This window comes from Hordeum vulgare, chromosome 7H (assembly GCF_904849725.1).
Source record: "Hordeum vulgare subsp. vulgare chromosome 7H, MorexV3_pseudomolecules_assembly, whole genome shotgun sequence".
In the NCBI taxonomy this organism is placed as follows: domain Eukaryota; kingdom Viridiplantae; phylum Streptophyta; class Magnoliopsida; order Poales; family Poaceae; genus Hordeum; species Hordeum vulgare.
This window is the reverse complement of record NC_058524.1, coordinates 514,502,442-514,574,530: the sequence shown is the minus strand read 5'-3', so window position 1 is coordinate 514,574,530 and position 72,089 is coordinate 514,502,442. Positions and strand designations below refer to the sequence as shown.

The 72,089-nt window shown below is 44.8% G+C and overlaps 1 protein-coding gene across 1 annotated transcript; it reads right to left on the bottom strand.

Moving 5' to 3' along the window:
- Positions 1 to 39,348: 39,348 nt before the first annotated feature.
- On the bottom strand, positions 39,349 to 46,564 carry LOC123412895 (NAC domain-containing protein 75-like). The gene is made up of 6 exons (XM_045105854.1): positions 46,262 to 46,564; positions 45,979 to 46,171; positions 44,695 to 45,296; positions 41,737 to 42,069; positions 41,516 to 41,617; positions 39,349 to 40,148 (listed from the first exon to the last, which is right to left on the bottom strand). The coding sequence occupies exons 1-6, from the start codon at positions 46,406 to 46,408 to the stop codon at positions 40,068 to 40,070; spliced, it is 1,458 nt and encodes a 485-aa protein (XP_044961789.1). The 5' UTR covers positions 46,409 to 46,564; the 3' UTR covers positions 39,349 to 40,067.
- Between the last annotated feature and the right edge of the window lie 25,525 nt (positions 46,565 to 72,089).

The window sequence follows — 72,089 nt, the reverse complement described above, 5'->3', positions numbered from 1 at the left end:
TTTTATCCATCCTCATCTACCTCCACTATGAGGTTGTTTATGAAGAAGGATTAGCGATGACGAAGGCAATGATTTGCCTTCTCTTAAACCCTGAACGGACTCCAAATCACTCCATCCCGACGAAGAACAGGAGGTGGCAACGTCTCCATATTGTAAAACGTGATGGAACTTTTTCTTTGATTTTTTTCTCTGAAAGAAGGTATGTGTAGAGGTAGAATTAGATCATATGGAGGTCAGAGAGTGCCACAAGGTAGCAGGGCACACCCTGGGGGCAGGTGGTGGCTGTTGGAAATATGCCCTAGAGGCAATAATAAATTAGTTATTATTATATTTCCTTATTCATGATAATCATTTATTATCCATGCTAGAATTGTCTTGATTGGAAACTCAAATACATGTGTGGATACATAGACCACACCCTATCCCTAATGAGCCTCTAGTTGATTGTCTCGTTGATGAAAGATGGTTAAGGTTTCCTAGCCATGGACAAGTGTTGTCACTTCATAACGGGATCACATCATTAGGAGAATGATGTGATGGACAAGACCCAAACAATAAACGTAGCATATGATCGTGTTGTTTTGTTGCTATTGTTTTCTGCATGTCAAGTATACATTTGTATGACCATGAGATCATGTAACTCACTGACACCGGAGGAATGCCTTGTGTGTATCAAACGTTGCAACATTACTGGGTGACTATAAAGGTGCTCTACAGGTATCTCCAAAGGTGTCTGTTGAGTTAGCATGGATCAAGACTAGGATTTGTCACTCTGTGTGACAGAGAGGTATCTCGGGGCCCACTCGGTAATACAACATCACAAACAAGCCTTGTAAGCAACGTGACTAAAGAGTTAGCCACGGGATCTAGTATTATGGAACGAGTAAAGAGATTTGCCGGTAACGAGATTGAACTAGGTATAGAGATACCGACTCTTGGAAATATGCCCTAGAGGCAATAAAAAATTGGTTGTTATTATATTTCCTTGTTCAAGATAATTGTCTATTGTTCATGCTATAATTGTATTAACCGGAAGCCGTAATACATGTTGAATACATAGACCACAACATGTCCCTAGTGAGCCTCTAGTTGTCTAGCTCGTTGATCAATAGATGGTCATGGTTTCCTGATCATGGACACTGGATGTCATTGATAACGGGATCACATCATTGGGGAATGATGTGATGGACAAGACCCAATCCTAAGCATAACACTAGATCGTATTGTTCGTCTGCTAAAGCTTTTCTAGTGTCAAGTATCATTTCCTTAGACCATGTGATTGTGCAACTCCCGGATACCTTAGGAGTGCTTTGAGTGTATCAAACGTCACAACGTAACTAGGTGATTATAAAGGTGCACTACAACTATCTCCAAAAGTGTGTGTTGGGTTGTACGAATCGAGACTTGGATTTGTCACTCCGAGTGACGGAGTGGTATCTCTGGGCCCACTCGGTAATCCATCATCATACTGAGCTCAATGTGACTAAGGAGTTAGCCAAGGGATGATGTGTTACGGAACGAGTAAAGAGACTTGCCGGTAACGAGATTGAACAAGGTAAATGGATACCGACGATTGAATCTCGCGCAAGTGTCATACTGGTAGACAAAGGGAATTGCATACGGGATTAAGTGAATCCTTGACATCGTGGTTCATCCGATGAGATCATCGAGGAACTTGTGGGAGCTAACATGGATATCCAGACCCCCACTGTTGGTTATTGGTCGGATAGATGTCTCGGTCATGTCTGCATGTTTCCCGAACCCGTAGGGTCTACACACTTAAGGTTCGGTGACGCTAGAGTTGTTATGGGAATCATATATGTGGTTACCAAAGGTTGTTTGGAGTCCCGGATGAGATCCCGGACGTCACGAGGAGTTCTGGAATGGTCCGTAGGTAAAGATTTATATATGTGAAGTCATATTTTGGGTACCGGAAAAGTTTCGGGTTTTTCCGATATTGTACCGGGAAGCTCCTAGAAGGTTCCGGAAACTTCCAGAGGAGTCTGAAAGTCCACCAAGGGTTCCACCACAAACAAGGGTGTGCATGGTGTGAGGGGAGACGTCGTGGCCTTATTGGGCCAAACACACAAGTCCCTCAAGGCCCATGCAGTTGGGAAAGGTGGAAAGTCCACCTTTGTATGGAAGGGAAGGAAGGGGACTAGGATTCCACCTCCTCTCCCCTTGGCTGTGCCCAAGGGCTTGGAGGGGCTGTTCCCCACGCCCCTCCACCTATATATAGAGAGGAGGGGGCGCCCCAGAGCACACACGAAGCCCTTGCCGCCTCTCTCTCTCCCTAGATCGTTTTTTCCTCCGTTTGCGGTTTCGGTAGCGCTAGGCGTAGCCCTTCCGGGATAGCTCCACCACAATCGTCACCACACCGTCGTGCTGCCGGAGTTCTCCCTCAACTTACCCTCCCTGCTTGCTGGATCAAGAAGGAGGAGACGTCCCCGGGCTGTAGGTGTATTGAACGCGGAGACCGTACGTTCGGTGTTCGGATCGGATCTTCCGCAATTTGAATCGACGCGAGTACGACTCCATCGACCGCAGTCATTGTAACGCTTCCGCTATGCGATCTTCATCGGTATGAAGATGCTCTACCTCACTCATTTCTAGTCTCTCCTAGATGATCTTGGTGTGACGTAGGATTTTTTTTTTGAATTATTACTACGTTCCCCAACACCGACGATCGAATCTTGGGCAAGTAACATACCGAAGGACAAAGGGAACAACATACGGGATTAAGTGAATCCTTAACATAGAGGTTCAACCGATAGAGATATTCGTAGAACATGTAGGAGCCAATATGGACATCCAGGTACCGCTATTGGTTATTGACCGGGGAGTGTCTTAGGTCATGTCTGCATAGTTCTCGAACCTGCAGGGTGTGCGCACTTAAGGTTCGGTGATGTTTCGGTATAGTTGAGTTATAGGTGTTGGTCATCTAAGGTTGTTCAGAGTCCCGTATGAGATCCTGGCTGTCCCGAAGAGCTCCAGAATGGTCCGGAGGTAAAGATTGATATATAGGAAGTCATGTTTTGGTCACCGGAAAAGTTTCGGGCTCATCGATAGTGTACCGGGAGTGTCGGGAGGGTACCGGGGGACCACCGGTAGGGGTGTGACGATCCGAAGGCTTCATGGGCTGTGAGAGGAGATAGATAAACTCCTAGTCGGCTGGCCAAACCCTCCCCGCTTTCTCCTCTAATCTAATTAGGCGGTGCTTAGGCGAAGCCCTCCTCGATTAAGTTCACTGATACGTCTCAAACGTATCTATAATTTTTCATGATTTCATGCTGTTATCTTGTCATCCTTGGATGTTTTATGTACCTTTTATATCTTTTTTGGGACTAACTTATTAATTCATTGTCAAGTGCCAGTTCCTGTTTTTCTGTGTTTTTGGGTCTTTTCAGATCTGATTTTGGAACGGAGTACAAACAGAATAAAATCCTTGAATTAAAATTTTCCCGAACGGAAGAAGATCACGGGGCTTGTGGGCCAAGCCAGGAGGGCTACAGGGAGCCCACAAGCCCCCCATCCGCCACCAAGGGTGGCGGATGGCAGGCTTGTGGCCTCCCTGGCGCCCCCTGACCTAGCTCCTTCGCCTATATATTTCCTAAAATACAGAGAAAAAAATCAAGGGATCCACGAAAATATTTTTCCGCCACCGCAAGCTTCCGTTTCCGCGAGATCTCATCTGGAGACCCTTCCCGGTGCCCTGCCAGAGGGGAATTTGGAGTTGGAGGGCTTCTACATCAACATCATCGCCCCTCCAATGACTCTGTCGTAGATATGAGATTGTCCATCTACACCATGTCATCTTTCTTAAGGCGTTACTCTGTTCTTTTGGACTTAATAAACTAGATGCATACTGGATAGCGGTCAACGTGTGGAGTAATAGTAGTAGATGCAGAAAGTATCGGTCTACTTGTTTTGGACGTGATGCCTATAGATATAATCTTTGCCATAGATGACGTCAGGACTTTGCGCGGTTCTATCAATTGCTCGACAGTAATTTGTTCACCCATCGTCTACTTGCTTTCATGAGAGAAGCCACTAGTAAACACTACGGCCCCCGGGTCTATTCACACCTATTGTTTCCACTTTCGCTTTTACTTTACTTTGTTACTTTGTTGCTTTCAGTTCTCACTTGGCGAACAATCTATAAGGGATTGACAACCCCTTCATAGCGTTGGGAGCAAGCTTTTTGTGTTTATGCAGGCACTTGAGATACTCCTTCACTGGATCGATACCTTGGTTCTCAAACTGAGGGAAATACTTACAACCGCTGCGCTACATCACCCTTTCCGCTTCGAGGGAACACCAACGCAAGGCTCCAAGGCCACAGGGGACATCCTTTGCATATTTGCGTAGGAAGTCCCTTAAGGCATAGCCGTAGCAGAAGGATTCCTGGTGCCGTTGCTGAGGAGAATCAAGACAAGAATAGCCTCCCGACAGCACGTGTTTCTGGCGCCATTGGAAGGTCTTTTGTTGCAGTAGCAGAAGAATTTCTCGCGTCGTTGCCGGGGAAGGAGAGATCTATCCAAGTAGGTCTCACAAACTCATCTCTTGCATTTAGTTTTTTGCCAGTTGCCTCTCGTTTTCCTCTCCCCCACTTCACATTTGCCGTTTTCATTTGCCTTTCTCATTTGCCGTTTTCATTTGCCTTTTTCGTTCGCCCTTTTCTCTCGCTTACTTTATGTTCGCTTGTGTGCCATGTGCCTTCAATATGCTTGCATCTTCGCTTGCTGAAAATCTAGTGATACGGATCCTCATCCACTAGCTAATCTCTTTAAGAGACCCACTTATGTGGAACCAATTGCTAGTGAGTTGAGTGCACTTGACTTTCTCTATGGAGTTTTGCTTGAGATGCGTGAATGTGAAAATCGTGATGAAGAAATTCATGAAGTGATTCATGAGGGCTCCTTGGATGAAAAGCATGATTGCAATGGTTTCACTATAAATTCTATTAGTGACAATCATGCTAAAATTATGCAAAACCCAAAGCTTGGGGATGCTAGTCTTACTATGACCACTACTTGTTTCAAAGATCATGATTGGGGTGATAATTTTTCTTTTGATCTTGAAAAAAATTTCAAGCCTCAAGATGAATATGATATTTGCAAAATTATTGAAAGTGGGTTTGGAGAATTCATGACTTTAGTTGATGATAATCCCACTATTTTTGAAGAGCGTCAACTTTGCATGCATGTGGATCATGAAAAGAATATCCTATGTGATAGTTATATTGTTGAATTCGAATATGATCCCACATGTAATTATTATGAGAGAGGAAAATATGGTGGTAGAAACTTTCATATCACTAAATCACCTCTCGTTATGTTGAGATTGCTATTGTCTCTTTCTTCTTCCTTGCATATGGCAACTATTGGTTGTCTTGACAATCTGTTTTCCTATAAAATGCCTATGCATAGGAAGTATGTTAGACTTAGATGTGATTTTCACATGCTTTATGATGCTCTCGTTGTGCTTCAAGTCTTCTCTTTTGTGTGAGCATCATTGATCTATCAATGCCTAGCTAAGGGCGTTAAACAATATTGCTTGTTGGGAGGCAACCCAATGAATCTATCCTTTTTCTTTCTGTTTTGTGTTTTCCACACTTTAATAATTCTGTTATGATTGTCTTTTTTGTGTTTCTTTTTGCGTTTGTGCCAAGCAAAACCGTTATGATTAGTCTTGGGGATGATCGGTTGGTCATGCTGGAAAAGACACAAACTTTCTGCTCACGAAAAGAATTTTCATTTTTTTTGTAAGATCTTTTGAGTTAATTCTTTTTGCTGCTGATTGCTACGCAAATTCTTCAGACTGTCTTAATTTTCAAAAAAAATTAAGTAACAGAAGTATACGAAATATACAGATTGCTACAGACTGGTCTGCTGTTAATAGATTCTGTTTTTTGTTGTTTTGGTTGCTTATTTTGATGAAACTATGGATAGTATCGGGGGGTATTAGCCATGGAAGATTGAAAGTACAGTAACCCAACATCAGCACAAGTAGAATTTAAGTTTGCTAGAGTACCTAAGGAAGTGGTGGTTTGCTTTCTTGTACTAATGTTATCACGAGTTTCTGTTTAAGTTTCGTGTTGTGAAGTTTTCAAGTTTTGGATGAAGTTCTTATGGACAAAGAGATAAAGAGTGGCAAAAGCTCAAGCTTGGGGATGCCCAAGGCACCCCAAGAGATTCAAGGATGCCGTAAAAGCCTAAGCTTGGGGATGCCCCGGGAAGGCATCCCCTCTCTCGTCTTCAATCCATCGGTAACATTACTTGGGGCTATATTTTTATTCACCACATGTTATGTGTTTTTGTTTGGAGCATCTTGTATTGTAGGATTCTTTTATTTTTGTTGTGTCACAATCATCCTTGCTGCACACCTAGAGAGAGAGACATGTACACGCCGTGGTTTTGTCGAGCTTCACTTATATCTTTTGGTAGACAATTCAGCTCACATGTGCTTCACTTATATCTTTTCAGCTACATACTTTTGATCTATGTGCTTCATTTATATCTTTTAGAGCACAATGGTGCGTGGCTTGGTAGTTGATCTATGCTTTGAAAGTAGTCTCAAAAGGGGTAGTTATCCAAAGGGATACGAAAACTTCCACCTTCATGTGCATTGAATAGTTAGAGAAGTTTGATTCATCTCAATTAGTTTTGAGTTGTGGTTATGGTAATATTGAAGTCATTCTAGTAAGGTGTTGCGGATCTAGAAATACTTGTGTTGAAGTTAGTGATTCCCGTAGCATGCACGTATGGTGAACCACTATGTGATGAAATCTCAGCATGATTAGTATATTGATTGTCATCCTTTGCGTGGCGGTCGGGATCGTGCGATGGTTTATACCTACCAACCCTTCCCCTAGGAGTATGCGTTGGATGCTTTGTTTCGATTACTAATAATTTTTTTGCAACAAGTATATGAGTTCTTCATGACTAATGTTGAGTCCATGGTTTAGATGCACTTTCACCTTCCACCATCACTATCTTCTTAGTGCCGTGCAACTTTTGCCGGTGCATAAAACCCACCATTAGCCTCCCTCAAAACAGCCACCATACCTACCTATTATGGCTTTTTCAAAGTCATTCCGAGATATATTGCCATGCAACTACCACCATGACATGTACCACCACATCTACTTTGCCCTTGCACGATCTAAGATAGCTAGCATGATGTTTCCATTGATGTCTATGCCATGCTAGATCATTGCCACGATACACTACCGAAGGCATTCCATATAGAGTCATCGTTACTCTAAGTTTTGAGTTGAAAGCGTGATGATCATCATTAATGGAGCATTGTCCCATGTGAGGAAATAAAGTAGGCCAAAGAAGCCCACAAAAAAAGAGGCCAAAGAGCCCACCAAATAATAAAAAAATGAGAGAAAAAGAGAGAAGGGACAATGCTACCACTTTTTCCACACTTGTGCATACTAAGCACCATGATCTTCATGATTGAGAGTCTCTCGTTTTGTCACCACCATATAGCTAGTGGGAAATTTTCATTATATAACTTGGGTTGTATATTCCAATGATAGGCTTCTTCAAAATTTCCTTAGGTCTTCATGAGCAAGCAAGTTGGATGCACACCCACTAGTTTTCTTTAAGAGCTTTCACATACTCTTAGCTCTAGTGCATCATTTGTATGGCAATCCATACTCATTCACATTGATATCTATTTATGAGCATCTCCACAGCTCATTGATATGCCTAGTTAATGTGATCATCTTCTCCTTATTTTGTCTTGCAACCTCCACCGCACACCACACCACTTATAGTGCTAAAACCATGGCTCACACTCATGTATTGCGTGAGAGTTGAAAAGGTTTGAGAAAGTAAAGGTGTGAAACAATTACTTGGCCAATACCGGGGTTGTGCATGATTTAAATTCATTGTGCAATGATGATAGAGCATAGCCAGACTATATGCTTTTGTAGGGATAACTTTCTTTTGGCCTTGTTATTTTGAAAGTTCATGATTACCTTGCTAGTTTGCCTGAATTATTATTGTTTCCACGTCAATAGCAAACTATTGTTTTGAATCTAATGGATCTGAACATTCACGTCACATAAGAGGAGTTACAAAGGACATATATGCTAGGTGGTATGAAAGCATCAAAATTCATTCTTTATCACTTCCCTACTCGAGGACGAGCGGGAGTTAGGCTTGGGGATGCTAGATACGTCTCAAACGTATCTATAAATTTTTATGGTTTCATGCTGTTATCTTGTCATCCTTGGATGTTCTATGTACCTTTTATATATTTTTGGGACTAACTTATTAATTCAGTGCCAAGTGCCAGTTCCTGTTTTTTCTGTGTTTTTGGCTCTTTTCAGATCTCATTTTGGAACGGAGTCCAAATGGAATAAAATCCCCGAATTAATTTTTTCCCCGAACGGAAGAAGATCAGGGGGCTTGTGGGCCAAGCCAGGAGGGCTACAGGGAGCCCACAAGCCCCCCATCCACCACCAGGGGGCGGCGGATGGCAGCCTCGTGGCCTCCCTGGCGCACCCCTGACCTAGCTCCTTCGCCTATATATTCCCTAAAATACAGAAAAAAAATCAAGGGATCCACGAAAATACTTTTCCGCCGCCGCAAGCTTCCGTTTCCGCGAGATCTCATCTGGAGACCCTTCCCGGTGCCCTGCCGGAGGGGACTTTGGAGTTGGAGGGCTTCTACATCAACATCATGGCCCCTCCGATGACTCGTGAGTAGTTCAGTTCAGACCTACGGGTCCGTAGTTAGTAGCTAGATAGCTTCTTCTCTCTCTTGGATCTTCAATGCAAAGTTCTCCATGATCTTCATGGAGATCTATCCGATGTAATCCACTTTGGCAGTGTGTTTGTCAAGATCCGATGAATTGTGGATTTGTGATCAGATTATCTATGATATATATATGAGTCTTTTCTGATTTCTTATATGCATGATTTGATATCCTTGTAAGTCTCTCTGAGTCTTGGGTTTTGTTTGGCCAACTAGATCTATGATTCTTGCAATGGGAGAAGTGCTTGGTTTTGGGTTCTTACCGTGTGGTGACCTTTCCCAATGACAGTAGGGGCAGCAAGGCACACATCGCGTAGTTGCCATCAAGGGTAACAAGGTAGGCTCTGTCGTAGATACGAGATTGTCAATCTACATCATGTCATCTTGCTTAAGGCGTTACTCTGTTCTTTTGGACTTAATACACTAGATGCATGCTGGATAGCGGTCGACGTGTGGAGTAATAGTAGTAGATGCAGAAAGTATCGGTCTACTTGTTTAGGAGGTGATTCCTATAGATATAATCATTGCCATAGATGACGTCATGACTTTGCGCGGTTCTATCAATTGCTCGACAGTAATTTGTTCACCCACCGTCTACTTTCTTTCATGAGAGAAGCCACTAGTAAACACTACGGCCCCTAGGTCAATTCACACCTATCGTTTCCACTTTTGCTTTTACTTTGCTTTATTACTTTGTTGCTTTCAGTTCTCACTTGGCGAACAATCTATAAGCGATTGACAACCCCTTCATAGCGTTGGGAGAAAGCTTTTTGTGTTTGTGCAGGCACTTGAGATACTCCTTCACTCGATCGATACCTTGGTTCTCAAACTGCGGGAAATACTTACCGCCGTTGCTCTACATCACCCTTTCCGTTTTGAGGGAACACCAACGCAAGGCTCCAAGGACACGCGGGAAATCCTTTGCATATTTGCGTAGGAAGTCCCTTAAGGCGTAGCCGTAGCAGAAGGATTCCTGGTGTCGTTGCTGAGGAGAATCAAGACAAGAATAGTCTCCCGTCAGCACGTGTTTCTAGCGCCATTGGAAGGTCTTTTGTTGCAGTAGCATTCACCACCACCACCACACGCCTCCGTTCTGGAGAACTCATCTACCTCTCTTCCCCTCTTGCTGGATCAAGAATGCGGGGATTGTCATCGAGTTGTATGTGTCATGAACGTGGAGGTGTCGTCCATACGGCACTAGATCGGGATGGATCATGATGGGATCGCGGGACGGATCATGATGAGATCACGGGACGGACTGCGATTTGGATCGCGAAGTTGTTCCACTACATCAACCGCGTTATATACGCTTCCGCTTAGCGATTTACAAGGATATGTAGATACACTCCCCCTCTCGTAGATGGTCATCACCATGGATAGATCTTATGTGTGCGTAGGAAAAAAATTGTTTCCCATGCGACGTTCTCCAACAGTGGCCCCCTCCGGTAGTTGTTGGCTCTAGTATTTTTTATGTATTCAATAAAAAATATCTGTCGAGTTTCTTCCAATTCCACGAACTTTTATTTTTGCACAAGAAACAACACCAAGGTAGTTCTGCTGAAAACAGCGTGAGTCTGGGTTAGTTTCACTCAAATCATGCAAATTAGAGTCCAAAACAAGAGCAAAAGTGTTTACAAAAGTACATACGATGTAGACATATCAACCACCTATTAGAACCACGAGAAAATCTTCATGTCTTCATTGTGTTTGATTATCTCCGAACTATTCATCTACTTACTTACATGTGCAAAGTCTTTACTTTTTGCTGCCACTCTGTCAGACTTGCATGTGTAGGATGTTGGTAGACTTCATAAAATAGCTAAAATATGCCAAGAACTAAAATTGGGAAAATGCTAGGTTTTTGTTGGTATATAGGTTACCTAGGTGCAGTGCGTAAGTTACCTTCCTACTATGCATAGCATAACTAAGTTAGCAAAGCGGTAGTATGTAAGTAACCTAGTTGCAGTACTTAAGTTATGAATGTGTCCAACAGAAGTTGTCAAGCATGAAAACATTTTTTGGCAACATTTCAATTGTTTTTTAAGTTTGAACGTTATCACCTAGTATGAAAAGAGTTGCATGTTATGTAGGTTATCGTATTACTCATGGATAATTATCAATTCTAAAACTTGATCCGACACAAAAACCATTGTAAGTCTGTAACTAGATGACTACTATTTCGGTGGATATGACCTAACACACTGGACAAACGAAACATAGGTAGTGGGAAACTAGATTTATCTAATGTCGGTAACTACAACCTGCACAACCTCATCACAACAAATTCACTATGTTGGTAAGTCTAGCATGGACATTCTCGTAACTTTAGCATGAGCAGCCTGATGACTATGACATGAGCAGCTTGGTAAATTCAGCAAAAGCAGTCTCGTAACTATAACATGAGAAACCTCATAACTTCAGCATGAATAACATGGTAACTTTACACCCTAGTATCTTTAGCATGGACAGCCTAGGAACTGTAGCATCAACAAGCTGATGACTTTAGCATGAATCCTAACAACTTTCAAAGTTATACAGCCAGTCTAGCAGAACAGTTATTCTGCTAACACTTTCAAACTGCACGCTCAATGGAACTGCACCTCATTCTTGAAGCGAACAACACTGCAGGACCGATACGAGTGCACTTCCCGTCGGAAAAAACTGCACGCCTTTTTTTGACACCGTTTTCGCTTCAGTTTTTAAACCATTTGTCGGAATAAGACGTATAATATACCATTGGATAGCTACGGAAAAGTCTCAAATTCATCATGTTAAACATATTTCACGATTCCTCACCGTTAGAGAGCAGTTTTGAAAATGGTGGGCGTGTGACGGGTGGCAGTGAGCGTATTTTCATGATTTTTCCTAAACTGCTCGTCGGAATGAAGCAAACAATACGGCATTGAAAAGATAACGTGGAGCCGCAACATTTTCATGTAGAATACCCTCTCTAATTCCTTATGGTTTAAGAGCAATTTTAAATTTATAAAAAACGAAATTCTGTTTTTTTATTTTTTATTTTACGGTACGTTTTTCGCTGCAGTTTTTTAACCTTTCTTCAGAAAAAGGTATATGATATGGCATTTAAACCTATGGAGTAGGCGCAACTTTCATATGTTGATCATTTCTTGAGATTCCTCGCGGTTTTAAATGAATTTTAAAAATGATGTAGCTGCCTACGAATGGCTCCGAGCGTATTTTAGTAAATTTTCCCAAACCGCTCGTCGGAACGATGCAAATGATACGGCGTTGTAAGGATATCAATGAGGGGCAACTTTTTCATGTAGAACACTCGCTCTAATTCCTTACGGTTTAAGAGTAATTTTGATTTTACCAAAACATGGACACTTTGTTTTCCGCGACATCAAAATCGACGAAAGAACCACAGAAGAACGCACTGCATCATACTGAATACTACACCGCATCAGACGGGCAAGCGAACTGCATGATTTTATTTTTGTCCTTTCCTCTAAAAAAATACGAACGATACTGGACAGTAAGGAACTGCATGAGACAGAAAATCACACTTCTTAACACGAAAAATATTACTACATCCGATGGGAAAACGAAATGCTTGATTTTTTTGTATTTTTCTCAAACTTTTTTATGGATGTAAAGGAACGGACCGCAAAGACGAGTGCAAGTGAACCACATGGACTGAGCCACTGGACAACATAATTTTTCATACATCATGTTTTCAACATTTCTTTTGTAAAACAATGCTAAAAAAATAAAATACAACAACGAACTCCATACGAACCCCACAAACCACAAAAAATGTGTGAATGTACTTCATCTTTTTTGAACTTTGCCAGCGTCCTATAGGTTGGGGAGGAGAGAGTTGCTGGTGTCGCCCCGGTGAATTGCTTTGGTTGAAGGGGAGCGGTGGTGGCCAGAGCAGGCGCACCGCGACAAATGGCTAGCATCGCTGAACTGTTGCTGCATCTTTTGCGCGAAAAGAGTTGCACGGGCGCCGTGAGAGAGCTGCACGAGGGGGGGTCGACAGAACTGCATGGTGGCCGCGACAGAGCTGCACGGGCATCACGACAGAGTTGCACCATGCACTGCGATGACTCCAACCTCATTCTTAGTGCATATTTCTCTATATGTGGTTTTGGTCATTGATGACAATCCCTATGGACTAATGGTTGCCATAAGTTATATTCGAAGGATTTGTCCATAGGCACTTCTTGAAGTCCATCTGTTGGTTTCAAGGAGTTTATATGATCACCAAGGTGGTATTCAAGGTATTATCCAAAGATTGGTCATAAAGACACAAGGTTGATCAAGACTAAGGAAAGAGTAAATCAAGATGATCAACACACAAAGTGTACAAGATATACCGAGAGGGATCAAGTGATCCCATGGTATGGTAAGCATTATCCATAACGCTTTTGTCTACTAACCCATTGTCTTCGTGAGAGTTCTATGTGGGGTTAGGTGTGTTTCCATGGGTTTGCGTCAAGAGGAATATACCATTCAACCTATGAAGGATGACATCAAGTGGTGATCGTCATCAAGATTGCGGTGTGCAAGTTCAAGTGGAGCATCACGAAGATATCATGCTTGAAACTTTCCATCCATTGTGTTGGCAATGGACTTGTGAAGATATCTTGAAGAGTGGCTCACCCATAGTGAGTATGGGGGAGCAATCAACTGGTCTTCATCAAACCAATGCAATCAATAAAGGTGGTCCATCTTGAGGAAGCCAAGATCATCATCATCTAGCTCAAGAGGACTAGGTGCAAGGTATAGTATTTCCCTTGATAGGTTTTCTATTTTAGGATAGATTGTCGTACTGTCAAGGATGGCTCTCAAGTGAGTAGCTTGACGGTATCGTTCGTTGAGATCTCAAACCATTTGCATCCTTGTTTGGTGTTTCTCTTTGTGAGTTTTAGATCTTATGGTCATATTCATGACAAGCTCGAGTTCATCGAAAACGGAGTCCATATGCATCTTCTATGATGTTTCCGATGTTGGAAGTTTCTGTCGGTTCTTTATTCATAGAGGTCTCACATCCCTACATCATTGGCATTTTCACAACTGTTGTTTGGATAACTCTTGTCGTCCTAAATCCAACAAGCTTGAGTTTGCTCGATTCGGAGCTCCTATGCGAAAGTTATGGCAGTTTGAGTGGCCAGCGGTAGTAGATTTTACTACCGCTCTCTCGGCGGTAGTACCGCTCTCTTGGCGGTAGTAGTTTTTTACTACCGCTCCGTCAAACATTTTGCGCATCCTTTTGCCTCAGCAATGGTAGGCACGGTAGTAACTTTTTACTACCGTGGTTGGTGAACCTACCGTGCAGTAGTACCACTCCTAGCAGTGGTAGTACCACTCCGCTCGGTATGTGAGTGGGGGTAACGGTCAGATTCTTTCCCCCACTATATAAAGGGGGTCTTCTTCCCCATTGGAGCTAATCCATATGTTAATCTCGTGTTTTTTCCCATTGTTGACCTTCTTAGAGCTTGTTAACTCTCAACCCTCCAATTATTCTTGCTAGTTCTTGAGGGAAAAGAGAGAGGATATCTAGATCCACATTTCCACCAATCACTTTCTTCTCTATGTGAGGGGAACCCCTTGGATCTTGATCTTGTAGTTCTTTGTGAGCTCCTTGTTCTTCCTATCATATTTCTCCATAGCTTTTCTTGTTGTGGGGGGATTTGAGTGTGAGGGAGTTGACCACTTCGTGTGTTCTTGCATTAATTGCATCGGTTTAAGTTCTCCACGGTGATACGTCGAAGTGAGAAGTTGAGAAGCTTATTACCCTTGGGTACTTGGTACCCCTAGAAGCTTGGAGGTTCCTCGGAGCTCAATCATTGTGGTGTAAAGCTCCGGGCAAGCGTCGGGGTCTCCAATTAAGTTGTGGAGATTACCTCGAGCATTTGTGGTCACCTCAAAGCCATATGCCATTGTGGTGAAGCTTCGTGTTGTTGTTGGGATCCTCCAATTAAGTTGTGGAGATTGCCCCAACCTTGTTTGTACGGGTTCGGTGACCGCCCTCAAGGGCTCCTTAGTGGAATCACAACATCTTGCATTGTGCGGGGGCATGAGGAGATTACGGTGGCCTTAGTGGCATCTTGGGGAGCATTGTGCATCCACACCGCTCCAGACGGAGATTAGCATCCGCAAGGGTGTGAACAACGGGATACATCGTTGTCTCCGCATGCCTCGGTTATCTCTTACTCGAACCCTTTACTTATGCACCTTACTTTGTGATAGCCATATTGTTTCTTGTCATATATCTTGCTATCACTTAGTTGTTTATCTTGCTTAGCATAAGTTGTTGGTGCACATAGGTGAGCCTAGTTCCTTTAGGTTTTGTGCTTGACAAATTAAATGTTAGTTTTATTCCGCATTTGTTCAAGCCTAAACCGTAATTATTTTAAAGCACCTATTCACCCCCCCCCCCTCTAGGCAATATCCACGTCCTTTCACTCATCCCCATTAAGAACGAGTCTGAGCCTCCACATCACGCACGCGGAGGACGGGAGCTTCAAAATGCACGAGGACGTGCCGATGAGCTGCACCTCGTGTTGTCATCGTCGTCATGGAGCTCGACTCCAAGTAAATGCATGAGACAAGCTATTGGACTGCCTGCCCGGGCAAATGGAACTGCATGCCTCAAGGAGCCAAAGAATAGCGCAACTCTGCAGATGTAGTTGGCGGCGAAGGGAACAACCATTGTCCGGGGGCGGAACAAGGAGGCCGGATCCATGCCCGTAGTGGTCTCCTTGGGATGGAATGGCGGGGACGAGAGGATGTCGAGTGAGGAGCAATAGTGGATCCATGGGAGAGTAGCCATGTGTCCCTCTGGCAAGGCATGGACTTTGCCTATGGGGGAAGGAGCACTAGGAAGGAGTGGCCACGTCAATCTATGCGTGGAGGCGCCGGTGAAAGGAGGTGGAACGGTGATGGAGCAGAGAGGTGTCGGTCTGCGCATGGCGACGCGAGGAAGCAAAATAAGGTGCATGGAGATCTACAACGGGATGACCAACGACGGATCCCCCACTGGTGGCCATTCGAGGAGCGCACGAGCGCAACAAAATGGGGGCGGTGCTCCGCTGGTGCAGGGGTGATACGTCCATTTTGCATCATGCTTTCATGATGATATTTATCGCTTTTTGGGATGTTATTACACTTCATGGTACAATACTTATGCATTTTCTCTCTTATTTTGCAAGGTTTACATGAAGAGGGAGAATGCCGGCAGCTGGAATTCTGGCCTGAAAAAGGAGCAAGTTTGAGATACCTATTCTACGCAACTCCAAAAGCCGTGAAAATCAACGAGGATTTATTTTGAAATTTCTAAAAAATACTGGGCCGAAGAAGTACGACAGGGGTGCCAGCAGGAGGCCACAAGCCTGCTAGGCGCGGCCTCCCCCTGGCCGCTCCTAGGGGGCTTGTGGGCTCCCACTTGGCCCTCTGGCCCCCCTCTTTTGCTACAAGAAGGGTTTCGTTCCAGAAAAATCAAGAGCAGGATTTTCGGAGGATCCGCCGCCGCCATGAGGCAGAACTTGAGCAAAACCAATCTAGAGCTCCGGCAGGACGATCCTGCCGGGGAAACTTCCCTCCTGGAGGGGGAAATCGTCGCCATCGTCATCACCAACACTCCTCTCGTCGTAGGGGACTCATCACCATCAACATCTTCATCAGCACCATCTCATCTCCAACCCCTAGTTCATCTCTTGCAACCAATCTCCGTCTCGCGACTCCGATTGGTACTTGTAAGGTTGCTAGTAGTGTTAATTACTCTTTGTAGTTGATGCTAGTTGGATTACTTGGTGGAAAATTATATGTTCAGATCCTTGATGCTATTCATTACATCTCTGGTCATGAATATGATTATGCTTTGTGAGTAGTTACTTTTGTTCCTCGGGACATGCTATAAGTAGTCATGTGAATTTGGTATTCGTTCAATATTTTGATGTGTTGTATGTTGTTTTTCCTCTAGTGGTGTTATGTGAACGTCGACTACATAACACTTCACCAATATTTGGGCCTAGAGGAAGGCATTGGGAAGTAGTAAGTAGATGATGGGTTGCTAGAGTGACAGAAGCTTAAACCCTAGTTTATGCGTTGCTTCGCAAGGGGCTGATTTGGATCCACTACCTTAATGCTATGGTCAGACTTTGTCTTAATTCTTCTTTCGTAGTTGCGGATGCTTGCGAGAGGGGTTAATCATAAGTGGGATGCTTGTCCAAGTAAGGGCAGTACCCAAGCGTCGGTCCACCCACATATCAAACTATCAAAGTAGCGAACGTGAATCATATGAACATGATGAAAACTAGCTTGACAGAAATTCCCATGTGTCCTCGGGAGCATTTTACCTCCAATAAGAGTTTGTCCAGGCTTGTCCCTTGCTACAAAATGGATTGGTCCACTTTGCTGCACCGTTGTTACTTTTGTTACTTGCTACTTGCTACGAATCATCTTGTCACACAACTACTTGTTACCGATAATTTCAGTGCTTGCAGATAATACCTTGCTGAAAACCACTTGTCAGATCCTTCTGCTCCTCGTTGGGTTCGACACTCTTACTTGTCGAAAGGACTACGATAGATCCCCTATACTTGTGGGTCATCAAGGGGCGGTGCGGCGTGTGGGGATGGGTGCGGCCTACGGCAGGCCCACTGATCGGCGGAGGAGAGAGGTGGAAGGGGGCGGAGGCCGGGAAGGAGTGGGGGATGGATCGGGCATGTGAGGGGTGGGAGTGGTGGGGCGCCTTGGGGGTGGAGGTGGTGCGGCGCCGGAGGTGGGTGATGGTGGGGAAGAAAGGTGGGTACCAGGGGTGGGTTCGTGCGGGGGAGAAAGGTGGGGTGGGAGGGGTGGGCTTAAGGAGTGTTAGCAGAATAAGGTCTTAAGGGTGTTATTAGAATATACCCATCCTATATATATAACCATGTTCGGAATTATACCAAGTGTATCCCAATAACCACATAATAACCATGTTGGTAATTTTGATATATGCAACCCGATAACTATTGCCCATCAAATTATACTTGTCAAGGTTGGTCATCTCAATCAATTCACATACACACAAACAAAATTTTGATTATGGAACATAAACAAAGAAGGGAAATTGTATTAGAAGCGCTACATGGTGGACATCTCGTGTGGCGGCTTGCAGGTTATCTCTTAAATTGTTAATTCGATCGATGATTCATTTTCACCGTTGACTTTGTTTTGATGAAATCTTCAAAACTAGATCCCATGTTGACATGTTTCGAGAACTTTTTTTTTGCTCGTACTTACCACATTTGTTGCACTTACTTGTCATATTAGTAAGTACTTACTTGTCTGACAAAAAATAACTTCATCGCCAAATTTTTGGAAATTGCATATAAATATGACATCTCGACATAATCAAAATGGCAACCACAAGCAACTTTTTTTAGGCGATTATGCGGAAAAATATGACAACTCAACATATTTAAAATGAGTGACCATAAAAAATCTTTTTTGGTCATCGTTTATAAATATGACAACTCGACATAGTTAAACTAACAAGCACACAAAATAGTTTTTTTCGCAAAGTTGTATGTAAATACGACAAGTTTGCATTTTTATATTGGCAAACACAACCTATGACATGCTTTTACATCATGTATAATGAAAACTGCTACAAGGTTTTGTATGAAACAACATTAAAAAGTGCTAATTAAGTTATTTTTCAGAAAAGTAAGTGGTTAATAATATGGGAAGTAGGGTCAAAAAAAGTGGCAAGTATGAATGAAAAAAACATAGTTGACGGAACATGTCGACATGGGATCTAGTTTCGAAGAACTCGTCGCGAGAGAGTCAATGGTGAAAGAGGATCATCGATTGAATTAACGGTTTTTTAGATAAAACTTTTTAAATTTCAAACATCAAAAGGAATCTTGATGACATCATTGCATGCATGTAGTAGTTTTCATTATACATGATGATATCATTGCATGCATGCATGCATGAGAGAGATACATAGTGGGTGATTAATAAGGTGTTAATTTTTGCATTGGAAGGTGATTAATTGAGCCGCCGCACGGCAAGACGCAGGTGCGGCGCCGCTCCCTAGCATTGTCCAACAAAGAATTATTTATCTAGTTGCTTTGTTTGATCCAACTAAGGGTCTTCTTGAAAAGTTCAATTCCTACCCCAAAACACCTCTTTTTGCCTTAAAATGGTAAAAATAAATATGTAGAAACAAGGGTCAAATATGTTAGTTTTCATCAATTGGACAAGAACTAAGGTGCAATGAGTTGTCAACCAATTCAAATAGTCGGGATGTCCTTTTTTAACAAGATTCACAAATGTGCAAATAGTATCCTTGCCGACTTTTAGGCAGAAACAAGATTCACAAATGTACAAATAGTATCCTTGTCGAGTTTAAGCACAATCGTGATATAGTTTAGTTAGTTGGTCTGGTGAGTACGCCTTGAGTAATGAAATTCTCAACCCACGTGCGTCATTTCTTGAAGAAGCCCTTCATTTCCATGATCTGTTGGAGAAACTGCCATATGAATTTGTCATATGATTTTTCGAACTTGATTTAGAATATACCCCACTCATGTTCTTTTGATGCATCTCGTGAATGGTATCATGAAGGATTGAAGGATAACTACTCCATCCAGGATATTTTATCCTTCCATAAAAGTTGTTTGGGATGGCTAGACAACATGGTCAGCATCCGTGTTAAGCCTATTGAAGAATAATTTAGTGAATTTTTTTAAGTTGATGAGCAATATAGGTATGTACTGTTGAATCTATACATCCTCCTTAGGTCAAGTCAGGAGGCCTGATGAAAATTAAACATCTCAATAAGCGCATACTTGATGACATCCTAGAAGTTCTAAGAGAACTTTAGAGGGAAGCCATCGGGGCCCAGAGATTTTTTGTGCTCTGTTTGGAACACCGTGGCTCTAACCTCCTCTTACAAGAAAGGTGTCATGAGGATGTCATTTACTTCTACCATAACTTGTGGGATTTCTTTCATTCGGAACTCACTGAGGGTTATGAGCCCTTCATCTGTCGTCCCATACCGATACTTGTACATAGTATTTAGTGATATAATTTTTAGCTCTACATGCCCTTTGATTTGTCCCTCATCCTGTTGGAGACTCTAAATACACTTTTTACTATGATGTCCATTGGAGACCAAGTGCAAATATCGTGTGTTATTGTACCACTTGATTTGGATCTTTGGTACCACTTGATTTCCTCCTCTAGTAAGATATGTGCTATTTGATAATTGGATTGAATCTTCACATCAATATCCAATGCGGACAGTGTGCGAGTCGTGCAATTTCAATCGAGGTCATCAAGCAAATAGTGAGGCGTTGCTTTTACTTTTTGTTTGTTTCGCCCATCCGGGCTAGGATTTGGTGCATTGTGTGGATATTAAAATTCCATGTGTGAATCACCATTCCTCCTAGGACAAGTGTTTCCCAAACATTCTTTACTATATTGCAAAGTCATCCCGTTGTAACCATCCCAATTCTAATTTGATTGGGCATCGTGAAGCGGCAGACAGAGCAGGATTTGAATCAAGAATGATGGTCACATGGTCCAAAAGTTTCTCAATAAACTAGAGAGCATGCACGGTACCTAAGGAAATTTTATCACTCGGTCGAGTTTTTTGTATTCGACATTGAATGATCGTTAGCCCAAGTGAATTGCTTCCCTCGCATACTTGCTTTCCGAAGTGCAAACTGTCAATAACAATGTTGAATAAGAAGGCCAGGGTGCATCGGTGTACCAAAGTGGTTGATACGTCTCCATCGTATCTACTTTTCCAAACTCTTTTGCCCTTGATTTGGACTCTAATTTGCATGATTTGAATGGAACTAACCTGGACTGACGCTGTTTTCAGCAGAATTGCCTTGGTGTTATTTTTGTGCAAAATCAAAGTTCTCGGAACATCCTAAAAATTTACGGGGAATATTTTTGGAAAATATGAAAAATACCTGCGCAAAGATCCACCTGAGGGGGTGGGCCAGTGGGCCACAAGCCCTGCCACCACCACCCCCTGGTGTCGGATGGCAAGCTTGTGGGGCCCACGTGGCTTTGCCGCCCCCAATCTCAGCTCTATAAGTTCACTTTCGTCCCAGAAAAAATCAAGAGAAGATTTTGTCGCGTTTGCGATACGGAGGCGCCGCCACAACCTGTTCTTCATCAGGAGGGCAGATCTGGAGTCCGTTTTGGGCTCCGGAGAGGGGAAATCGTCGCCATCGTCATCATCAACCTTCTTCCCTCTCCAATTCCATGAAGCTCTTCATCGTTCGTGAGTAATCTATTCATAGGCTCGCTGGACGGTGATGAGTAGGATGAGATCTATCATGTAATCAAGTTAGTTTTGACGGGGATTGATCCCTAGTATCCACTATGTTCTGAGATTGATGTTGCTACTACTTTGCCATGCTTAATGCTTGTCACTAGGGCCCGAGTGCCATGATTTCAGATCTGACATTATTATGTTGTCACCAATATACGTGTGTTTTAGATCCGATCTTGCAAGTTGTAGTTACCTACCATGTGTTATAATCCGTTAACCCCGGAGTGACAATAACCGGAACCACTCCCGGTGATGACCATAGTTTGAGGAGTTCATGTGTTCACCAAGTGCTAATGCGTTGGTCCGGTTCTTTATTAAAAGGAGAACCTTAATATCTCGTAGTTTCCTTTTGGACCCCGCTGCCACGGGAGGGATGGACAATAGATGTCATGCAAGTTCTTTTCCCTAAGCACGTATGATGACACACGGAATGCATGGCTACATCACATTGACGAACGGGAGCTAGCCATATATCTCTCCGTGTTATAACTGTTGCATGATGAATATCATCCAAACAAATCACCGACCCATTGCCAACGAGTTTGTCCTACTTTTGTTGTTACTTGTCTTGCTATGCTGCTGTTACTTGTCTTGCTCTGCTGTTGTTACTTGTCTTGCTCTGCTGCTACTGTTGCTACTACTGTCGACTACTTTGCTGTTACTACTTTGCTTGCACATACTAATCTTTCAGGTGTGGTTGAATCTGACACATTCAGCTGCTAATACTTGAGAGTATCCTCTCACCTCCCATAGGTGTATCAACAAATTTGGGTCGAATACTCAACCCTCGAAAACTGTTGCGATCCCACGCGCTGGTGGGCCGTCAACAACATTCTTCTAGTTTCGATTGCCGGAGAGTGCTAGCAGCATTCTTCTGGTGCCATTGCAGGGGAAGGTCTGCTGTCACGGAATCAGCAATTTTCTGGCGCCATTGCCGGGGAGGTATTGCTATATTCTCTGAGTCACTTGGGATTTATATCTGCTGATCACTATGAAGAATCTGAAGGATCCGAAAACCAAAGTCTTGCCCTAAACTATGAGGGGAGGTAAGGAATTCCCATCTAGCTCTGCACTTGATTCACCTTCAGTTATGAGTAAGTTTGCAACATCACCTCCTGCTAGAAATATTGATATGTCGCATGTGCTTGATGATGGTTATGATGCTACTGCTAGAGATACTATGCTTGATATTATGCCTAATTATGCTATGCCTGATACTGCTAGAGATGCTATGCCTGATGATGCTATGCTTGATATTGCTAGAGATGCTACTTTGCGTGATGATGCTATGCTTGATACTACTAGAGATGATATGCCTGATACTACTTTGCCTGATGATGCTAGAGATGCTACTTTGCCTGATATGCCACTAGGGGTATTCCTTGATGCTCATATTGCTAGAGTTACTGCCAATGCTCGTGATGCTTCTGAAACTGCCGATACTATTGAGATAGAACATGCTTTTGCTCCTGCTAGATCTAGCTCTCCTAGATATGAATTGCCTGATATACCTGAGGGTTACGTTATGGAGGGAGAGATAGCTGAGGATTTTCTTGCGTGTAAGGATGCCTATGATGCTCAAAATTACTTCTCAAGTGGAAGGAAAAATCTCTGAAAGCTAGGATGAAATATGACCCGAAGTTTTCCACTTCGCCTATCTTTATCACCGATAAGGATTATGAATTCTCTGTCAATCCTGAGATAATCTCTCTAGTTGAATCTGATCCTTTTCACGGTTATGAGTCTGAGACGGTCGTAGCCCATCGTGCCAAACTACACGATATAGCCACCCTTTTCACTAATGAGGAGAAGATCCGCCACTACTATATCCTTAAGTTGTTTCCTTTCTCTCTAAAGGATGACGCTAAAGCCTGGTTCACCTCTCTTGCTCCTGGATGTGTGAGTAGTCCCCAGGATATGGTCTATTACTTCTATGAGAAATATTTCCCTGCCCATAAGAAGCAAGCTGCCTTGCAGGAAATATACAACTTTGCTCAACTCCAAGAAGAGAGTCTCCCACAAGCTTGGGGGAGGCTCGTCCAGCTACAAAATGCTTTGCCTGATCACCCTCTTAAGAAGAACGAGATACTTGATATCCTCTATAACGGACTTACCGATGCCTCTAGAGACCACCTAGATAGTTGTGACGGTTGTGTTTTTAGGGAACGAACTGTAGAACAAGCTGAGACCCTACTGAATAACATCTTGATCAACGATAATGCTTGGACTGTTCCCGAACCACCTCCTAAGCCAACTCCAAAGAAAAGAGGTATTCTATTCCTCAGTCCCGAAGATATGCAAGAAGCCAAGAAATCTATGCAATAGAAAGGCATTAGATCTAAAGATGTCAAAAATCTACCACCTATGGAAGAGATCCATGGTCTCGATAACCCGATACAGGTAGTGGAAGTAAATTCTCTGCATAGGTTTGATGAGAGTGATATTCCTTTTGACAAACCTGCTAGCCTATGCTTTGATGAATTTGACAACTTTGTTGCCAAACAACAGAGTTTCAATGATTATGTTAGCAGACATTTGGAACAAAGTACTCGTATGCTTAGCCATTCAAGTGCTTGTGTAGACAGAAATGTCAATGATCTGAAGCTTCTGAGTAAACATGCCTCTATGATTACTACTCAGGTAAAACAAGTACTTAAAGCTCAGAATGACCTGCTCAATGAATTAAATGACAACTCTGTCAGAGTCATTACTAGAGGAGGCGAAATGACTCAGGAACCTTTGTATCATCATGGTCATCCTAAGAGAATTGATCAAGATTCTCAAGGAATTAATGCTGACACACCCAGTCATCCTAAGGAGAAGAAGAAGGATGATTGAAACCTACATGCCAGTTCACCAAATACTATCACACCTGAAGAACCTAATGATATTTTTGCGTCTGATGCACAAACACAATCTGGTGATGAACATGAACCTGGTGACAATATGGACAGTGATGTTCATAATAATGCTCAACCTAGCAATGATGAGGATGTGGAGATTGAACCTACGGTTAATCCTGATAACCCACAACCTAAGAGATACGATAAGAATGACTTCACTGCTAGGAAGCATGGTAAAGAAAGGGAGCCATGGGTTCAGAGATCTATGCCCTTTCCTCCTAAGCCATCCAAGAAAAAGGATGATGAGGATTTTGAGCGCTCCGTTGAGATGATAAGACCCATCTTTCTGCAGATGCGGTTAACTGATATGCTCAAGATGTCTCTGTATGCCAAGTACATGAAAGATATCGTGACTAATAAACGGAAGATACCAGATCTTGAGATCTCCACCATGCTTGCCAATTACACTTTCAAAGGTGGAACTCCTAAGAAACTTGATGATCCCGGAGTGCCCACTATACCTTGCTCCATTAAAGGAAACTACGTAAGAACTGCCTTATGTGACCTTGGAGCCGGTGTTAGTGTCATGCCGCTCTCTCTTAATCGTAGACTTGAATTGGATAAGTTGACAGCCACTGAAATTTCTCTACAAATGGCCGACAAATCAACTGCTTTCCCTATCGGCATTTGCGAGGATGTGCCTGTTGTGGTTGCTAACACCACTATCTTAACAAACTTTGTTATCTTGGATATTCCCGAGGACGGTGCCATGGCTGTCATCCTCGGAAGACCCTTTTTAAACACGGCAGGGGCTGTTATAGATTGCAACAAAGGCAATGTCACTTTCCACGTCAACGGTAAGGAGCACACAGTGCACTTTCCGAAGAAACGATATCAAGTACATTGCATCAATGCTATCGAAAATACTTCATCGATTCTTATTGGGAGCTTTGAATGCCCTATTCCTCGTGTCAAGATGAAGTATGATTTGCTTGTTGGGGAGATACATATCCCCATTGAGGTGACTTAGTGGCTAGTCGAAAATTCTTCGTTCTCTCTTCCGATTCGAGAAGGTTTTGTCATGAGGACTTGATCAACCCCATTGACGGATTTCTTTCGATGACCATGAAATGGATGAATCAAAGAACCACACACCTCTGTTTTGAGCTTTTATTTTCTGTTGCTTAGAAAAAAATGATATATTTAGTTTAGCTTTTCCTGTTTTCTGTTTTAGCATCCCGGAGAAAAATACCTCGAAAATAAAAGTTCTTCGATGGTCCTGAAGATTTAGTATGATTTTTTCTGGAATATTTGAAAATTACTAGTCCTGAGAGCTTGCCTGGGGGCCAAACCAGTGGGCCACAAGCCCTGCCACCGCCACCCCCCTGGTGGCGGCTAGCAAGCTTGTGGGGCCCACAGGGACCCCCTCCACTCATTCCAGCTCCCAGCCTCTTCTTCCACCTCCAGAAAAAATTGTTTCGCAGTTCAAACCCATGTTCTTGCTCATTTGGCTGTGATTTTCGATCTCTTTGCTCAAAGGACCATTCTCCAAACCGTTTTGGGGGATTACTCCTTGGTAAGTGACTCCTCCATTGGTCTAATTAGTTTTTGCTCTAGTGCTTTATCCTTCGCGTATTCTTGCTACCTTGGTGACCCTGTTCTTGAGCTAGAAAGGTTGATTTTAGCTGGTCCCAAGTAGTTTTAGCGCGTGATACGGTCTCTAGGCACTAGTAGGAGTAGTTGCTACAAGTTGGGTTAATCTTTATTCACTTTTCTTTCGAAGTCTCTAAAAATTTCAGAATTTTTCAGAGCTAGAAAAAGGAAAAGATGAGGAGATTCTTGAGAGGCTCCTCAAGCCGTAACCCCAAGGAGGATGAGAAGAACCACCCCAAGTACGTAGTCCCTCGAGTCACAGAAGTTCGAGCGTGCGAATGGCCAAGTGATGAATTTTTGCACGCCGCTGGGCTTTATGAAGACTTTTATTACTTGGTGGAGAACGCATGTCTTACTGCATTCGTTGAAGAGAAGTGCTCACAATATCTCCTCCTCACCAATATTTTCGTTCAAAGCTTCAACTTTTATCCGAGGACGAATCCTCTCATGGTTGAGTTCATGATATACGATGTTCCCGAGTGCATGACACTACAGGATTTTTGCAATGTATGCAAATTACCTTATGTTGGGGATATCCGTGACCCTCGTCCACGGGACTTGGAGGATTTCATTGGTACTATTGCTGTTGGAGAGGAGAGAGGAGTGTCTCGCGCTAGAATTGCTAGCATACATTTTCCTGTGCTTCGGTACTTCTCACTATTTGTGGGAAAATGTTTGATTGGCTGTGGGGAGGCTGGATCACTTAGTTCTCTAGACCTTGTGGTTTTGCGCGAGGGCCTTTATAACGATAAGACTTATAGCCTAGGTGCTATAGTAGCCCAGCGGTTGAACACCAACCGTTCGAAGGGTGTCGTCTATGGAGGTATCTATGCTACCCGTCTTGCCAGACACTTTGAGATACCCATTATACTGGGAGAGGAAGGAGAGATGATTCTCCCTGAGAAATATCTGGATTATGACAGCATGGTTCTCCATGATTTTCTGGATAGAGATGCTAGTAGACGGATGATTTATAACCTGGTATTTAGTCAGGGTACTCGAGAGACTATTACTTTGCCTGCTCCTTCTTTGTTCGATCTTCATGCAGGCAGGTACACTATTATGCCCTCGGACATCTACGCATATTGGGGCTTGGCCCAACCACAGGTGCTCGTGCCCGAGCCGCCAGTCGAGTACCAGACGCCAGTTTATCAGTGGGAGCCAGAGGAGCTCACACAGCAGTGGCATCCACAGTCTGCTCCGGAGTATCCTTGAGCTAGTTATTTCCCACCTTGGGAGTAGATCAAGCTAGGCCAAAAGCCTAAGCTTGGGGGAGTACGTGTTCTCACCGACCTTACATTCATGCTTATGCTTTCACTTTGTTAGCCGGTGTTTACACTTTCCCACTGTATTATCCATGCTAGTTTATTTTCGTTTTTCTTGTTTTGTGTCCTTTTGAGAAAACCCAAAAAGATTTTCCTCTCTTATTTTGCTTGTTGGGAGCTTTCCCGTGTAAATAGTTTTCTTTTTCTTTGGGTCAAGGTAGAAGATATTGGTTACAATGTTTAGTGGTTCTTGCATGCATACCTGTTTAGCTTTCAAAGAGCCATATTACTTTGTCTTCTCCTTTGTGTTTGCCTGCAGATTCAGCTTAGTCCAATGCACGAGCACTCTTATTATTGTTCACATTGTTTGATCATGCAAATGAAAGGCAATAATGATGATATATGATGAAGTCACTGAGACTGAAAAGCTAGTATGAACTCTATCTATTTTGTTTTTGTAAATATGCCTAGCTTGTCGACCCAGATTCAGCTTTGTTGTGAGAGAACCATGTTTGCAATGACAACTTAGAGATCATAGTTTCTGATGCCATGCTTATTTAGCTGAGATCTTATAATGGTTTGTCTTGAATGCCAACATAGATTTTGAGATGACTATGATGTAGTATGATAGGATGGTATTCTCCTTTGAATGATTCAAGTGGCTTGACTTGGCGCATGTTCATGCATGTAGTTGAAAAAAAATCAACATAGCCTATATGATGTTCGTGATCATGGTGATTTATATCCTGTTCATGCTTGCATTCAATGTTAGTCAAACTCGTTGCATCTTGATGACTGTTGTCGCTCTCTAGTTGGTCGCTTCCCAGTCTTTTGCTAGCCTTCACTTGTAAATTGGCGTTCCAAGTAAATACTACAAGTGTTATCCTCGACATGTGTTGATTCATTTTCATTCACGAGAAAGGGGCCGGTAATTGGAATGCCCAGTTCCACGCTTAAATCGAAAACATAACTGTAAAACAAGACTCCCCCCGGATTGATGTTAGTATGGACGGTACCCGAGGATTCGGCTAGCCGTGGAGTGTGATTGATTGGTGGTGGGGGAGTTAAAACTTTACTTTTCTATTTGGGAACCGCCTATAGCATGAGTAGCATGGAAGATATTGAGAACTCTTGGTCATTGCGTTGACAATGAAAGCATGCCACCCAAAATTGTTATCTCTGTTTTCAAAGGTTGAGCTCTGGCACCTCTGCAAATCAATGCTTCCCTCTGCGAAGGGCCTGTCTATTTATTTTCCTGTCGAGTCATCCTCCTCTTTTATAAGCACCAACTAGAGAGCACCTCTGTCATTTTTATGCTTTGCTTTTGATTGATATTGAGTATGACTATGACTGGATCTTCGTTGCTATGAATTACAATATTTAGTCAGCCCTTGATCTTTGAAAGTGCTCTGCATTTATGTTTTGCGGTCTCACAAAGAGCTAGCGAGATACCACCTATTCATATTGCTTCATGCTTGTTTTGATTGAAGTGTTGGTATTTGATACTCATTATTATTTGCTCGTTAGCTGATTATGCCATTGATATTAGTTTACTGTGAGACCTTTGTGTCACTTGCTTATGTGGTTAACTTGTGATCTTTTGCTGAAATTCTGGTTATGAGTTAGACATAGTTGCAACAACAAGATCAAACAGAGTTTGTCAAAGTTTTTCTTTCTCTCTCAGTTTGTCAACTGAGTTGCTTGAGGACAAGCAAGGTTTTAAGCTTGGGGGAGTTGATACGTCTCCATCGTATCTACTTTTCCAAACTCTTTTGCCCTAGTTTTGGACTCTAATTTGCATGATTTGAATGGAACTAACCTGGACTGACGTTGTTTTCAGCAGAATTGCCTTGGTGTTATTTTTGTGCAGAAATCAAAGTTCTCGGAACGTCCTGAAAATTTACGGGGAATATTTTTGGAAAATATGAAAAATACCTGCGCAAAGATCCACCTGAGGGGGTGGGCCAGTGGGCCACAAGCCCTGCCACCGCCACCCCCCCCCCTGGTGGCGGATCGCAAGTTTGTGGGGGCCACGTGGCTCTGCCGCCCCCAATCTCAGCTCTATAAGTTCACTTTCGTCCTAGAAAAAATCAAGAGAGAAGATTTCTTCGCGTTTGCGATACGGAGGCGCCGCCACAACCTGTTCTTCATATGGAGGGCAGATCTGGAGTTTGTTTTGGGCTCCGGAGAGGGGAAATCGTCGCCATCGTCATCATCAACCTTCTACCCTCTCCAATTCCATGAAGCTCTTCGTCATTCGTGAGTAATCTATTCGTAGGCTCGCTGGGTGATGATGAGTAGGATGAGATCTATCATGTAATCGAGTTAGTTTTGACGGGGATTGATCCCTAGTATCCACTATGTTCTGAGATTGATGTTGCTACTACTTTGCCATGCTTAATGCTTGTCACTAGGGCCCAAGTGCCATGATTTCAGATCAGAAATTATTATGTTGTCACCAATATATGTGTGTTTTAGATCCGATCTTGCAAGTTGTAGTTACCTACCATGTGTTATGATCCGGCAACCCCGGAGTGACAATAACCGGAACCACTCCCGGTGATGACCATAGTTTGAGGAGTTCATGTGTTCACCAAGTGCTAATGCGTTGGTCCGGTTCTTTATTAAAAGGAGAACCTTAATATCACGTAGTTTCCTTTTGGACCCCGCTGCCACGGGAGGGATGGACAATAGATGTCATGCAAGTTATTTTCCCTAAGCACGTATGACGACACACGGAATGCATGCCTACATCACATTGACGAACGGGAGCTAGCCATATATCTCTCCATGTTATAACTGTTGCATGATGAATATCATCCAAACAAATCACCGACCCATTGACTACGAGTTTGTCCTACTGCTGCTCTTACTTGTCTTGCTCTGCTGCTGTTACTTGTCTTGCTCTGCTGCTGTTACTTGTCTTGCTATGCTGCTACTGTTGCTACTACTGTCGACTACTTTGTTGTTACTACTTTGCTTGCAGATACTAATCTTTCAGGTGTCGTTGAATCTGACACATTCAGCTGCTAATACTTGAGAGTATCCTCTCACCTCCTATAGGCATATCAACAAATTTGGGTCGAATACTCTACCCTCGAAAACTGCTGCGATCCCACGCGCTGGTGGGCCGTCAACAACATTCTTCTAGTTTCGATTGCCGGAGAGTGCTAGCAGCATTCTTCTGGTGCCGTTGCAGGGGAAGGTCTGCTGTCACGGAATCAGTGGTCATCGTTTACCTTAGTATATCGGTATCCCCCCTTAAGCATGGAGTAATTCTGAGATTAATGCATGTTTATTCTCATCTCGGGATGTCCCATAGACTCCAATTAGACTCCATAGTAAAATTGCCATCCCTATTTTGGAGGTAAATGTTATTTGAATTCCCCAACCAAAAACGTTAACAAGTTCATAATTCTGCTTTGGATTTCGAGTAAGATTCTTCTTGACCTCTCTATGGGTGGGAGGGGGTAGACAATACCATGTTAAGTTCTCTAAAAATAGGCTTTTGCCCCGCTTTATAAATAAAGCAAACATCAAACCAAGTATACGGTCTAATGATAGAAGATGTGAGGTAGGCCTAAAATTTCGGTCCCCGGATAACCGGATCTCGCAGAACTACGGTACCGAAAGCAAGTATAGGGAAAACCAAGTACAACACCACACAATAACCTAAACACCTAAGCTCCATGACAACTCCCCCAGGAGGGAGAACGACGTAAAGCGTCACCGTTGCCGTGTCCAGAAGGGACAAGGGTCTTCACCCAGAACCCTGGCACGAAGAGGAGCACCACGATGACGTCTTCAGAAAGATAGCAGCACCCACAAGTGTGCCATGTGAAGTTGAAACCCCCTAAAAGGTGATCGAGGACATGCACAGAGAAATCATGTCTAAAGCCTGAGAAATTGCCACATAGTCCAACCTAAGTTTGCAGACACAATCATCGACGTGTTTATATTTATCCAAATCTATTAGACCTTTTTCTATCCCAAAACATGTCTTTCATGTGGAATCTCATGGTGGGGTGATAAACTTTGCCTTTTGTGTGGTTTATTATTTCTTTTCAGATAAATGAAACTTATTATACACGACGATATTGTGAAGTAAGAAAAGATGGTCGCTGGTCTTACATCATCTAGTCCAACCTCAGTTATCGAACCAACCAAGTGGGTGACAAGCAAGACCATCATATGTGGTCGCCAGTTCCTCAACCTCGATTTTAGGGTGAGGTCGGGGGCTCAAACACATTTTGGGGTGAGGTCGGGGGCTCAAACACAGGATAACCTTTAATAGGTCGGGGGCTCAATATGTTTAAGTGTCTTGACCGAGAGACACACATCCTCCTCGTTCTTTCCCATACTAGTCCTAGGGTTCTTTAATTCTTTCCCATACCAGTCCCAGCGTTCTTAATTCTTCCCATACTAGTCCCAGCATTCTTTAAATCTAGTGGATTTTTTTAGAAAAGGAGGTTAAACCCCCGGCCTTTGCATCAAGCCATGCATGCAGCCATCTTTATTAATTATTCCACAAAGGTCTGACAAAAATATACATCAAACCATCTAAAGTCACCATTCACACCTACAGACTTGATAATGTGGAGTGCTCTCACTCCCAATATCTAAAAGGGTGTTGTCGCCAATCCATCCACATAACGTATCGGGACCAACACCCGGTGCAGCAGACCTAAAGTGCACACCACATGCACACATTAGAAGCCGCCATCATTATCGGTTCACTGACCCATATTTGGAAGAGTGATCCATATCATCTTTGTTAGTCCGAACATCCGTCGACGCCACCACTGCGCCAAACAGCACCACCTCCCTACGCTCATCCGTCCAAACGCGAAGATTCTGGAAGAACCGTCTTGCGTAGCACCTGCCAACCAGGCATGACTCAGCGTAGCACCTATCGGCCAGGCATGACTTGACAGCTCCACCAAATCTTCGGGCAAAACGAAGTCGCTCCGCCTCCTGCTTTTGTCCTCCAGCGCTGCTCCACAAACAATGTTCCCAAGAGAAAAGGCACTGGAGTACCGCCATCGTCCAATATGGAAGAACAGATCCTAGGGTTTCCCCCGAAGCAGTGCCCACCACCACCAATCATCGAGGATCCACATAGTGCCCACCATCACTCATCCCTCATGGCGACGCCTTCAGGAAGGTCATGATGTCAAGGACGCTGTCGCTGCCCACCGGATAGGGTCTTCACCTGAGGACGGGTAGGAGGGAGGTAGAGGAGCAGACATAGACCGACGCCTCTAAGAAGAAAAGCGGCACCCTTGAACGTCATCGGTGCGGCCGGGCGTGGCCGACCAAGATTTTTCCCCAATCTGGATCTCCTTCACCAGCTTCACCCGCAACCAAAGGCCAAGGTCCTGGCAAGCCAGGCCGCCAGGAACCTCCACCCCCGCACCATGTGGTCGAGACCAATCGTCGTGTCACGACCACCCCGACAACCAGCGTCACCACCATGAGCAGCCCTACTGTGAAGACCAACCAGGAGCAAGAGGGAGCGAGCGAAGGACGCCCCAGCCCGGGCCAGCCACATCCGCCGGGGGGCAGGCCCGCGCCACCCGTGTCGCCGACGACCAGATCCGACCTCGACAGATCGGGGCCGTGGACACCACGGGCACACCCAGGCAGCCAGCCACGCAGTCACTAGGGCCACAACAGTCGTGGAGCACGCACGGGAGCCCGCTGTCGCGCCCCACCACCAGCGTGCTCCCACCAGCCGACAGGACCGCCCGCGCCGTTCCCTTCAGCAGAGGGGAGAGGAAGTCCCGCCACCGCCGACGCCAGCTGGGCTTGGCCCGGCAGCGGTGAGAAGGAGAGGAGGGCGAGGGGTGCGGGGCCAATGGCGCTAGGGTTCCCCCTCGGTCGCCACGGGAACGGCGCGAGGGGGGTTTGCGAGAAACATCTTTAAATCTAGTGGATGAGATGTGACCTTATTTCAAGCGCAAAAAGAAGAGATTTGATCTTATTTCACACTTGATGTCACTGGGAACGAAATGTGTTTCGTGTAAATTTTCAAGGTTTTTATGTATTTATGTGACATAGAGGCTGGAAGAAGAGATCAAGGGGGTTTGGGAATAGAAAATGAAGTAAAGAACATAAGCCTACTTAGCAAATGGCTATACAGGATATCCATAGAGACCGAGGGGATGTGGGTTCAAATATTAAGGAATAAGTACTTACACTCCAAGACTTTAGCACAGGTTGCATCTAGACCAAATGACTCACCTTTCTGGAAAGGGTTAATGAAGATAAAGGTGATTTTTTCAGAAGGTCAAATTTGTGGTTGGGGATGGTACCTCAACACGATTTTGAGAAGATACTTGGCTTGGCGACACGCCTTTAGCACTACAATATCCAAGGCTTTATAATATTGCACAACGTAAACAGGACTATATGTCCACGGTGTTAAGCCACCAGCTCATGCAGCCGTTATCGCATGCACCATGTATAGCCAGCATGCGATAACGTGGCCACCTGTAGCATCGGTTGAGGAGTAGTGGAGGCTGCCGTCGTGCATGTAGTGGGTTAGTGGTTAGTGTAGTGGCACATGCACGATCAGCTCTGGCTGTCTCAAGTGTATATATACCCCAGCCTAGAGCCTAATCAAAGTGCGTTGAATAATCTCTCTCTCTTCCTCTCTAAACATGGTATCACACACCACCGGTCTGCCCTCTGCGCAGGCTCCCGATCTTACTCCCGCTTCCGCCATGGACGCCAACCCCGTCCTCTCTCCACGCTCCTCCCTTGATGGCGCCGCCGACATTCTTCCTCACGACGCCGGCGCCCTCGCCAACCCGCTCCAGCCGGCCGCCGCTGTCGTCCCCCCGGCCGCGGTGACACCGGGCCTCCCCTCCGCCATCCTCCAGACGATCGACATCCACCGTCATGTCCCCGTCACCCTCGACCTCCTTGCCGGCAACTACTCCCAGTGGCGCCGGCACTTCGACACCGTGATCGGTATGTTCGGCCTTCGGTCTCACGTCGACCCCGCTGCCGCTCCTCGTCCCCATGATCCGGAGTGGCAGATGACCGACCACACCGTCGTCCACTGGCTCTCCTCCACCATCGCGCCAGAACTCCTCGAAGCGGTCATGCACTCCGAGGATCCGGCCCTGACCGTGTGGCGCGCCGTCGACGAGCTCTTCCACAGCAACCAGATGGCACGCGTCGTGTACATCGACGTCGAGTACCACGCCGTTGTCCACGGCGACATGACGATCATGCAATACTGCACTCGTCTTCGCAGCTTCGCCGACCAGCTCCGTGACCTGGGGCAACCAGTGACCGACTCTCGTCAGGTGTTCCATCTCCTTCGCGGCCTCAGCCGCCAGTACCACACCGTCATCCCTCACATCACCTCTCAGGATCCGCTCCCCTCCCTTCTCCAAGTCCGCTCGTTTCTCCTTCTGGAAGAGCATCGCGCCGAGCAGACGGCCCGGATCCAGTCCGCCCATGCCCTCTGGGCCGGGCACGGCTCCCCCACCATGCCGGCTCCAATGCCGCCGGCGCCCTCCCCCAACACCGACAACGCCTCGCGGGGACGCGGCCGTTAGCGCCGTCGTGGCCGCGGCAACGGCGGTGCCCCCTCTTCGCCGGCACCACCAGCACCCCGCGCGCCTCTCTGCCCTACACCGGCGCCTGGCGCCAACTCCTGGACTGGGCTCGTCCAGGCCTGGCCCAGGTCGTGGCGTGCCCCTGGCTCCGGCGTCCTCGGCCCCCGTCCTGGCACGCCGCCTCAACAGGCCATGTTCGCGGCTCCCTCTGGCTACGGCGCTCCCGGCGGCAGCCCCGCTGGCTACCTAGCCCCCGGCGCCTACCCCCCGGGGTATGCCCCGTCTCCGCTGTACATGCCTCCCGGCCCCAACACCTCCACTGCTCCCTCCCAGCCCTGGGACATGCAAGCGCTGCAGGCCGCGCTCCAGGCCGCCATCGCCGGCCCCTCCTCGTCGGGCACGACCCCGGAGTGGTACCTCGACTCCGGTGCCTCCGCCCACATGTCGTCTAACCCTGGTAACCTCCATTCCCTGCGTCCGTTTCATTCCTCCTCCAACATCGTCGTTGGCAGCGGCGCGCACCTCCCATCACTCATGTCGGCCATGGTGCCCTCATCGAGGGCACTTCCCCCGTCCAACTTCGCAATGTTCTTGTCTCTCCCTCCCTCATTACCAACTTACTTTCTGTTCATCAAATTTTCCGCGATAACCCTGTTTCCGTCGAGTTTGATGCGTTTGGTTTCTCTGTCAAGGATCTTCGAACCAAGGTGGTGATTCTTCGATGTGATTCCAACGGCGATCTCTACCCTGTGCGGCGGCCATCCAACCTCCCTCGCCACGCCTTCGCCGGCCTTGCCTCCTCCACCCTCTGGCATCAGCGTCTGGGGCACGCCTCGCTTCGCCTCACAGCCGATGACGCCGCCGGTGGCTTCCACAAGTCTGCGCCGCACTCCTGCCATGCCTGTCGCCAGGGCAAACACGCCCGTCTTCCTTTTAGTAGCTCTACTAGCTCTAGCATGTTTCCCTTTCATGTTTTACATCTCGACGTCTGGACATCGCCTGTTGTTAGTGTGTCAGGCTATGAATTCTACTTAGTCATTCTAGACGATTTCACTCACTATGTCTGGACCTTCCCGCTCAAAAAGAAATCCGATGTTTTTGCCGTTCTACTTGATTTCTATGCCTACGTTCAGACGCAGTTTCAGCTCCCCGTCCTCTCGCTTCAGACAGACAACGGTCGCGAGTTTGATAACTCCACCATCCGCACGCTGCTCGCTCGCCATGGCACCCACCTTCGCCTCTCCTACCCATACACCAGCCAGCAAAACGGCAAGGCAGAGCGCGTCTTGCGCACGCTCAATGACAGCGTGCGTGCCCTCCTCTTCCACGCCTCCATCCCCCCCCCCCCCCGTTTCTGGGCTGAGGCCCTTAACACCGCGACGTACCTGCTCAACCGCCGCCCTTGCCATGCCACCCAGACACGCACCCCTCACGAGCTTCTGCTCGGCGTCCCTCCCGACTACTCCCTCCTTCGTGTCTTCGGGTGCTTGTGCTACCCCAATATTTCATCCACGGCGGCGCACAAGCTTGCACCACGCTCCCTCCCCTGTGTCTTTTTAGGCTACCCTTCTGATCACCGCGGCTATCGCTGTTTTGACCCCATCACTCGTCGCATGCTCACCTCCCACCACGTTCTCTTTGACGAGGCAGTTTTCCCGTTCGCCCAGCAGCCATCAGCTCCCACACCAGCACCACCACTCCCTCCTTTCGCGCCTCCAATTCTGCAGGTTCCCCAGCTCGCTTCGGTACCCACTACCACCACGCCGTCGCGCTCCTCCGTGCCTCCCCCTGGGCCTCCTCCCACCACCCCCGCTCGGCCCTCGCCTTCCCCGGGGCCTGCACCCCACGATGACACCCGCCCCAGCAGCTCTTTGGATTCCTCTACGCCGCCTTCTCCCGTCGCTCCGCCGGACGCCCCACCTCGCATGGTCACCCGCTCGCAGGTTGGGACCTTCCGTCCCAATCCGCGCTATCACGATGGCCTCGTCGCCACCACTAACCCTGCAGAGCTTTCGCCGGTGCCCTCTTCGGTGCGTGTCGCCGTCCGCGACCCTCGCTGGCTCGCTGCGATGCGTGACGAGTTCGACGCTCTCGTCCACAACCGCACCTGGGAGCAGGTGCCTAGGCCTCCTGGCGCCAACCTGATCACCGGCAAATGGGTGTTCAAGCACAAGCTCAAAGCTGACGGCTCCCTCGACCGTCACAAGGCGCGGTGGGTCGTGCGCGGCTTTCGCCAACGCGCCGGCATCGACTACGGCGAGACCTTCTCGCCCGTCGTCAAGCCCGCCACGGTCCGCGTCGTGCTGACCCTCGCCGCGTCCCGTCGGTGGCCCGTTCACCAGTTGGACGTCTCCAACGCGTTCCTCCACGACACGCTGGACGAAGAGGTGTACTGTCTACAGCATGCCGGCTTCGTCGACGCCGCCAAACCACATCACGTCTGCCGCCTCTCCAAGTCCCTTTACGGCTTGAAGCAGGCCCCGCGTGCCTGGTTTCTGCGCTTCGCCGGCTTCCTCCGCTCCATCGGCTTCACTGCGACTCGCTCGGACTCCTCCCTCTTCACGCGTCGCCACGGCCAGGACGTCGCCATCCTGCTCCTCTATGTCGACGACATCGTACTCACTGCCTCATCGCCTGCAGCTCTTCGCCGTGTTGTCGACCAGCTCACCGCGGAATTCGCCATGAAGGACCTCGGCCCACTCCACTTCTTCCTCAGCATCCGCGTCACGCGCACACCGGTTGGCTTCTTCCTCTGCCAGGAGCAGTACGCCATCGACATCCTGGATCGCGCCGGCATGGACACCTGCCGCCCGTCTCCCACGCCGATCGACACCAAGAGCAAGCTGCCCACCGCCGCTGGCCCGCGCGTCGACGATCCCTCCGCCTATCGCAGCATTGCTGGTGCCCTCCAGTACCTCACGATTACGCGCCCAGAGATCGCCTACGCCATCCAGCAAATCTGCCTCCACATGCACGATCCCCGTGAGTGCCACCATGGGTTGATCAAGCGTGTGCTCCGGTATGTGCGCGGCACGCCTGCCCTTGGCCTTCACCTTCGCGCCTCGCCCACCCTAGACCTCTGGGCGTTCACGGATGCCGACTGGGCGGGCTGCCCCGACACTCGCCGGTCTACCTCCGGCTTCTGCGTCTACCTCGGCGACGCGCTCGTGTCCTGGCCGTCCAAACGTCAGGCCATCGTCTCCCGCTCCAGAGCGGAGGCCGAGTATCGCGGCGTCGCCAATGCCGTTGTCGAGTGCATCTGGCTGCGCCAGCTTCTTGGCGAACTGCTCGCCCCCGTCACCAAGGCTACGCTGGTCTACTGCGACAACGTCTCCGCCGTCTACCTCTCGGCCAACCCGGTCCATCACCGCCGCACCAAGCACGTCGAGCTGGATATCCTCTTCGTCCGCGAACGGGTCGCCCTCGGCGAGTTTCGCGTCCTCCACATCCCCACTCGCCAACAGCTCGCCGACATCATGACCAAAGGGCTCCCCTCGAAAGTGTTCTCTGACTTCCGTTCCAGTCTCTGCGTCGCTCCCGCCGACGTCAGGACTGCGGGGGGGTGTTAAGCCACCAGCTCATGCAGCCGTTATCGCATGCACCATGTATAGCCAGCATGCGATAACGTGGCCACCTGTAGCATCGGTTGAGGAGTAGTGGAGGCTGCCGTCGTGCATGTAGTGGGTTAGTGGTTAGTGTAGTGGCACATGCACGATCAGCTCTAGCTGTCTCAAGTGTATATATACCCCAGCCTAGAGCCTAATCAAAGTGCGTTGAATAATCTCTCTCTCTTCCTCTCTAAACACACGGTACTACAACCGGTACCTCTTAATATACAGTTTAGGCGAGCTTTGCTGGAAGCACTTTGGAATGAATGGTTACATCTGGTCAGCAAACTGATGTGCATACAGTAATCTGAACAGGCGGATAGTGTTCGCTGGACTTTAGCTGCGAATGATATGATTTTTAATGGCAAGAACTTCAACAACTTTTTGCAGATTATCTTCATAGCAACGTCTTGGATCCGTACGTGGCCGTTACTCAGTCATGCGGACTCCAGAGGGCTTATGGATATTGGGTGCAACCGATGAGAGACGGTCGCACGGGCTATCTTCAGCCGATTTGAATGGCGTGCTAATAATAGACTAGGTGTATAGGCATCGTAGTCTGCTTGTAGTTATGTCGGATATGGCAGTTTTCTTTTTATTTTATCTTTATTTTCATTATTATGCTTCAAAGATTTATGGAGCTAAGAATTTAGTTTAAACCTATTTTAATAAGATGGCTGCATGCATCGACCCATGCAGAGGCCGGGGGCTAAGTTCCTCCTTTAAAAAAAAGAGGCTGGAAGTAGTAAAACTTCACGCAACAGTCTAACATTTTGAAATGAGACAGTGGAACTCATAGGATCACAGTTATCTGGAAGAATATGAGAAGGACAGTATTAGGACCATGATGCGTGCTCATATTCCTCCTCCACTACACATGCAAAAGTTGTCTTGTAACTTCAACCCCACCAGGAAGCCAGCACCTAAATAAACACATGCATGCAGTCTGCATGGGGAGCATCCAGTTCAAGTATTTGCCGTCCATGGTCCAATCAACTGTTTTTGCAAAAGCTCCGAGAAGATGAGGGGCAAATATATTAGGAGTAAGAGGTGACATAAAGCCTTTTCGTGACTTGACAAGCTTTTCCTTGCCCCTAGCTAGCTCTTCTTTTGCATGTGACAGTATCACAAAAGAATATGGGTAACATTGATCCTCTCTCTCATGCATGCCACTGAGAAGGTTTTGGAACCGAAGATATTCCTCAAGGAAAAAAGAAAGATTTTGGAACCAAAGCCCCATCACCTTACTTTGCCATCTTAGTTTGCTAGGACATGGAATATTTCTCACACATGTGTATCTCGCAAAACAATTAAATAATCCAACATGAAAACAAATGGACCAATTCAATAGGGCATATACCAGCTTTACAAAGGTATCATTTCCTTCTTTTCCCAAATGTTAGCTTCTTTGTTCGGACATGTGTCAAAAAGTAAAAGTAAAGTGGTGTACACAATGATTAACCAATGAAGCAATAGAATCAGAAAGCAAGAAAAAAATGTATGGTATACTCCTGATTATTCAGTACTAATAGGCTGACAATTGACCAAAAAGACCCACGGTGAACGATGATTGCCACAATGACTTGCATTGATCAGCGTGAGCAACCACAGCCGACGGTTAACTGACCTCTCTTTGTGATGTCATGACCTTTGTTTTATGTACTCTCCTTTTTCTTTTTTTCTTTTCTGTTTCCCCTTTTGCTTTACCTCGAATATCATCTTTGTCTCTTTAGACATGCGAATTTATCCACTCAGATGAAACTTCCATCCCGCTATCCAGACACATTGGGTGAAGAGAAAGGTAAATCTACAGAGAGGGGAGGAGGGGGATAAAAGCTACGGTTTGATCTTGTTGGGCACTTTGCCTTTTGGATGTTTCTTGGAAGCCACTCCTCCTATGCTGCTATACCTGCGCTTTTTAGTCTTCTAGACGATTGGTGAAATATATGATGATCCTATCATGGTAGTAATGATGTTTTGGCACGGCTTTGGGTACCTCTCCAAGACCGGCTAATGGCTACGGTGCATGGCAGATGCTTTGCTTTCTCACCCTTGATGATCCTGGTTGTCAGAAGGCCAGAAGGATTGGTACTGCCATTCGGTGCCCTCCTTGCTTCCTGATGTTTCCTGAAAGAAAATGAGGGGTAAAAAGTTAGTAGTCTTGCAGAGATAAGAGAGGTACTTGATGCTGTTTGTAAAAAATAATAAAACAATAGTTAGAGACAGTGGCGTACAACTAGAACATTGTACAACTGGGATATTAGAGCATGTACCGTCGGGCATCCAAACCGTCTCAAACGTTCCGATGAACTGAACGATCAGAAAAAAAAACCTACTCAAACAAGCGCTCCAAACGGACCTTAAATGTCTAGGCTGACCAGCACCCCTCATATCCAATTCAAATATGGGACGGATATGGAAATGTCCGTGCAAGTACGCCGCGTTGGACTGACGGCCTGGTCTCACACAAAATCGCCCAAAAACTCAACAGTGTGAAGGGCGTCTCCTCGGGTGAGGATGTGAACGTCGTGTAGCGTTGCTTCGGCTCGTTGTCCGAGGCCAAAGTCTGGCTCTTTAATCCGACCGACATCTCGAACCCTAGCCACAACCTCTTTCGCCCTCATCGTCCGAGGCCAAAGTCGGCCGGTATCCCGAACTCTAGCCACAACCTCTTTCACCCTTTACGTGTCAGCAACCCATCTCGAACCCATGTACCCAAAGCCCGGAACTGAGACAGTGGACGTTTCCGACAACAACGTGTAGCCGGAGACGGATTTAGTTGATCTACGTAATATGTAGATGTTTTATTTGAATAGTTTTAAGATTTCATATATTTGAATGTGAATAGATATATTTAAGAAGTGACCGATCAGTGCCATTGTACTAGCTTTCATCCTAAAAAATAGAACATCAATCTAGTTGTAAAAAAAATAGAACATTGATTTATGGGATCAAAGCCTGGTCTGATATCCTAGTTGTGTTGTGGTACCCAGTTAGTAATACTTATTACAATTCTGTAACAAATGTGAGTACACCATCCGGGATTCTCAGTAGCCTCAGACTACCCACAATAAGAAGTAACATAGAGTGATAACATGCATATGTTATTAGTCTAAGTTACCACCTACAGAGTGGGTAGTAACATAAGGATAGTAGTTTATAGGCTCATCTTGTCTTGATATATATGTGTGATATTACTCATAGTATGAGTAACTAGCTATGTTACCTAATTTCTCTCTTTTAGCTGCCACGTCATATTTTTTTTCAGATGGTATCTATGTTACTTTTACTTGTGGGTAGTCTCACGCCTACTAGATATTTCTAGTTTGACTAAAATGAAGAGAAAGATAATGGCACGACAAAGAAGAAGAAATAAATCTAGCAGCACTGTATACAATAGTAAGGTTTTCCTAAATATGTGCGCCATTATTGATACTACGAACTTCGTATATTAACGTTCAACAGCAAAAGAGAGAGAGAGAGAGATTTCTTACTTCTCCTTTGGACCTCCTCGATGTACATCCCATTATCACCTCTTCGAGACCAGAAGTCGACCGTCCATCGAACTTTCGCGTTTGGTGTGGCCGCTCATCCTCCTAATCACATTCGTTCCGTGTCACAGATTAATCAAACCAAACCGTAAGAATAAAGTGTACACACGTACTTAGGTACAACGCCAAGAAAACTGCATGCATGGATCATTCTGGTGAGCTACCTGATTATGGTAGCTCGGTGCCCCATGACCGTAGGGCTCCGCTGTCGGCGCCGTAAGCACGACCGAGCCCTGGTGGACGGGCGCCGCGATCAGCGTGGCAATGGGGTCCGTCGGTGTGCTTACGTGGAACGCCCCTGTCGACGAGCGGTGGTGCTCCTGCTGGAGGCCGGTGTAGTGGTGGTGGCGGCGCCGGTGCTCGTGCTCGTCCACGACGTGATGCTGCTGCTGGTGGTGGTGGTGCTGCTGATGGTGAAGCACTGCAGCAGGACGATGCAGCACTCCCTCGTCAGCCCTAACTTGCACCACTTGGTGATCTGATCCTCCCATTCCCACCTGCGTGTATACACATTAGCTACTTGCACCGTACAAATTGTATGTAGGAGTAATAATTAACTAGTACATTGACATGTACTTCCTTCATTCTGAATTATTAAATGTTTTTGATATTTATATACTAGGAGTACATATGAATTGAAGTAAGTGAACAAACACACAAAAATGTGTCTAACTGTATATATATATACATCTGAAAAAAGTTAGAACCTCTTATCACTTGGAACGGAATGATATTACATGGTAACCATAACTTAATTAGCTGGCTTGTGTGTAATAGCCATAACTTAATTTTGTTACTTCTCTAAGAAAAACTTAATTATGTTACACTCAAGCTTCTATTGATGAGTAAACGTCTCATGTTTGGTAGACAGCAAAAGTGAACAAATTTAGAAAGTAGTGCAAGAGATATTATTCTTAGATTCTGTATATGCATGCTGATACATATATAAACATGTAGGTGATGAATAGACCGTTCGTGCCCTTAATTAGGGTTGCTTGCTGTGTGGACAAAGTGATGCCCTAATTAAGCACAGTATTTGATACTGTGCAGATTGTGGACTAGGCGTGTAATAGAACTGACCTACAACCAGTTTGTGTACGTCTTCTTACATCTTAATTAATTGCATGGCATGGAAATATGTGCTACTTCAACATTGCATGCATGCATGTAGGTCAAAGACATCCATCACTTTAGGTAAGATCTCAACCCTAGCTATTACTGTTTTCGTCCAAAATTTTCCTCACCTTACCATTATATTAATTCATTGATCAGATTGTGTTGAATGGACACATTTACCTTGACACCACAGTAACCCCACAACCCTCACAAACAAAAACATTGCATCAAATTCTTACCTGCATTTCGTTGATAATAGCAAAAGAGAACATGCCATCTCCAAGATACCTTCCAACTCTAAATTGAAATAAGGAAATACGATGATCGATTTTATAGCATCCAAATTGAAATGAAAAGGACATGAAGCCGATAATGGGAGCAGTTCTCCTGGCTATATAGGAAGGCTAAGGAATTTGGAATCATACATACTCTATAACACAGCAGATGTCGTCCATGTGACACTTGATGTGACGATCAGTGGTGGAGCGTCTTGGGAACAATTAGGGGCCTTGCCCCCCCCCCCCCCCCCCCCCCCCCTCAAGATTTTTGGCAACTAAGCCTATCCTTCAGCTAATCTCTTAACTAATTTTCTGGCATCTTTGATCGTGTTAGGCTTTTTTATGTCATATTCAGTCATTCCCCCCCCCCCCCCTCCCCCAATATTTGGTTCACTTTCCGCCACTGGTTACAATTGCAATATGATGCTTAGTCCGGTCGACTCGGTTGTTTTGGGATGATGCATAGAAGGCTCCCATGTAAGGTTGTACAAAAATCATACTACAAGATATACCGTACGCATAGCAACGCTCATAATACAGCGTGTGTCTACAAGGACTATTAGTGTGGACTGGCTATTTAGTTCGGAAGATTGCAAATCAGGTTTCCTTGGATGTGCCAATATGAAAACACCCAATGGCATGAGTTATGCCGTAAACATCTATTGCTACTATGTCTTAGTCGCTTCCACGCTACTATAAAGCTTGGAAAGCAACATAAATAAGTCCTGCCCCAAACAAATTCAACCGAATAGAAATCTTCAAAACCACAAACTCTGAATACAGATTTTATCTATGCCCGGAGAAGCAAAGAAAATACCAAAAAAAAACATATAACTTATTGTCTAATAGTATATAAAATGCTTTTTTCAAAAAAAAAGATGCAAAATCGCATTATAATGATGCATCACTCTGATATGCTTAAATGTGCTCGTGTGTACTCGACGATTCAATATTTGTGATGAATACCACATCGGTGCACCCTTCATGAAAGTTTTTCATTTTGTCACTCCACTCGCGCTAGCTAAAAATATATCTCGCAAATTTTGAAATGACAAAATGTATCCAATAACTTAAAATTATGATTTCTTTTCTTGAGGGTCTTTAATGTTCAAACTAGACTAGAGTGTGTGATTCATCTCCACCTCTTTGCTCCTCCAACCCACCTGCTCTTCCTCCTAACTTATTGTCGGGAACCGTATGAGACAATCTTAAGTTCCTCGGCATCACGAGGGAAGGGGTTGGCATGATCAAGTGAGACCCTAGCCACACTGAGTGGAGCTCGTCACCTATCGTCATCATCGCTCTCTTCAATCTCCACTCGGGTCAACCTCCCCACTCCATTTTGCGTTCCTCCGCACATCCCTCTTATTCCCTCTTCCTCTCTCCATTGGGCATGTCCGACCTCCATCCCTTCCTCCTCCCATATCGACATCGGTTGCATGTAGATCCATACTGCTTTTTTTTCTTGAAAAGGAGTGTATCCCAATCTAGAGTGGGTACGTGAGTGTTTCACTCTAAGTTGTTCAATGTGCATTTTTCCTTGATATCTTGTCTACTTTTGGATCCCCGCGTCTCTCCCTTCCCCTCTCCCCCCCAACAGTATGTTATAGGTTGAACCACTGAGAAAATGCCAAAAGAAGCTTATCTTTCATCTAAATAAACATGTTGCACTCGTGCCGCAAGCCTGAATCTGTCAACTATTACTTGAAGAGATGGATCAAAACTCACCTCATCGATGGTGTTTCTGAATTGCGCGAAGCTAAAGTCCTGGATGCGTGTGGTGCCATGGAATGCGGCGTTGACCATGTCGGACGGGGTCATGCGCAACGCCGATGATGTGCCCGCCCTGTCGACCCTTCTCCTCTCCATGGCAGACGTGCCAGTGCTAGACGCCGGTACTGATACCGAGGCTCCATCCCCGACGCCACACTGCCTCGGCTGTGTCTGGTAGAAGATCTTAGAGACGACGAGCTCGCCCTCGCGCTCTTCCTCAGACTCGCCGAGGTGATACTGGTGCATCACCCAGTTGGTCTTCTCGGGCTTCCGGTGCTTGCCGAAGTTGGTGTAGAGCACCAAGATCTTCTTGCACCCCCTCTGTCGGCCGCCCACAGCCACCGGACGCGTCTTGCCAGTCTTGTGCCACCGCGTCTCGCTCCGCTGCTGCTGCTGCTGGTGGTGTCCCGCACCTGCAGCTGCTGATCCGGCAGAGGAGAGAGCAGAAGCGTCCACGGTTGCCGGTGGCTGGATCTTGCGCCGCTTGCGGGTGCCGGTGGTGTAAGCCTTGGATGGCCGGTGGAAGAAATGCCTGCTCAGACCGTCCTTGGACACACCTGCATGAGCATGGCCACTGATGTCAGCACGTGCATGCCGCCCGAGGATTAGTCATGTCTGTTTGGTTAGACGATTTTGAAAAGAAAGAAAAAAGCGAGAGAAAAGAGACAGTGATGCAACTATGCAACATCCGCCCGTCGGCTGTTGGAGGATATAACAACCTTGAGAGGGGGACAAAACCTAACTTTGGAAGCTAGGGGCAGATCTCATGTCACATTTCATTCTGGAGAGAGAGAAATGTGCCACGAGCATTAATGTCGTACGTGCAGTATCGAGAGATATGGGTGTACAATATTTCTTCCTTTTGTTTTCAAGATTCCTATAGTGCACTTGAAAATCTAGCAGTAATATATTTTTCATATATATGGAGATATGCGCATCAAGTACTCAAATGAACTGAAACAAATCCCAAAACACGAAAGAGAAGATGGTGGATTATGTATACACAATAGACTAACGAGAACCCAAAAAAAAAGAGCTCAGCCGGAGCTATGAAACAAGAAACTGAAATTGCAGAACTCCAAAAACTAAGTATTTCGAGAATGTTCCTGACAGAAGAAAACACTTTGAAGAGATTGGAAACGTACGGTAGCTAGCTAGAAACAGATGTTTTAGATTAATAATAAGTTACTAAGCTAGAAGTTAATCTCCCGGCAATAAAAAAAACTATACAAAATTAACCTGGCAGTTTCTCTGGGTGGGTGTAACAGATGCCATCCTCCCCCTCAATGGTGGGTATGAACTCGTCGATGAGAGGGTGAGACGGGGCCGCCACCGCCGACGTGCCGCCGGACCGGACTTTCGCCTCCAGATGCTCGATCAGCTCCTGATCCGTCGGGTCGAATTTCACCCCGGCCGGCAGCCCCACCCAATCCTGTGGGCAACATATATACACGATGAATCAACAGAAAGAAAGCCTATAGCAGAACCGAACTTGTCACGGGCCGAGATCGTGCGTGTGTACCAGCTTCTGGTCGATCTTGTGGCCGCACCTGGGGCAGCAGCTTGATTCCGACATGTACTTGCGGTGCTCCTCAATCCTCGATCCGATGAGGTGGTGGCCGCCGCCGCTTGTTCCTCCACCTGCCGTTGCCGTTGCACCGTCGTCCATGTCTCAGTCGTCACCCTCGGTTACTCCTGCCAAGAGGACAGTAGCACCTTGCCTGGCTATCTTCTCAGCCTAAGCATGATCACATGTAAGAGAGAGGATTATTCACGGGGTGGAGGGAAGCGGAGGAGGAAGAGGGGGATGGAGACAGGAGAGAGAGAGAGGGGGGGGGGGTGGAGAGGAAAGGGAGAGACCGGCCGGGGGGGAGGGGGTGGTGAAGGGGGTTTTGAGGAAGTAATAAAGATTTGGAGACCAGAATTCCATGTGCTGATCGCTTTAACTGAAGGGATAGGGAGAGAGAAAGGAAAAGGTTCTCCAGGTAGACACGAAACACCTTTGGACATACGCTAGATCAAGCTGTCCCTCCCTAACTCCACACCTATTTCATCTCCAAAAAAAAAAAACTCTACCTATCTCTAGAGAGATATGCCTCTGCTATTCACGCACACTTCTATTGCTCACTTAATACTGCTCCTAAATAGAGTACATAATTAATTCATTTGATACTTGAGTGATACTCAAGCTAAATATGAATCACAATTTTGAGCATTGTATTTTCTAAATATAGGATATGTTGCGGCATTGGTTGGTGTAGTCATCCTAGCATGGTTAAAAAGGGGAATATTTATATATTGGACATGCATATTGCAAAATTTTCCATAAATTTAATTCTTTTACTAAATAGTTTTACTGGCAAAACATCAAAAAATATTATAATAACAAAAACACATGTTGCATGCTAGCAAGTCATTTTTATATAAATAGGTGTTATAAGCATTTCTACCCTCTACCGAAATTCCACTTGCCAGCTATATTACAAACCTCAATTCGATATTGAAGTAAATTCTAAGTCTCCATCAATTGTGTAATATTGTAAGGTATCCATGTTGTCAAGATTTATATTTGGCCAATAATCAGCTAAAAATATGAGGATATTCATAATTTGTATACTAATGAAATACATGTTGGTCAGTCTAGAATAAATCATGGAAAGTTGTACACCTTAGATTTCTCGGTGGAGAAACTTATGTTATTTAGCAATGGATATATTTATTTAATTGAAACACTAAATATTGAGACACTGAATTGTTTGTGTTACATACAAAGGGTGAAGAAACACTTGACAACTAGCCCTTTTTTTCTTTGTGTACTGGGGTGGGGGTGAAAAACAAACTAAAAATGATTAATACACTTCTTTGGAATCCCACAAGCCACATGCCATTATCAAAGCAAAAAAGTTGTAGCATGCACTATATTATTATTCCAAAGGGTTGTCTATTTGTGTCTTATACGTACACTTTGCATCCTTCCCCTACCACATGTTTCTCAGCTATATAGATGACACCCTTGTTGACATTCACTCCATCACAACCTTCACCTTTCAGCTCATGAAAAAGAAAATCAAACGCCCACTTAACCTGAACTAAAAATAGAAAAAACTCAAACCAAAATGATGAAATTTTAACTCAAACGTATGAACTTTCTATTAACAAATCAACCATCTTGTTACTCATCACCCAAACCAAGTACCAATACCAGGCATCCATGCACTCACCTTACTGGATGTTTGTAGTGTGGAGGGAATTTCCCCACTAGAGATATCTTGACCGCTCAAAGAGTTGTCGGTATAAAGCAGAGCACTAGGAAGGCATCAAATGGCAGATGGTATTAGTGGATTTTGAGGTATCGACAATAAATGAATAGGCGGAAGTGTGAGCAAGGTGGAAATAATTAATAAAGGGAGTATTGAATGAGGAAATAAATCTTTTTGCAGTCTCTTATGATATTCTTTGTATGCAACTAAGGAAAAAAAACACCACAAGATGTCAAATGGGAAGGTGTGATTGGATTTAGAGGTGCCAACGACGATTGAATAGGAGGAGGCGTGAGCAAGGGAAGAAAAAATGAGGGAAGTGTTGAATGCAGAAATAAATGTGTATGCAACCTCTTATGATATCCTCCATATGTGACTAGGTCAAGCAGGTAGAATCCCTCCCTCTGCGCGAGAAGGGTGGCACGTCAAGCGCTCCGATTTTATCAACAAAATATTTGTATATTAAAGATTTTGTTGTCCAATATTAACTACATACCCAAGAAACTAGGGCGCATATCAAACATCCTAATATTAGCTCCTGAAAAGTATATTTTCATTTACATGCTTAAACTCTGAACTAATATAAAAAATAAATTGATATGAACTTACGCTTAACAAATCAGCTAAATTTGTGCTCATTTTTTTCAACCAAAAGTCATTGGAAGTAACAACAAGTATCGTGGCACGGGGGACCATGCACTCACCTTATTGAATCCAATGTTGTGGTTCAATGGGACCTTTCACACTTGACCTCTTGCATATTTCTTGGCATGAAGCAAAGCACAAGGAAAGCATCAGGTGAGAGAGGGAACTATTGAATAAGGAAATCATGCGTATGCACATTCTTATGATATCCTCCATGCGATCAAATTAAACATATATATTGGGTCACCCCCTATGTGCGGAAATGAATGGCAGACCAAGCGTTCTAATGTTATCAACAGATATGTGTTTTAAATAAATAGTCAAATAAATATTGATCTTTACCTACCGAGTATCATATATTAGTACATTTTTACTTGTAAGGACTATTTCATCACATATATGATTTACATCTCAAAAACAAATACAAAACAATTGTGTTAGGGCATGGGCAAAGACGTGATCGATCTGGTGACATGTTGTTCTGCCACACAAGAACGTTATCGAGATCGAGCACACACAATGGAGTATACACATCTTAGTTTTATAAAATGGCTGTGCACCCAATGCATATTGCACTATTATTACTCATATGGTTGTGCGCCAAGTATGGACTCCATTCATGCCCGGTCGCAATATTCTTGAGGGATTGGTTGTCCTTCATGAGACGATCCATGAGCTCCATACAGAGAAACATGATGGGTTTATCTTTAATGTGGGCTTTGAAAAGGCCTACGACAAAGTAAAGTGATATTTTCTTCAACAAGCCCTTCGCGTGTGAAAGAGCGTGGATGTCGCCTAGAGGGAGGTGAATAGGCGCTTTAAAATAATTACGGTCCAGGCTTGAACAAATACGGGATAAAATTAGTGTTTAATTTGTCAGGCACAAAATCTAAAACAACTAGGCTCAGCTGTGTGTATCAACAACTTATGCTAAGGAAGATAAATAACTAAGTGATAGCAAGATATATAACATGAAACAATATGGCTATCATAAAGTAAAGTGCATAAGTAAAGAGCTCGGTGAGAGATAACGGAGGCACGCCGAGACGGCGATTTATCCCGAAGTTCACACCCTTGCGGACACTAATCTTCGTTTGAAGCGGTGTGGAGGCACAATGCTCCCCAAGAAGCCACTAGGGCCACCGTAATCTCCTCATGCCCTCGCACAATGCAAGATGTTGTGATTTCACTAAGGGGCCCTTGAGCACGGTCACCAAACCCGTACAAATGGCAACCCTCGACGGTTCCCTAACATGTACAAATGGCAACCCTCGACGGTCACCGAACTTGTACACTTTGGCAACCCTTAAGGGCGGTCATCGGAACCCGTACAAATTGCTAGGGGTAATCTACACAACCTACTTGGAGACCCACGATACTTGCCTGGAGCTTTACACCATAATGACTGAGCTCTGGAGCATCACCAACAGTCTAGGGTGCGAAAGCACCCAAGAGGAACAAGCTCTAGGGTACAAAGCACCCAAGAGTAATAAGCTTCTCAACTTTTCACTTTCACATATCACCGTGGAGAAATTGAACCAATACAACTAATACAATGCCAAGAATACACTAAGTGATCAAGTCCCTCACTCCTGAATCTCACCACAACAACAAAAGCTATGGAGGAATAAGAGATGAAGAACAAGGAGCTCACAAAGAAGTTCAAGATCTAGATCTAACGGGTTTGCCTCACATAGAGGAGAAAGTGATTGGTTGAACGTGGACTTAGGTATCATCTCTCTTTTACCTCAAGAACTAGTAAGAACCATTGGAGGGATTGAGAGATAGCAAGCTCGAAGAAGGTCAACGGGGGCCAAACACGAACCCAAAGGATAAGATCCATTGGGGAACCCCCTTTTATAGGTGGAGAAAAATACAATTGTTACCCACTCAACCCGCACACAACTGATATTAGCGCTCTGGAGAGTGGTACTACCGCTCGGGCAGCAGTGCTCCGCTGAGCAGTGCAATGGCATGACGCCACGAGGCGCTAGTGCCGCTAGAGCGGTACTACCGCTCGTCCTAGCGGTTGATACTGATAGGGAACGTTGCATGGGAAACAAAAAATTTCCAACGCACACGAAGACCTATCAGGGTGATGATCATCTACGAGAGGGAGATCAGATCCACATACCCTTGTAGATCGCTAAGAGGAAGCGTTAATAAACGCAGTTGATGCAGTGGTACGTCTTCACGATCCGTCCCATGAATCGTCCTACTATCCGTCCCACGAACCGTCTCACGATCCGTCCCACGATCTGTCCCGATCAAGTGTCGAACGGACGGCACCTCCGCGTTCCGCACACGTACTTCTCGATGACGATCTCCGCCTTCTTGATCCAGCAAGAGGGGCAGAGAGGTAGATGAGTTCTCCAGCACGACGGCGTGGTGGTGGTGTTCGTGGTGCTACTCCAGTAGGGCTTCGCCTAAGCACCGCTGAAACGAGAGGAGAAACGGGTCTAGAGAGAGAGGGCAGCACGTGGTTGTTTTCTTTTTTCCAAAGACCCTCAAAACCCTTAGTATATATAGGAGGAGAGGAGGGAGAGGGATGCGCCCTAGGGCAGACTTCTCTTCCCTTGCGCAAGGGAGAGGAGGAGGAGTCCTACTCCAATCCTATTTGGAGTAGGATTCCTCCTTCCCACTTGGAAACTCTTTCCACCTTGTTTTTTCTTCTTCTCAAACCTTATGGGCCTTAGGCTGGTTGTAATGGGAGTATCATTAACTAGTATCATGCATATGATACTAGTGTATGATACTACATCCGTAATGCATAGTATCATGTGCTAGTATTATAGAACAGTTCATTTATTGCCATGCATGACACATAGTAACACAACATTTAATATGATACGGTATCATAATATGATACTCAACCCTCTCTTTCTTCATTTAATTTTATGTCACCTCATCAAATATGCCTAGTTGGCAAGCATGATACTACTTATGATACTCCCATTACGACCAGCCTTAGTGGGAACTTATTCCAGCCCACTAGGGGCTGGTTTATCTCTTCCCACGGCCCATGAGCCCCCTTGGGGCGTGACACCCCTCCCGATGGTCCTCGACACCCCTCCCCGCACTCCCCGAACACTACCGATGAGCCCGAAACTTTTCCGGTGACCAAAACAGGACTTCCTATATAGAAATCTTCGTTTCCGGACCATTTCGGAAACCCTCGTGACGTCCGTGATCTCATCCGGGACTCCGAACAACATTCAGTAACCACACATATAACTCAACTATACTAAACCATCATCGAACCTTAAGTGTGCAGACCCTGCGGGTTCGAGAACTATGTAGACATGACTCGAGACACTCCTCGGTCAATATCCAATAGCGGGACCTGGAAGCCCATATTGGATCCTACATATTCTATGAAGATCTTATCGGTTGAACCTCTGTGCCAAGGATTCATATAATCATGTATGTCATTTCCTTTGTCCTTCGGTATATTACTTGCCCGGGATTCGGTCGCCGGTATCCGCATACCTATTTCAATACCGTTACCGGCAAGTCTCTTTACTCGTTCCGTAATACAAGATCTCGTGACTTACACTTAGTCGCATTGCTTGCAAGGCTTGTTTGTCATGTTGTATTACCGAGTGGGCCCCAAGATACCTCTCCGTGTGACGGAGTGACAAATCCCAGTCTTGATCCATACTAACTCAACGGACACCTTCGAAGATACCTGTAGAGCACCTTTATAGTCACCTAGTTACGTTGCGACGTTTGATACACACAAGGTATTCCTCTGGTGACAGTGAGTTATGTGATCTCATGGTCATAGGAATAAATACTTGACACGCACAAAACAATAGCAACAAAATAACACGATCACATGCTACGTTTATAATTTGGGTCTTGTCCATCACATGATTCTCCTAATGATGTGATCCCGTTATCAAGTGACAACACTTGCCTATGGCCAGGAAACCTTGACCATCTTTGATCAATGAACTAGTCAACTGGAGGCTCACTAGGGACAGTGTGTTGTCTATGTATCCACATGTACTTGAGTTTCCAATCAATACAATTCTAGCATGGATAATAAACGATTATTATGAACAAGGAAATATAATAATAACTACTTTATTATTGCCTCTAGGGCATATTTCCAACAGTCTCCCACTTGCACTAGAGTCAATAATCTAGTTCACATCACCATGTGATTTTAACGAATCCAATCCAACACCCATACAGTTCTGGGGTTTGATCACGTCTTGCTCGTGAGAGAGGTTTTAGTCAACGGTTCTGAATCTTTCAGATCCGTGTGTGCTTTACAAATCTTTATGTCATCTTATAGATGCTGCTACTATGTGCTATTCGGAAATACTCCAAATATCTACTCTACTATACGAATCCATTTTACTACTCAGAGTTATTCGGATTAGTTTCAAAGCTTGCATCGTCGTAACCCTTTACGATGAACTCTTTAATCACCTCCATAATCGAGAAAAAATTCCTTAGCCCACTAGTTACTAAGGATAACTTTGACCACTTTTTAGTGATTCAATCCTGGATCACTCCTTGTACCCCTTGACAGACTCATGGCAAGGCACACATTAGGTGCGGCACACGGCATGGCATACTTTAGAGTCTACGGCTAAGGCATAGGGGACGACCTTTGTCCTTTCTCTTTCTTTTGCCGTGGTAGGGCTTTTGAGTATTACTCAAATTCACACCTTACAACACAGCCAAGAACTCCTTCTTTGTTGATCTATTTTGAACTCCTTCAAAAACTTGTCAAGGCATGCATTTCATTTGAAAGTTCTGTTTAGCATTTTGATCTATCTCCATAGATCTTGATGCTCAATGTTCAAGTAGCTCTATCCAGATCTTCCTTTGAAAAAAACCCTTTCAAACAACCTTTTATGCTTTACAGAAATTCTACATTACTTTCGATCAACAATATGTCAACCACATATACTTATCAGAAATTCTATAGTGCTCCCACTCACTTCTTTGGAAATACAAGTTTCTCATAAACTTTGTACAAACCCAAAAGCTTTGATCCTCTCATCAAGCGTATATTCCAACTCCGAGATGCTTGCACCAGTCCATAGAAGGTTCGCTGGAGCTTGCATACTTGTTAGCATCCTTAGGATCGACAAAACCTTCTGGTTGTATCACATACAACCTTTCCTCAAGGAAACCGTCGAGGAAGCAATGTTTTTGACATCCTATGTGCAATATTTCATAAATAATGCAGCAACTACTAACCTAATTCCAACAAACTTTTAGCATCACTACGATTGAGAAAGTCTCATCGTAGTCAACTCTTTGATCTTGTCGGAAACATCTTTGCGACAAATCGAGCTTTTCTTAACGGTGACTTTTCACCATCATCGTCTGTCTTCATTTTAAAGATTCATTTTTTACTTAATAGTCTTACTACCATCAAGTAGTTCTTCCAAAGTCTACACTTTGTCTTCATACATGGATCCTCTTTCGGATTTCATGGCCTCCAGCCATTTGTTGGAATCCGGGCCTACCATCGCTTCTCCATAGCTCATAGGTTCATTGTTGTTCAACAACATGACCTCCAAGACAGGGTTACCATGCTACTCTGTAGCAGTACGCGACCTTGTTGACCTATGAGGTTTGTAGTATCTTGATCTGAAGCTTAATGATCACCATCATCAGTTTCCACTTCAATTGGAGTAGGCGCCACAGGAACATCTTCATGCACCCTGCTACACACTGGTTGAAGTGACGGTTCACTAACCTCATCAAGTTCCACCACCCTCCCACTCTATTCTTTAGAGAGAAACCTTTCCTCGAGAACGGACCCGTTTCTAGAAACAAACACTTTGCTTCCGGATCTGAGATAGGAGATGTATCCAATTGTTTTGGATATCCTATGAAGATGCATTTATCCGCTTTGGGTTCGAGCTTATCAGACAAAAACTTTTTCACATAAGCGTTGCAGCCCCAAACTTTCAAGAAACGACACCTTAGGTTTCTCCAAACCATAGTCTATACTGTGTCATCTCAACGGAAATACATGGTGCCCTATTTAAAGTGAATGCGGTTGTCTCTAATGCATAACCCATAAACGATAGTGGCAATTCCATAAGAGACATCATAGTATGTGATGTTTGTTGTGTATCCCTTGCAACGGCGCCAGGAAATAGTTGTGTCGACGGCACCAGGAATCCTTCAGCTACGGCTACGCCTTAAGGGACTTCCTAGGCAAGTATGCAAAGGATTTCCCCCGTGGCCTTGGAGCCTTGCGTTGGTGTTCCCTCGAAGAGGAAAGGGTGATGTAGCACAGCGACGGTAAGTATTTCCCTCAGTTTGAGAACCAAGGTATCAATCCGGCAGAAGAGTATCTCAAGATCCTGCACAAACACAAAAGCTTGCACCCAACGCTATGAAGGGGTTGTCAATCCCTTATAGATTGTTTGCCAAGTGAGAACTGAAAGCAACAAAGTAACAAAGCAAAGTAAAAGCGGAGGTGTAAACGATGGATGTGAATAGACCCGGGGGTCGTAGTGTTTACTAGTGGCTTCTCTCATAAAAGCAAGTAGACGGTGGGTGAACAAATTACTATCGAGCAATTGATAGAACCGCGCAAAGTCGTGACGATATCTATGCAATGACTATTTCTATAGGCATCACGTCCGAAACAAGTAGACCGATACTTTCTGCATCTACTACTATTACTCCACACGTCGACCGCTATCCAGCATGCATCTAGTGTATTAAGTCCATAAGAACAGAGTAACGCCTTAACCAAGATGACATGACGTAGAGAGATAATCTCAAACCAATGATAAAAACCCCATCTTTTTACCCTTGATGGCAACTACTTGATGTGTGCCTTGCTGCCCCTACTGTCACTGGGAAAGGTCACCACATGGCAGAACCCAAAACCAAGCACTTCTCCCATTGCAAGAATCATAGATCTAGTTGGCCAAACAAAACCCAAGACTCGGAGAGACTCACAAGGATATCAAATCATGCATATAAGAAATCAGCAAAGACTCAAATATATATCATAGATAATCTGATCACAAATCCACAATTCATCGGATCTTGACAAAAACACCGCCAAAGAAGATTACATCGGATAGATCTCCATGAAGATCATGGAGAACTTTGTATTGAAGATCCAAGAGAGAGAAGAAGCCATCTAGCTACTAACTACGGACCCGTAGGTCTGAAGTGAACTACTCACGAGTCATTGGAGGGGCGATGATGATGATGAAGAAGCCCTCCAACTCCAAAGTCCCCTCCGGCAGGGCGCCGGGAAGGGTCTCCAGATGAGATCTTGCGGAAACGGAAGCTTGCGGCGGCAGAAAAGTATTTTCGAGGCTCCTCTCATTTTTTGCGGAATATTTGGGAATTTATAGGCCAAAGACTAGGTCAGGGGGCGTCCACGGAGGCCACAAGCCTGCCCACCGCCGCCTCCCCCTCGTGGCGGAGTGGGGGCTTGTGGGCTCCATGGAGCCCACCTGGCTTGGCCCAAAAGCCCCCTGGTCTTCTTCCGTTCGGGAAAAAATCATTTTGGGGTTTTTCTTCCGTTTGGACTCCGTTCCAAAATCAGATCTGAAAAGAGTCAAAAACATGGAAAAAACAGGAACTGGCACTTGGCACTGAATTAATAAGTTAGTCCCAAAAAAGATATAAAAGGTACATAAAACAACCAAGGAAGACAAGATAACAGCGTGAAACCATCAAAAACTATAGATACGTTTGAGACGTACCAGTATGCACCATATCAAATAGGGTGCGGCTATGACGTTCGGACACACCATCACACTATGGTGTTCTAGGTGGCATGAATTGCGAAACAATTTCCACGTTGTCTTAACTGTGTACCAAAAACTCGCAACTCAGATATTCATCTCTATGATCATGTCGTAGACAGTTTATCCTCTTGTCACGACGATCTTCACTCTGAAATAGCTTAGAACTTTTCAATATTTCTGACTTGTGATTCATCAAGTAAATACTCCTGCATCTACTCAAATCGTCAGTGAAGTAAGAACATAACGATATCCACTGCATGCCTCAGCACTCATTGGACTGCACACATCAAAAAATGTATTACTTCCAACAAGTTACTTTCTTGTTTCATGTGGTATGATTTGCATGTCTCAAGTGATTCAAAAACAAGTGAGTCCAAACGATCCATCTGCATGGAGTTTCTTCATACGTTTATACCAATAGGTATGGTTTGCATGTCTCAAACGTTTCAAATATGAGTGAGTACAAAGATCCATCACTATGGAGCTTCTTCATGCATTTTATACCAACATGACTCAAGCGGCAGTGCCACAAGTAAGTGGTACTATCATTACTACTTTGTATCTTTTGGCACCAATATTATGAACATGTGTAACACTACGATCGAGATTCAATAAACCATTGAGGGTAATTTTTCAAGGAAATAGAATAACTATTATTCCTTTAAGTGAATAATCGTATTGCAATAAACAGGATCCAATCATGTTCCTGCTCAATGCAAACACTAAATAACAATTATTTAGGTTTCACACCAATCCCGATGGTAGAGGGAGCGTGCGATGTTTTGATCACATCAACCTTGGAAACACTTCCAACACGTATTGTCACCTCGCCTTTAGCTAGTCTCTGTTTATTCTGTAGCTTTCATTTCAAGTTACTAATCACTTAGCAACCGAACCGGTATCCAATACCCTCGTGATACTAGGAGTACTAGTAAAGTACACATCAATATTATGTATATCAAATATACTTCTGTCGACTTTGCCAGCCTTCTTATCTACCAAGCATCTAGGGTAACTCCGACTCAGTGACCGTTCCCCTCATAACAGAAGCACTTAGTCTCGGGTTTGGGTTCAATCTTGAGTTTCTTCTTTAGAGCAGCAACTGGTTTGCCGTTTCATGAAGTGTCCCTTCTAGCCCTTGCCCTTCTTGAAACTAGTGGTTTTACTAACTATCAACAATTGATGCTCCTTCTTGATTTGTACTTTCGCAACGTCAAACATTGTGAATCGCTCAAGGATCATCATATCTATCCTTGATATATTATAGTTCATCATGAAGCTCTAGTAGCTTGCTGGCAGTGGCTTTTGGTAAACCATCACTATCTCATCTGGAAGATTAACTCCCACATGATTCAAGTGATTGTTGTACTCACACAATCTGAGCACATGCTCAACGATTGACCTTTTCTCTTTTACTTTGTAGTCAAAGAATCTTGTCGGAGGTCTCATACCTCTCAACAAGGGCACGAGCATGAAATCTCAATTTCATCCCTTAGAACATCTTTTATGTTCTGCGACGTTTCAAAACGTCTTCGGCGCCTTGCTTCTAAGCCATTACGTATTGCACACTGAACTATCACGTAGTCATCAAAAACGTGTATGTCATATGTTCGCAACATCCACAGACTACGCTCGAGGTGCAGCACACCGAGTGGTGCATTAAGGGCATAAGCCTTCTGCGCAGCAATGAGGACAATCCTCAGTTTTACGGACTCAGACCGCAAAGTTGCTACTATCATCTTTCAACTAAATTTTCTCTAGGAACATATAAAACAGTAGAGCTATAGCGCAAGCTACATCATAATTTGCAAAGACCTTTTGACTATGTTCATGATAATTAGTTCAATTAATCATATTACTTAAGAACTCCCACTCAAAAAGTACATCTCTCTAGTCATTTGAGTGGTACATGATCCAAATTCACTAACTCAAGTCCGATCATCACGTGAATTGAGAATAGTTTCAGTGGTAAGCATCCCGATGCTAATCATATCAACTATACGATTCATGCTCGACCTTTTGGTCTCATGTGTTCTGAGGCCATGTCTGCACATGCTAGGCTCGTCAAGTATAACCCGAGTGTTCCGCGTGTGCAACTGTTTTGCACCCGTTGTATGTGAACGTTGAGTCTATCACACCCGATCATCACGTGGTGTCTCGAAACGAAGAACTGTCGCAACGCTGCACAGTCGGGGAGAACACAATTTCGTCTTGAAATTTCAGTGAGTGATCACCTCATTATGCTACCGCCGTTCTAAGCAAGATAAGGTGCATAAAGGATTAACATCACATGCAATTCAAAAGTGACAAGATATGGCCATCATCATGCGCTTCTTGATCTCCATCACCAAAGCACCAGCACGATCTTCTTGTCACCGGCGTCACACCATGATCTCCATCATCATGATCTCCATCAACGTGTCGCCATCGGGGTTGTCGTGCTACTCATGCTATTACTACTAAAGCTACGTCCTAGCAATATAGTAAACGCATCTACGAGCACAAACGTTAGTTTAAAGACAACCCTATGGCTCCTGCCGGTTGTCGTACCATCGACGTGCAAGTCGATATTAACTGTTACAACATGATCATCTCATACATCCAATATATCACATCACATCGTTGGCCATATCACATCACAAGCATACCCTGCAAAAACAAGTTAGACGTCCTCTAATTGTTGTTGCATGTTTTACGTGGTGACCATGGGTATCTAGTAGGATCGCATCTTACTTACGCAAACACCACAATGGAGATATATGAATTGCTATTTAACCTCATCCAAGGACCTCCTCGGTCAAATCCGATTCAACTAAAGTTGGAGAAACCGACACCCGACAGTCATATTTATGCAACGAGGTTGCATGCCAATCGATGAAACCAGTCTCTCATAAGCGTATGAGTTATGTCGGTCCGGGCCGCTTCAATCCAACAATACCGCCGAATTGAGAAAAGACTAAGGAGGGCAGCAAATCAAACATCGCCGTCCACAAAACCTTTTGTGTTCTACTCGAGATAACATCTATGCATGAACCTATCTCATGATGCCACTGTTGAGGAACATTGCATGGGAAACAAAAAAAATCCTACGCACACGAAGACCTATCATGGTGATGTCCATCTACGAGTGGAGGTTTGGATCTACATACCCTTGTAGATCGCATAGCAGGAAGCGTTAAAAAACGGGTCGATATAGTGGAACGTCTTCACGTCCCTCGAACCGTCCCGTAATCCATCCCACAATTCGTTCCAATCTAGTGCCGAACGGACGGCACCTCCGCGTTCAGCACACGTACAGCTCGACGATGATCTCGGCCTTCTTGATCCAGCAAGCAAGACGGAGAAGTCGATGAATTCTCCAGCAGCATGACGGCGCTCCGGTGGTGGTGGTGATCTACTCCTGCAGGGCTCCGCCCGAGCTCCGCAGAAATCCGATCTAGAGGTGAAATTGTGTCTCAAAAAGCCCTAAACCACCAATATATATAGGAGGGAGGGGGAGGGGCTAGCCTTGAGGGACAAGGCCCTCAAGGGTGCACTGGCGCTAGGAGGAGGAGGACTCCTCCTCCAATTCGGTTTGGAAGGAGGAGTCCTCCTCTTCCTTCCCACCTTCCTCTTTCCTTTTTCTTTTTCTTTTCTTTTTGGTATTTTCTTATGTGGCGCCATGGGCTCCTTGGGCTGACTCCACCAGCCCACTAAGGACTTGTGGAGCCACCCTAGGGCCTTGGGCTCACTCCCGGGTGGGTGGGCCCCTCCCGGTGAACACCCAAAACCCATTCGTCACTCCCGGTACACTATCGAAATTGCCCGAAATTTCCGGTAACCAAATGAAACCATCCTATATATCAATCTTCGTTTCCGAACCATTTCGAAAACCCTCGTGATGTCCATGATCTCATCCGGGACTCCGAACAACATTCGTTAACCACACATATAACTCAACTATACTAAAACATCATCGAACCTTAAGTGTGCAGACCCTGCGGGTTCGAGAACTATGTAGACATGACCCGAGACACTCCTCGGTCAATATCAAATAGCGGGACCTGGATGCCCATATTGGATCCTACATATTCTACGAAGATCTTATCGGTTGAACCTCTGTGCCAAGGATTCATATAATCCCGTATGTCATTCCCTTTGTCCTTCGGTATGTTACTTGCCCGAGATTTGATCGTCGGTATCCGCATACCTATTTCAATCTCGTTACCGACAAGTCTCTTTACTCGTTCTGTAATACAAGATCCCGTGACTTACACTTAGGCACATTGCTTGCAAGGCTTGTTTGTGATGTTGTATTACCGAGTGGACCCCGAGATATCTCTCCGTCACACAGAGTGACAAATCCCATTCTTGATCCATACTAACTCAACGGACACCTTCGGAGATACCTGTACAGCACCTTTATAGTCACCCAGTTACATTGCGACGTTTGATACACGCAAGGTATTCCTCCGGTGACAGTGAGTTATATGATCTCATGGTCATAGGAATAAATACTTGACACGCAGAAAACAATAGCAACAAAATAACACGATCACGTGCTACATTTATAATTTGAGTCTTGTCCATCACATGATTCTCCTAATGATGTGATCTCGTTATCAAGTGACAACACTTGCCTATGGCCAGGAAACCTTGACCATCTTTGATCAACGAACTAGTCAACTAGAGGCTCACTAGAGACAGTGTGTTGTCTATGTATCCACACATGTATTTGAGTTTTCAATCAATACAATTCTAGCATGGATAATAAACGATTATTATGAACAAGGAAATATAATAATAACTAATTTATTATTGCCTCTAGGGCATATTTCCAACAGTACTACCGTGGGAGAGCAACAAAAAAGCCCAAGCAAACATATGGATACATAAAACCTGAACTGTCATAACTTTCGCATACGAGTTCCGAACTGAGCAAACTCAAGCTTGTTATATTAAGAAGAGGCAGTATAAAAATTCCAATGATATATAGATGTGAAACCTCTATGAATGAAAAATCGACAAAAAATCTAACATCGAAAACATCACAGAAGATGCATATGAACTCCATTTTATATGAGCACGAGCTTGTCAAGAAGATGGCCATAAGCTCTAAGACCCACAAAGAGAAAAGCCAAACAAGAACCATGAATGATTATTATGCCAAGAATGCAATGGTTTGAGCTCTCTATGAACGATACGATCCAGCTACTTACTTGAGAGCCCCCCTTGATAGTACGGAAATTGATCCTATAACCCTGTCTACCAACTACCACCATGATGTTGGAAATATGCCCTAGAGGCAATAATAAATTAGTTATTATTATATTTCCTTGTTCATAATAACCGTTTATTATCCATGCTAGAATTGTATTGATTGGAAACTCAAATACATGTGTGGATACATAGACAACACACTGTCCCTAGTGAGCCTCTAGTTGACTAGTTCATTGATCAAAGATGGTCAAGGTTTCCTGGCCATAGGCAAGTGTCGTCACTTGATAACGGGATCACATCATTAGGAGAATCATGTGATGGACAAGACCCAAACTATGAACGTAGCATATTGATTATGTCGTTTTATTGCTATTGTTTTCTGCGTGTCAAGTATTTGTTCCTATGACCATGAGATCATATAACTCACTGGCACCGGAGGAATACCTTGTGTGCATCAAACGTCGCAATGTAACTGGGTGACTATAAAGGTGCTCTACAGGTATCTCCGAAGGTGTCCGTTGAGTTAGTATGGATCAAGACTGGGATTTGTTATTCCGTGTGACGGAGAGGTATCTCCGGGCCCACTCGGTAATACAACATCACACACAAGCCTTGCAAGCAATGTGACTAAGTGTAAGTCACGGGATCTTGTATTACAGAACGAGTAAAGAGACTTGCCGGTAACGAGATTGAAATAGGTATGCGGATACCGACGATCGAATCTCGGGCAAGTAAAATACCAAAGGACAAAGGGAATGACATACGCGATTATATGAATCCTTGGCACTGAGGTTCAACCGATAAGATCTTCGTAGAATATGTAGGATCCAATATGGGAATCCAGGTCCCGCTGTTGGATATTGACCGAGGAGTGTCTCGGGTCATGTCTGCATAGTTCTCGAACCCGCGGGGTCTGCACACTTAAGGTTCGGTGACGTTTCGATATAGTTGAGTTATAGGTGTTGGAAACCGAAAGTTGTTCGGAGTCCCGGATGAGATCTAGGACGTCACGAGGACCTCCGGAATGGTCCGGAGGTAAAGATTGATATGTAGGAAGTCTTGTTTTGGTCACCGGAAAAGTTTCGGGCTCATCGGTAGTGTACCAGGAGTGCCGGGAGGGGTGCCGTGGACCATCGGGAGGGGTGCCGTGGACCATCGGGAGGGGTGTAACGCCCCAAGGGGTCTCATGGGCTATGGGAAGTGATAAACTAGCCCCTAGTGGGCTGCAATAAGTTCCCACTAAGGCCCATAAGGTTTGAGAAGGAAAAAGCACAAGGTGGAAAGAGTTTCCAAGTGGGAAGGTGGAATCCTACTCCAAGTAGGATTGGAGTAGGACTCCTCCACCTCCAATTTCGGCCAAACCTTGAGGGTTTGAGGCTTCCTCCTCCCCTCCCTCCCTCCTATATATACTAGAGGTATTGAGGTTTTTTGAGACACAACTTTGCCACGTGCTGCTCGACCCTATACCACGCAGTTTTTCCTCTAGATCGTATTTCTGCGGAGCTTAGGCGAAGCCCTGTCGGAGTAGATCATCACCACCACCGGTGCGCCATCACGCTACCGGAGAACTCTTCTACCTCTCTGCCCCCTCTTGCTGGATCAAGAAGGTGGAGATCGTCATCGAGCTGTACGTGTGCTGAACGCGGAGGTGTCGTCCGTTCGGCACTAGATCGGAACGGATCATGAGACGGATCGCAAGACGGTTCGTGCATAGGATCGCGAGACAGTTCGTGGGACGGATCGCGAGACGGTTCGTGCGATGGATCGCGAGACAGTTCGTGGGACGGATCGCGGGACGGTTCGTGGGGCGGTTCGAGGGACGTGAAGACGTTCCACTACATCAACCGCGTTTATTAACGCTTCCTGCTGTGCGATCTACAAGGGTACGTAGATCCAAATCTCCTCTCGTAGATGGACATCACCATGATAGGTCTTCGTGCGCGTAGGAAAATTTTTGTTTCCCATGCGACGTTTTCCAACAGAGGCATCATGAGCTAGGTTCATGCGTCGATGTTATCTCGAGTAGAACACAAAATTTTTTGTGGGCGGTGATGTGCGATTTGCTGCCCTCCTTAGTATTTTCTTGATTCCGCGGTATTGTTGGATCGAAGCAGCTCGGACCGACATTACTCGTACGCTTATGAGAGACTGGTTTCATCGCTACGAGCAACCCCGTTGCTCAAAGATGACTGGCGAGTGTCGGTTTCTCCAACTTTAGTTGAATCGGATTTGAACGAGGAGGTCCTTGGAGAGAGGTTAAATAGCAATTCATACATCTCCATTGTGGTGTTTGCGTAAGTAAGATGGGATCCTACTAGATACCCATGGCAACCACATAAAACATGCAACAACAATTCGAGGACGTCTAACTTGTTTTTGCATGGTATGCTTGTGATGTGATATGGCCAACGACGTGATGTGATATATTGGGTGTATGAGATGAACATGTTGTAATAGTTAATATCGACTTGCACGTCGATGGTACGGCAAGCGGCAGGAGCCATAGGGTTGTCTTTAAACTAACGTTTGTGTTTGCAAATGTGTTTACTATATTGCTAGGAAGTAGCTTTAGTAGTAATAGTATAAGTAGCACGACAACCCCGATGGCGACACATTGATGGAGATCATGGTGTGGCGCCGGTGACAAGAATATCGTGCCGGTGCTTTGGTGATGGAGATCAAGAACACATGATGATGGCCATATCATGTCACTTATGAATTGCATGTGATGTTAATCCTTTTATGCACCTTATTTTGCTTAGAACGACGGTAGCATTATGTGGTGATCTCTCATTAAAATTTCAAGACGAAATTGTGTTCTCCCCGACTGTGCACCGTTGCTACAGTTCATCGTTTCGAGACACCACGTGATGATCGGGTGTGATAGACTCAACGTTCACATACAACGGGTGCAAAACAGTTGCACAGGCGGAACACTCGGGTTAAACTTGACGAGCCTAGCATGTGCACATGGCCTCGGAACACAAGAGACCGAAAGGTCGAGCATGAATCATATAGTTGATATGATTAGCATAGAGATGCTTACCACTGAAACTATTCTCGACTCACGTGATGATCGGACTTGAGGTAGTGGATTTGGATCATGTACCACTCAAATGTCTAGAGAGATGTACTTTTTGAGTGGGAGTTCTTAAGTAATATGATTAATTGAACTAATTATCATGAACATAGTCTAATGGTCTTTGCAAATTAAGATGTAGCTTGCGCTATAGATCTACTGTTTTTATATGTTCCTAGAGGAAATTCAGTTGAAAGTTCATAGTAGCAACTTTGCGGACTTAGTCCGTAAAACTGAGGATTGTCCTCATCGCTGCGCAGAAGACTTATGTCCTTAATGCACCACTCGGTGTGCTGCACCTCGAGCGTCGTTTGTGGATGTTGCGAACATATGACATACACGTTTTTGATGACTACGTGATAGTTCAGTGCGCAATACTTAATGGCTTAGAAGCAAGGCACCGAAGACATTTTGAAAACGTCGCAGAACATAAGAGATGTTCAAGGAGATGAAATTGAGATTTCATGCTCATGCCCTTGTTGAGAGATATAAGACCTCCGACAAGATTCATTGCCTACAAAGTAAAGGAGAAAAGTTCAAAATCGTTGAGCATGTTCTCAGATTATGTGAGTACAACAATCGCTTGAATCAAGTGGGAGTTAATCTTCCAGATGAGATAGTGATGGTTCTCCAAAGTCATTGCCACTAAGCTGTTATAGCTTCGTGATGAACTATAACATATCAAGGATAGATACAATGATCCTTGAGCGATTCGCGATGTTTGACACTGCGAAAGTAGAAATCAAGAAGGAGCATCAATAGTTGATGGTTAGTAAAACCACTAAGTTTCAAGAAAGGCAGGGGCTAGAAGGGATACTTCGTGAAACGGCAAAACAGTTGTTGCACTAATGAAGAGACCCAAGATTAAACCCAAACCCGAGACTAAGTGCTTCTATTATGAGGGGAACGGTCACTTAGGCGGAGCTACCCTAGATGCTTGGTAGATAAGAAGGCTGGCAAAGTCGACAGAAGTATATTTGATATACATGATGTTGATGTGTACTTTACTAGTACTCCTAGTAGCGCGAGGGTATTGGATACCGGTTCGGTTACTAAGTGATTAGTAACACGAAATGAAAGCTACGGTATAAACGGAGACTAGCTAAAGGCGAGGTGACGATACGTGTTGGAAGTGTTTCCAAGGTTGATGTGATCAAACATCGCACACTCCCTCTATCATCGGGGTTGGTCGTAAAACCTAAATAATTGTTATTTGGTGTTTGCGTTGAGCATGAACATGATTGGATCGTGTTTATTGCAAAACGATTATTCATTTAAAGAGAATAATAGTTATTCTATTTGCTTGAATAATTACCCTCAATGGTTTATTGAATCTCGATCGTAGTGTTACACATGTTCATAATATTGGTGCCAAAAGATACAAAGTAATAATGATAGTACCACTTAGTTGTGGCACTCCCACTTGAGTCATGTTGGTATAAAATGCATGAAGAAGCTCCATGCCGATGGATCTTTGTACTCACTCATTTTTTTAACGTTTGGGACATGCAAACCATACCTGTTGGTATAAAATGCATGAAGAAACTCCATAGAGATGGATCGTTTGGACTCACTTGATTTTGAATAACTTGATACATGCAAAACATGCCACATGAAACAAGAGAGTAACTTGTTGGGAGTAATGCATTTTTTATGTGTGCAGTCCAATGAGTGCTAAGGCACGCAGTGGATATCGTTATGTTCTTACTTCACTGACGATTTGAGTAGATACAGGAGTATTTACTTGATGAATCACAAGTCTGAAATATTGAAAAGTTCAAAGCAATTTCAGAGTGAAGATCGTCGTGACAAGAGGATAAATTGTCTATGATATGATCATAGAGATGAATATCAGACTCACGAGTTTTTGGTACGCAGTTAAGACAAAGTGAAAATTGTTTCGGCAGTTCATGCCACCTCGAACACCATAGTGTGATGATGTGTCTAAACGTCATAGCCACGCCCTATTTGATATGGTGCATACTATGATGTCTCTTATCGAATTACCACTATCGTTTATGGGTTATACATTAGAGACAACCGCATTCACTTTAAATAGGGCACCACGTATTTCCGTTGAAATGACACAGTATAGACTATGGTTTGGAGAAGCCTAAGTTGTCGTTTCTTGAAAGTTTGGGGTTGCGATGCTTATGTGAAAAAGTTTCAGTCTGATAAGCTCCAACCTAAAACGGATAAATGCATCTTCATAGGATATCCAAAACAGTTGGGTGCATCTCCTATCTCAGATCCGGAAGCAAAGTGTTTGTTTCAGGAAATGGGTCCTTTCTCAAGGAAAGGTTTCTCTCGAAAGAATTGAGTGGGAGGGTAGTGGAACTTGATGAGGCTAGTGAACCGTCACTTCAACCAGTGTGTAGCGGGGCGCAGGAAGATATTCCTGTGGCGCCTACACCAATTGAAGTGGAAGTTGATGATGGTGATCATTAGAGCTTCAGATCAAGTTACTACAAACCTCGTAGGTCGACAAAGGTCGCGTACTACTACAGAGTGGTACGGTAACCCTGTCTTGGAGGTCATGTTGTTGAACAACAATGAACCTACGAGTTATGAAGAAGCAATGGTGGGCCCGGATTCCGACAAATGGCTGGAGGCCATGAAATCCGAGAGAGGATCCATGTATGAAAATAAAGTGTGGACTTTGGAAGAACTACTTGATGGTAGTAAGACTATTAAGTAAAGATGGATCTTTAAAAGGAAGACAGGCGATGATGGTGATAAGTCACTATTAAGAAAAGCTCGACTTGTCGCAAAGATGTTTTCGACAAGATCAAAGAGTTGACTATGATGTGAATTTCTCACTCATAGCGATGCTAAAAGTCTGTTGGAATTATGTTAGTAGTTGCCGCATTATTTGTGAAATATTGCACATAGGAAGTCAAAATATTGTTTCCTCGACGGTTTCCTTGAGGAAAGATTGTATGTGATACAATCAGAAGGTTTTGTCGATCCTAAGGATACTAACAAGTATGCAAGCTCCAGCGATCCTTCAATGGACTGGTCCAAGCATCTCGGAGTTGGAATATACACTTTGATGAGATGATCAAAGATTTTGGGTTTGTGCAAGGTTTCTGAGAAACTTGTATTTCCAAAGAAGTGAGTGGGAGCACTATAGTATTTCTGATAAAATATATGTGGTTGACATATTGTTGATCAGAAGTAATGTAGAATTTCTGTGAAGCATAAAAGGTTGTTTGAAAGGAGTTTTTCAAAGGAAGACCTGGATAGAGTTACTTGAACATTGAGCATCAAGATCTATGGAGATAGATCAAAATGCTAAACATGACTTTCAAATGAAATGCATGCCTTGACAAGTTTTTGAAGGAGTTCGAAATAGATCAGCAAAGAAAGAGTTATTGGTTGTGTTGTAACGTGTGAATATGAGTAAGACTCAAAAGCCCGACCACGGCAGAAGAAAGAGAAAGGACGAAGGTCGTCCCCTATGCCTTAGTCGTAGACTCTACAGTATGACATGTTGTGTACCGCACCTCATATGTGCCTTGCCACAAGTCTGTTAAGAGGTACAGAAAGTGATCCAGGATTGAATCACTGAACAGCGGTCAAAGTTATCCTTAGCGACTAATGGAATAAGGAATTTTTCTCGATTATGGAGGTGGTTAAAGAGTTCATCGTAAAGGGTTACGTCGATGCAAGCTATGACACTAATCCGAATAACTATGAGTAGTGAAACGGATTCGTATAGTCGAGTAGATATTTGGAGTATTTCCGAATAGCACGTAGTAGCAGCATCTATAAGATGACATAAAGATTTGTAAAGAACACACGGATCTGAAAGTTTCAGAACCGTTGACTAAAACCTCTCTCACGAGCAAGACTGATCAGACCCCGGAACTATATGGGTGTTGGATTCGTTAAAATCACATGGTGATGTGAACTATATTATTGACTCTAGTGCAAGTGGGAGACTATTGGAAATATGCCCTAGAGGCAATAATAAATTAGTTATTATTATATTTCCTTGTTCATAATAATCGTTTATTATCCATGCTAGAATTGTATTGATTGGAAACTCAACTACATGTGTGGATACATAGACAACACACTGTCCCTAGTGAGCCTCTAGTTGACTAGTTCATTGATCAAAGATGGTCAAGGTTTCCTGGCCATAGGCAAGTGTTGTCACTTGATAACGGGATCACATCATTAGGAGAATCATGTGATGGACAAGACCCAAACTATGAACGTAGCATATTGATCGTGTCGTTTTATTGCTATTGTTTTCTGCGTGTCAAGTATTTGTTCCTATGACCATGAGATCATATAACTCACTCGCACCGGAGGAATTCCTTGTCTGCATCAAACGTCGCAATGTAACTGGGTGACTATAAAGGTGCTCTACAGGTATCTCCGAAGGTGTCCGTTGAGTTAGTATGGATCAAGACTGGGATTTGTCACTCCGTGTGACGGAGAGGTATCTCGGGGCCCACTCGGTAATACAACATCACACACAAGCCTTGCAAGCAATGTGACTAAGTGTAAGTCACGGGATCTTGTATTACGGAACGAGTAAAGAGACTTGCCGGTAACGAGATTGAAATAGGTATGCGGATACCGACGATCGAATCTCGGGGAAGTAACATACCAAAGGACAAAGGGAATGACATACGGGATTATATGAATCCTTGGCACTGAGGTTCAACCGATAAGATCTTCAGAGAATATGTAGGATCCAATATGGGCATCCAGGTCCCGTTGTTGGATATTGACCGAGGAATGTCTCGGGTCATGTCTGCATAGTTCTCGAACCCGCAGGGTCTGCACACTTAAGGTTCGGTACGTTTCGGTATAGTTGTGTTATAGGTGTTGGTAACCGAAAGTTGTTTGGCGTCCCGGATGAGATCCAGGACGTCATGAGAAGCTCCGGAATGGTCCGGAGGTAAAGATTGATATATAGGAAGTCCTGTTTTGGTCACCGGAAAAGTTTCTGGCTCATCGGTAGTGTACCGGGAGTGCCGGGAGGGGTGTCGGGGACCATCGGGAGGGGTGTAACGCCCCAAGGGGTCTCATGGGCTATGGGAAGAGATAAACCAGCCCCTAGTGGGCTGGAATAAGTTCCCACTAAGGCCCATAAGGTTTGAGAAGGAAAAAACACAAGGTGGAAAGAGTTTCCAAGTGGGAAGGTGGAATCCTACTCCAAGTAGGATTGGAGTAGGACTCATCCACCTCCAATTTTGGCCAAACCTTGAGGGTTTGAGGCTGCCTCCTCCCCTCCCTCCCTCCTATATATACTAGAGGTATTGAGGGTTTTTGAGACACAACTTTGCCACGTGCTGCTCGACCCTATACCACGCAGTTTTTCCTCTAGATCGTATTTCTACGGAGCTTAGGTGAAGCCCTGTCAGAGTAGATCATCACCACCACCTCTCCGCACCCTCTTGCTAGATCAAGAAGGTGGAGATCATCATCGAGCTGTACGTGTGCTGAACGCAGAGGTGCCGTCCGTTCGACACTAGATCGGAACGGATCATGAGACGGATCGCAAGACGGTTCGTGCAATGGATTATGAGATGGTTCATGGGATGGATCGTGGGACGGTTCGTGCAACGGATCGCGAGACGGTTCGTGGGACGGATCGCGGGACGGGTCGTGGGATGGATCGCGGGACGGATCGCGGGACGTGAAGACGTTCCACTACATCAACCGCGTTTCTTAACGCTTCCTGTTGTGCGATCTACAAGGGTATGTAGATCCAAATCTCCTCTAGTAGATGGACATCACCATGATAGGTCTTCATGCGCGTAGGAAAAATTTTGTTTCCCATGCGACGTTCCCCAACACATGAGACCGGTAAAATAGAAAACCTATCAAGGGCAAACCTTTGCCTTGCGCATAGTCCACTTGAGCTAGATGATGACGATCTTGTCCTCCTCAATATGGACCACCTTCATTGATTGTGCCGGCTTGATGAAGGCTAGTAGACTTCTCCCCCATACTCCACTATGGGTGATCCGCTCTTCAACACATCTTCACAAGTCCATTGTCACCACAATGGACGGCAAGCTTCAAGCATGATCTCTTTGTGATGCTCCAGTTGAACTTGCACACTCCAAACTTGATGACGATCACCACTTGCTGTCATCCTCCATGGGTTGTATGAGATGTTCATCTTGACGCAAGCCCATGAACACATACCAAACCCCGCATAGAACTCTCATGTAGACCATGGGTTAGTACACAAATCTTAATGGACAATTCTTACCATACCATGAGATCACTTCATCCCTCTTGGTACATCGTGTATGCTTTGTGTGTTGATTAACTTGATTCACTCTTTGACTTGGTGTTGATCAACCTCGAGACTTAACATCTCTCTTCATAAAGATGATGTATTGAAGGTAAAAATGAATGTTCCCACAATCTTATTCTTCAAGACATGCTTGCAATAAGCTCAACTCTCACATGACCAATCTTTGGATACTTCCTTGAATACCACCTTGGTCATATCATAAACTCCTTCAAACCAACACATGGGTTTCAAGACATGCATCTCGATAAATTCTCTAAATATAAATCAAGGCAACCATTAGTCCATAGGGATTGTCATCAATTACCAAAACCAAACATGGGGCCACAATGTTCTAACAGCGTGAAAGGTTTTGCACCTGAATGGAGGAAGTACAAGTGGCTTCATTTACGGCAGGAGTGTTGGCATTAAGTCAACTAAGACGCCGTCTGTATTTCCAAACTCAAAAGGGATCAAGCCAAGGTGACCCCCCCCCATATCATCAATCTTATTAAGTGTTGTGGCAGATATGTTGTTTATTCTCGTAGGAAGGGCTAAAGAGGATGGTTAGTTTGGGAGCCTTATTCTGAATCTGGTTGATGGGTGTGTGTCTATCCTCCATTATGTGGATGACACTATCATTTTATGGAACATGAGCTTGAAAATTTGACTAATATGAAGTTGATCATGTCTCTTTTCAAACAAATATCAGGTCTCAAAATTAATTTCCACAAAAGCAAGCTCTTATATTTTGGTATGGCCAAAAAGGAGGAGACTCAGTACAGAAAATTGTTTGGTTGTGAGGAATCCCTTCTGTTTACATACCTTGGGATTCCTATTCATCGTCGTAAGCACCTTGACAAGGAATGCAAAATTGTTGAAGACCGCTTCGAAGCTCGGTAGTTGGAGGGTTAGCTCATGTCACCTAGAGGATGACTTAGCCTCATAAATGTTGTCATTTTGGTAAATGAGACAATTTGTATAAGCCCAAGGATCAAATGTTGTTGGGCATTGGAAACTTCGGAATAAAAAACAAGTGCTTACTCACCAAATGGTTGTATACGGTACTTAGTGAGGAAGGTGTTTGGCAAGAGTTGTTGGATAACAAATACATGAACTCTAGAGCGACATCCCAAGTAGATGCTAAGTCT

Coding starts and splice junctions, on each gene's coding strand:
- LOC123412895 (XM_045105854.1), bottom strand. CDS start 46,408: ATGGACGACGGTGCAACGGCAACGGCAGGTGGAGGAACAAGCGGCGGC. Junction 46,172..46,261: donor ACAAGATCGACCAGAAGCTG/GTACACACGCAC, acceptor TGTTGCCCACAG/GATTGGGTGGGGCTGCCGGC. Junction 41,618..41,736: donor CACCGAGCTACCATAATCAG/GTAGCTCACCAG, acceptor GAATGTGATTAG/GAGGATGAGCGGCCACACCA.